This window comes from Prionailurus viverrinus, chromosome D2, assembly GCF_022837055.1.
Source record: "Prionailurus viverrinus isolate Anna chromosome D2, UM_Priviv_1.0, whole genome shotgun sequence".
Lineage (NCBI taxonomy): Eukaryota > Metazoa > Chordata > Mammalia > Carnivora > Felidae > Prionailurus > Prionailurus viverrinus.
In genome coordinates this window covers 43373055-43439367 of record NC_062571.1, presented here as the reverse complement: position 1 = coordinate 43439367, position 66313 = coordinate 43373055, and the positions used below count along the sequence as shown (strand labels likewise).

The 66313-nt window shown below is 46.1% G+C and overlaps 3 protein-coding genes across 4 annotated transcripts; 2 read left to right on the top strand and 1 right to left on the bottom strand.

Moving 5' to 3' along the window:
* Positions 1–32875: 32875 nt before the first annotated feature.
* RGR (retinal G protein coupled receptor) lies at positions 32876–42985 on the bottom strand. 2 transcript variants are annotated; one of them, XM_047826217.1, is made up of 7 exons: positions 42907–42985; positions 41161–41317; positions 39911–40044; positions 37056–37209; positions 35528–35645; positions 33451–33564; positions 32876–33007 (listed from the first exon to the last, which is right to left on the bottom strand). In XM_047826217.1, exons 1-7 carry the CDS (start codon positions 42983–42985, stop codon positions 32876–32878), a joined length of 888 nt encoding a protein of 295 aa, XP_047682173.1. The 2 variants fall into 2 exon arrangements, with proteins under 2 accessions (XP_047682173.1, XP_047682172.1); XM_047826216.1 differs by having other exon boundaries at positions 39911–40032.
* Positions 42986–45509: 2524 nt separating this feature from the next.
* On the top strand, positions 45510–56366 carry LRIT1 (leucine rich repeat, Ig-like and transmembrane domains 1). The gene is made up of 4 exons (XM_047826380.1): positions 45510–45631; positions 49109–49575; positions 53889–54194; positions 55402–56366. Exons 1-4 carry the CDS (start codon positions 45510–45512, stop codon positions 56364–56366), a joined length of 1860 nt encoding a protein of 619 aa, XP_047682336.1.
* Positions 56367–62270: 5904 nt separating this feature from the next.
* Positions 62271–65930, top strand: LRIT2 (leucine rich repeat, Ig-like and transmembrane domains 2). The gene is made up of 3 exons (XM_047826503.1): positions 62271–62380; positions 62658–63439; positions 65170–65930. The coding sequence occupies exons 1-3, from the start codon at positions 62271–62273 to the stop codon at positions 65928–65930; spliced, it is 1653 nt and encodes a 550-aa protein (XP_047682459.1).
* The last annotated feature ends 383 nt before the right edge of the window (positions 65931–66313 follow it).

Here is a 66313-nt window from a genome sequence, read left to right as displayed (position 1 = left end):
GGAAATTGAGATATCTTGCAGCCTGGCCCAGCCCTGAGAAGGATGCTGTTTCTTGTGGAAAGTGACCCCTTGTTTATCTTACAGGATAAACACTCCGATAAAGCAGAAAGGATTGCTGATTTGATATTGCTGAGCCTTGCCCTCACTGTATAAATGCCATTTGTCTGCTATGGCTGGGGAGGTTTTGTGTCTCTGGGCTTCTTGCCAGGCGTCAGCATGTCATTGTTGAAGGTCCACAGACTCCCTTCCAGAAAAAGCCATTTCCCTTTTCAGCTCAGCTGATCTGGGAGAAATTAAAGTGCTGCGGCTAGAACTGCTTCATTCCTGTCCACCACTGGCAGGGAAGCGGGGAGAGCTACAGGGAGGATGCCAGCTGCTGAGTGGGGGTATGGCAGGTTTGTGGGGGTGGGGGGGTGGAGCAACTGCAGCGGGTACCTCTTACTAGAAGCTACAATGTGGAGAGCAGAGGGCAGGGTGGTGGGGGGTTCCTCAGGATGACCACAGACATTTTTCCAGAAGTCAAAGTCAAAGAAATGTAATGGCATGAACAGGAATGAGCAGCTCTCTATGTGCTAAAACAGAGCTCTCTCCAAGTCATGAACTAAGGAGGGAGAAGCCAGGCACAGAATAGTATGTATAGTATGCTACAACTTGCATAGGGAAAAAGAAATACATGTATATACACAAATATGTGTAAATTCAAAGGCCATCTCTCAGAAGATACTAAAGAAACTGTTAACAGTGGTTGCTTTCACAAAGGGGGATTCCATTACTAAGAGATGTGGAATGAAAGATTTTATTTCATCTTATACCCTTATGTAGTTTTTCAAAGTTGTATCATGTACCAAAAAAAAAAATCACACAAATTAGTAAATAAATAAAAATTATATAATAATAATAATACACAACGGAAAAAGAAATGATGAGAATCACTTGTCGAAGCAAGGAAGATTGAAGGAGGAAATGGCAGACAGGATTAGGAGTCAGAGCTATGAAATGCAGAAAAGCCAGGAGCCAGGATAGTGTGATGTGAGCAACGCAGCCAGAAGGAGAGCAGGAGCAGGAGAACATCAGAGATGGGGAGCCATTCTCAGGGGCTGGGCATTCATGGTGTAGGGGGGTAGGAGCAGACTCAGGTATATTATATCCCACAGTAAAACCACCATAAATTCACTTAGAAGGGTCCAAAATATTCGATTTGATAAAATGCACAGGGGTATGTTACTGCAAGTTTAATGAGAGGACAGGAAGAGGGACAAGTCTTTTTAGCTGGTGCTTTATCATGTCTCTACCCAGGTCCTGGCTGCATTTGGTGCTACTTGCTAACAGATGGTGTCCCAACCTATATACTCACAGGAGTGATTTTGGGTTCTGTGGCTTATTCAGACATCCAAGAAAGAAGGGGCAACCCCAGGAACTCTTAGCTGGTTGGTATCCAGTTGACCGGGGGTGAACGAGCCAGGGAAATTCCAGAAAGTTGGAGGCCATATTCTCTTAACTTTACTGCCCAATCTGATATTTTCTTTTTTTTTTTTTAATGTTTATTTATTTTTGACAGAGAGAGAGACAGAGCATGAGCAGAGGAGGGGCAGAGAGAGAGGGAGACACAGAGAGAGGGAGAGGGAGACACAGGCTCCAGGCTTCAAGCTGTCAGCACAGAGCCCTACCTGGGGCTCGAACTCACAGACCGCGAGATCATGACCTAAGCCAAAGTCAGACACTCAACCAACTGAGCCACCCAGGTGCCCCTGAACTATGTATTTCTTAATATTCTCTAAATCATGTTCCCCAGAAGACACCCTGCCATTATGGCCCAGGGGAAGGTGGCCAAATGTTCACCACAGGAAGAAGGAGGCATTAAATGGAGAAGCAACGTTCAGACAAAAGAGGATATCAAAGAAAGCCTTTCTGGTTCTGGGGGGAGAAAAGAGAGGACATAAAGAGATACATATAATATCATATGCCACTGTCCTTGTGTTTTACCAGTCTCCACATTTGGATTCCAATGTCAAAGTGGGGGAAGATGGTAGGGTAAAATTACCCCTTCACCCAGAAAGCCTAAAGCAAAGGGAGCTTGTATTTCTCTTCCCCTGGGTACTTTACAAGGATGCCTCTCACAGGGAGCTCCCATGTCCTTTTAGGGGACAGGAGGAGGCATGGAATGCTCACCAGAGGGACAGCTAGAGTAAGTGCTCCCCCGCCCTGACCCTTGTTTCTCTTGTGGAATACAAGGATTCCAGAAGTTCTCTTGAGCTCCCTGTAATGTGGGAGGTAGGCAACTGAGTTGAGAACCAGTGAGCCAGCCATAGGACCACCACAGTGACAACAAAGTGACCCCAAAGTAGAGGCAGCAGGAGAGATGTGGACTAGGGCTCCACAAAGTACAGCCTTTGGACCTGCCTCACCTGGTAGTCTGTTAGAATTGCAAAGTCTCAGCTCCACCCCAGAACCTACTAATCAGAGCCTACTAATCAGAGTCTCTGGGTGTGGTGCACAGGAATCTGTTTTGATGAGCTCTCCAGGTCATTCGTCTGCACGCAGAAATTTGAAAAGTGCTGGTGAGGACATCCTGGCCAGGAGGTTGATGGAGAAAGGTCTAGACGAGTTGGAGGTAGGAGAGAGACTCAGTTGGCAGAGAGGGGCTCGCAGAGACTTCAAGTGCCTGCTAGACCCCACGGCCAGATGTGACAAAGTACGAAGACAGGAGACCTGTCCGAGGACCCGCCCCTCCGCATCCCTAGTGCAGGCTGTGCTCTGTCAATCCGCATACCTAATCAGGGGTAGAAGGCCGACTATTGATGGATATTTTATCTCCAATAAGAAACATAAGCCAGGGGCCACCTGGTTGGCTCAGTCGGTTAAGCGTCCGACTTCAGCTCAGGTCATGATCTCACCATTCTCACGGTTCGTGAATTCGAGCCAAACGTAGGGCACTGTGCTGGCAGCTTGGAGCCTGGAGCCTGCTTCAGATTCTGTGTCTCCCTCTCTCTGTCTCTCCCCGGCTTGCGCTCTGTCTCTCTCCCTCTCTCAAAAATAAATAAACATTTAAAAATTAAAAAAAGAAAGAAAAAGAAAAAGAAAAGGAAAAAGAAAAAGAAAAAGAAAAAGAAACATAAGCCAGAAGAGATAGCTAAACCTTTAAATGGCAGGTCTAACTTGCTGCCAGGTCACCTGGGTCCTGGCTGCTGCTTGTCATCCAGGACAGCACAGAGATGGTGGGGTCTTTTGGAGGCCCCTCTCCTACACACCTAGAGTCCCCAGGACCTCCTGTCCCAACACCAGCCATACAAGCAGACACACTTCCATTTTCTAAATAACTTCCTAGATTTAACAGCTTTTATACAAGTCATCCACAAACATGGCTAAGAATGCTAACAGGATGATAATGATAGTAATAAAGCAACACGTTCTTTGGACCATGCCCCAGCTCTCCCCGGACAGCCACTTCTAATAACAACATTAGTTTTAGACATTCTCTCTTTACTTCCTATAGATTTTAGCTCTTACGTCACTTTCTCTTCCCTCCATTCTCCCAATATAGCTCTGCTACTATTTTTGGTTAAATCAATACACAGAGGTTACATTATTATATCTACGTTGACAATGTCCTTTGTAGAGCTAGGGAGTGTGTTACAACTACATATCCTTTCTTGTCTAGCTTTGTGTCTTTCTTTCCTGGAGTCCTAACATGATTTCTTTCATTAAATAATAACCACAAAAACAAGGCCTCGTGGTACCAGGTATGGAGTTATCTCCTTTTATTCCAGGAGACAGAGCCCCCTGCCAGTGCATCTGTCTGCCTACTCTGACCTAGGCGTGCTGTCCTGGTGTTGTTCAGAGGCTTTGATTAGGCAGTGGAGGAAGAAAATTTGTCTTGTAGAAGGTGGTAATTAGCACTTCTCCCCAGAATCCATTTATTACCCCTCAGGGCACAACCCATGTGCTAATCTTGCTGTGGGCCTCCTGCCTGCACCTGCCTCACGGTGCCTTTCTTGAAACCTCTACCCACCTTTTGAGCAACAAGATCTGAGGAACAAGATCTCATTTCCCACACCCATCATTTTATACTCCTGTTACATGGCTCTAGTACTTTTCCCCAAGCCTGGGTCTTTCAACCCAAACAGTCCCCTGGGCTTCAGGAAGATGATGGAGAACTCCTACCCCATAACTGAGTCCTCTAGTCCTGGGCAGAGAAGGGCTTTGGCCTTCAGACACCAGTGGTGGAGCTGCGTGCTGCCACCAGGTCAGCTTTCCTTTGCTGTGTTCCCACTGATGTGACCTTGGGCTCCTTGCTTCCTCAAATGATGCACCTATTAAATCCAGCACCAACACCCACACGTTCCATGGACAAACACCAGTGCTAATTGTCAGGGACAGTGCCCAAAACCTACAATGAGGAAAGAGCTCTTCCCTGACCGGTCTTGTAATTAGTAGCACACCTATCTTTTTCCTGGGAGTCAGTACGCTGCCTTATTATGGGATGTTCTATTTGGTTCATTTCCTGCCTCTCCTTGGGTCTAGCCTAAAAAAATAAAGAAGCCATGGTAAGCATTGGAGGAGGCCTCCTTGGTCACCCCTAGAGGGGCAGTGAAATGACCCTTCCAACTATGCCTTCATTTCATTCTCAGCCAAGAGCCTTTGGTTCCCCCAAGTCCTTCTGAAGGAAAGGGACATAATGGTCAGTTCTTCCCATTACAGGGATGTGTACTATGTTTCCAATTTTACATATCCTGGGAGAAAAGAAAGTGGAAGGAAATGTACCTGTATGTTAGCAACTGTTATCTCTGGGTATGGACATAGAAGAGACTATTTTTCTTTTCTATACTTTTCCGCATTTTCTTATTTTAAAAACAATATCTGCCATGAGATGCTATTTAACAAATGCTTATAAAATATTAAAAATTATGTATCTACCTACTTATCTACAAAGTAGCAGGGGTAAAAGAGCCTATCTTGAGTCTGAATTGGGAGTAGGTCTATTTGAACACATCTGACCATTGGGTTGATGGAAGCAGAGGTCACTTTGCAAGAATGGGCACTCCAGGTGTCCTGGGTGGCTCAGTCGGTTAAGCGTCCGACTTCGGCTCAGGTCATGATCTCACGGTTCAAGCCCCTGCATTGGGCTCTATGCTGAGAGCTCAGAGCCAGGAGTCTGATTCAGATTCTGTGTCTCCCTGTCTCTCTCCCCCTCCCCTGCTCATGCTCTCTCTCTCTCTCTCTCTCTCTCTCTCTCTCAAAAGTAAATAAACATTAAAAAAAAAAAAAAAAAAAAGAATGAGCACTCCAGGATGGCAGATAGTGTGGTTACTGTAGAACCACCAGCACCTAAAGCAGTGCCTGGTGCATAACGGGCACTCAAAATATGTTTTCAAAATGCACTGGTGAGTGAATGAGAGGGGAGGGATTCCCACAGGTGGAGGCTGATCCAATCAGGAACTTGGTCATCAGGGAGGAGGCCAAACTAGGCATCTCTCAGCTTTGTCTCTCAGCCTAGTTTTTCATGTCCAAGTGCCAGGAGAACAGGATGTTGTAAGTAAAACTAAGAGACTTCTAGAGACAAACACCTTGCCTTAAGACTCCAGCAAGAGAATGCATTACAGAAGGTAGGAAAAGGATATTCCTCCCCTGCTTCTACAAAGACCACACACAATCTCTGGCAAGAGGGAGTTCCCTGGGAAACCGAGGCAAAGCCCTTGCCAGTGGAGCTGGGTGCTTGGTGAAGCAGCCAGTGGTATGAATGATTCTGAGCTGCATAGCTTTCACTGCATGGGATACTGTTATTCAAATTCAGCAGAATAGCAGGATGCTCTCTTAAAATTTCCTATGTGGGGGCAGGATAGTGGCAGTTTTTATCTGTGTTTTCCCCACCTTGCTGAGTCTAATAGTGCATTCTTGAGGGTCAGAAGACACAAACATAATGATAAGTGGAATTTCCCACTTCAGGCATCCCTGATTATTAGGTGTGTGGCCTAATTTGTCCTTGTTCTTACCTCCAAATAGCTTCGTGATACCTCTACAGGTATTCTTATCATTTTTGCCAAACATCATTTCTCAATAGTCAGTGTGATGGCTGCAGATGTTCCTGGACCAGTGGGTCTCTGGATATAAGATGTTCATTTGAGGTCAAGAAGAAAATACTTTCTTTTTTTTCAACGTTTATTTATTTTTGGGACAGAGAGAGACAGAGCATGAATGGGCAAGGGGCAGAGAGAGAGGGAGACACAGAATCGGAAACAGGCTCCAGGCTCTGAGCCATCAGCCCAGAGCCCGACGCGGGGCTCGAACTCACGGACTGCAAGATCGTGACCTGGCTGAAGTCGGACGCTTAACTGACTGCGCCACCCAGGCGCCCCAAGAAGAAAATACTTTCTACCTCATTTTTATCTCTAGGTTATAAAGAGAGGTGTTATAGAGGGAAGGAGTCCTCTGAATTGTTTTCTCTTAAAAATGGGATCAGGAGGGGGCACCTGGGTGGCTCAGTCAGTAAAGTGTCTGACTTCAGCTCAGGTCATGATCTCCCACTTCTTGAGTTCAAGCCCCACGTCAGGCTCTGTGATGACAGCTCAGAACCTGGAGCCTGCTTTGGGTTCTGTGTCTCCCTCTCTCTCTGTCCCTCCCCCGTTCATACTCTGTCTCTCTTTCAAAAATGAACATTAAACATTTTTTTAAAATGGGATCAGGAGACTGGTGAGCACCCCTCAGAAGTCAAAGTGGACTGAACATGTCAGCTGGGCTTCCACATACTTTCTTGGGGCCCTGTGATAGTTAATTTTATGTCAACATGGCAAAGCAATGGTTCCAGTTGTCTGGTTGAATGTTAGTCTAGATGTGAAGGTATTTGGTAGGTGTGATTGCCATTTACAGACAATTGACTTCAAGTAAAGTAGATTACCCTCCAAAATGTGAATAGGCCTCATCCCATCCATTGAAGGCCTTAAGATATCAAATATCTGAGGTTTCCAGAGAAGACATTCTGCCTTGGGACTGTAACATAGAAATTCAGCCTGGGTTTCCAGCCAGCTGGTCTGCCCTATGGATTTCTGACTGGGCAGACTTCACAACTAAATGAGTTGATTCCTTAAAATAAATCTTTCTTTCATTCTTCCTTCCCACCTTTCCTTTCTCTTTCTACCCCCTCCACACCCATCCTCCTTTCTCTCTCTCCACATACATACATCCTATTGGTCTGTTTCTCTGGAGAGTTCTGACACTGGCAAAGACTCCCTCCTTAACCAACTGTAGTCAGGCTTCTTTAGGTCCTCTCCTTGACTAGCTCTCATCCGTCACCTGCTGAGCCCAGTTTTGCCAAAGAATCCACCCACCACCCCCATATCTAATTAGACTCTTCTTCCTCCACCCTTGATATCTAATCAACCTCCTCTTCCTCCACTCTTGATACCTAACCAAGTTTCTCTTAGTAAGTTTCTTAGTAAATCCTCACTTGTTCCTGTTTGTATTTGGAATTGAGTTTAGTCTCTCATATTGCAATGGTCTCTCTCCTGTTCCCATAGTCTTGAATAAACTCTGTCTTTCATTAAAATTTTATTTATTTATTTATTTATTTATTTATTTATTGAGAGAGAGAGAGAGAGAGAGAGACAGAGAGACAGAGAGAGACAGAGAGAACAAGTGGGGAAAAGGCAGAGACAGAAAAGGAGAGAGAGAATCTCAAGCAGGTTCTGTTGCCAGTGCAGAGCCCAAGGCAGGACTTAAACTCACAAACTGTGAGATCATGACCTGAGCCAAAACTAAGAGTCAGGCACTTAACCAGCTGAGCCACCCAGGCTCTCCTCTGCATGGTCATTTTTAACAAGCATCCACTGAGTAATTTCTCTGTAATAGTACAGACCCCCAAATCTAATGCTGGTTATAGAAATTTTATACTATTGGAAAATCAAACTTAGTTTCTCATATGGCTGCTATTTCCTGTGTTCCTACAGCAATCAGAAGTGCTAAAATCAAGAACAGCACATAGGCTTGCCTGAGGTGCAGCAAGCAGGGGGAGGGGGGAGACTACGTTTTACTGCCTCCACTCCGGTGTGGTACAGAATGGAAGGTGGTAGCTCTAACAGATGGGAACACTTCTGAATCCTTCTGGCTCATGTGCGTAAATCAGACAGCTGGCTGTGATCTGGTGTGAGGTAGGGCCCAGGAACTGAAGAGCAGTACTGTCTACTTACAACAAGCTTCTTTTGTGTCTAGATGTCCTTTGTGAGGACATATACAAGACCCACAGGGACTTCAGCAATATCGAATTGTGAGGAAGATTAGGATGCCAGATTAGGTTATCACAAGACTGGAGAGCCTCTCTAGAAAGCAGCTGCTGATCCACAGTGGTGGGTAGCAAGTGCTCATCTGGCTGAGAGAGGCACAGTGACAGCTGACACATTAAACAGATAATGCCATCCTTCTGACAGTCAGTACCCACATAGGAGTGAGCTCAGCTGTCATCTCAGGGTATAAGAGCCTCTTCCCCTAACCGATAGACAAAGACCACAAGATCCAGGTGGGGATCCAGCCCCAGGCAAGTGCCAGCAGAAAAAGTGAGTTGGGAACCAGGTCAGATAGACAAGGACAAGAGGAGGGGTGGCCTGGGATTCAGTGGGCACCTGACATGAGGCTCAACTGTGGCACAGCTGGTGGTTGAGGACATGATGTCCTTCTGTGCTAGCTGGAAATATTTCAGGATGTGGGTGGGGCTGCCTCTGCAGAGGAGTGTCACTGACACTTCAACGGGGAGGATGTGGGGCAGGGAAGCCCAATCCATCCTGTCTTTCCAGCTCTACTTTGGGGAATATGGAGACATGCTAGGGAGTGTCTCCTTTTTATTATCAAAACTTTGCAACTTTGCCTTCAGTGACCTGCATCACTGCACAGTAATGATAATAATAATGCTACTAATAGCCAGATTTTATTGAATACTTTCCATAGGCCAAGCATATAACACTCATGATTGTATACAATCAGCCCTATTATTCCCATTTTACAGATGGGAAAGGTGAGGCTTATAAAATTAAGTAAATGCCCCCAAATTACACAGCTAGTGGAAACAATGTGAATGCAAACAATCTAAGCTGACACTTAACCACCATACTATTATCTTATCACAAAAGGATCTTCTCTAAGTCTTTGTATTGCTGAACGACCGTATCTCAGGCTTCAAGGTGAGCTCCTATTCTTAGTTTGTGAAGCCCATTCTATTCACTAGGGACCTAACCACATGCCAGAAGATGGATAGGTTGCTGTTAAGCACTGGCACTCTTAAGTCACTGTCCTTGGGGTGCCTACGTCGGTTATGCGTTCAACTTGGCTCAGATCATGATCTCATGGGTCGTGGGTTCGAGCCCCGCATTGGGCTCTGTGCTGACAGCTCAGAGCCTGGAGCCTGCTTCCAATTCTGTGTCTCCCTCTCTCTCTACTCCTCCCCCCCTCTCTCCCTCTCTCTATCTCTCTCTCAAAAAATAATAAACATTTAAAAAAAAAAAGATGTTTAGGTCACTGTCCTAGGACATTGTCAATCCACATCTTCAGGGATGACGTTTCTCCCACTGAATAGGCATGTAGCTACTTGCTGGCTCCCTCTAGCATGAAGAGGAGCTCCCCTGAAGGCTGAGGAAGTGCGTATGGGGGGACCAGCATCCCCTGGCTTCAATCAGAGCACTATAATAATAAATAATCAAAACTATGACCTAATCAAATACTCTTTAGTTCTTCACAGGTAGACCAAGGGTCTGCAGTACTATTGAATTTTTGGAATAGCAGCATCCAGACCATAAGGAGCTGGAGCTTTGGACTGAAAGAGACCTGGAAATAAATTCTTTCTCTACTGCTAGAGCTGACTCACAGGGGCTTGAGAGAGCCAACTGTGTACAACCGTTCCCAACTGTGGTGGTAGCATGAGCTTAACCATGATGGGAATATTTACCCCATAGAACTAGGTAAATACTAAAAATCAGGGCTTTCAAAATTGTTCTAGAAATAAGGCTTATGAGCACACCACCTGCCCAGGCTGTCAGAACAAGACATAGGCAATGTCAAAGGCTCTCATTTCCGTGTCTGGTTTTTAGTCTGTGGTTCTCTGGCTACCTCTATACCATCCAGGGGAAATGGGAATTAACATGATTGGTATGTCAGTTATCTATGACTGCATAACCAATTGCCCTGAAATTTATTGGCTTAATGCAATAGTATCTCTCATAGTTTCTTTGGTCCAGCAATTTGGGAGAGACTTGGCTGCATGGTTCTGGCTTGGGGTCTCTAATAAAAGTGCAGGCAAGACGTCAGCTGGACTTCCAGTTGTCTGCAGCCAGAGCTGGAGGATCTGGGCAAAGTTTATTCACTCACATGGCCAGTAATTTCATTCTGGCTATTGGCGGGAGGACTCAGTTCCTGGTCCCATGGACTTTATCATAGGATTGCTTGAATGTTTTCACTGTATGAGAGTTGGATTCCTTCTGAATGAATCCAAGAAGGCAAGATAAAAGCTACGATGTGTTTTAATAACTTAGCTTTGAAAGATTCAAATTCTGCACTTCCACAATATCCCGTTGGTCACACAGCAGCCCTATTCAGTGCAAAAGAGGACTACACTCTTTTGGGTGTAAATATCAGTAGGAAAGAATCATTTAATGATCTTGAAGACTGCCTCCCAAAATTTGTATAGAGAATTGCAATTTTCTCATGCAGGAGGACTGATAGCACATAATGTTCTCCTAAATCTCACGGCCACCTGCCTGATACCTGCAGCAAATAGGGTTTTATTCTGCACAATAAAAAAGGGCGAGGGCCGTTGGATGGGCAAACAAATGACAGTGTCTGCCACACTATACACTCTCCAGACAAGAAACCCTTCTTGTGCCCACCATACAATTGGCCTCTGCATGTTTTCTCTCAGCTTATTAACCAGAATAAATTGCTCTTCTGTCTTTTACACTTGGTTTGCACAAGCCAACTTTGTGTCTCTCTGATCAAATAGACAGCCTTTTCATGGGGTGGGGCTGGATCTCTGAACAGAGAGCAAAGGAAAAAAAAAGGCTGATGTGCAAAACAGAGTTTCTTTGCCTCTGAGGAGACAAGGGTAAATGCTTCTGCCACATTTGGCCTGATCACAGGTGTATAATTCCAAAGCTGCTGCTTGCTCGGTTAATATCCAGGTTGAAGGAAAATGTTCTGTGACTGATCCCTAGACAGTTGTCTTTGGAAGTATTGGAAACATTTTCAGGGCAGTGTACAAGGAAGGCAGGAGAGGTATTTTCTATAGCAAAGTATCTGTGATTATTAACATTTGATTCCTTTATAGTATAAATGGCATAAATGAGTTCCAAGGTAAGAAGGTATTGTACCCTTCACATCACATCTGTGCTTTTCACTCAAAACTTTAATATGAAGAGCTCAAAACAATATGTGTTTAATAAATCTTCACCTTGTAGAAAGATTTGGATAAAGCAGGTGCCACGATTCATCTCCTTATTCCCTCCAACGCCCAAATTGAAGACTTAGATCCCAAGATTCTCAAATAGAAAATGTGATGTGTTTTCCTCCTAACAGAGATATGGCTGGGTCTGGGACAGAATGCGTTGAAAGTAGCTGTCTTTGTTAATTAGATCATTTGTCCTATCCACCTATAATGAGTGTACTGTGTAGAAAATCACACCATCCACAAGATGTGCCAGACTCCATTGAGCCATTTGTGATGGGATCACTAGATAGGCAGATTAAAGGACTGCTTTGTCTGGACTTCAGCAAGGCATGAGGTGAGTACCTCCTAATTACCACGAAGACAGAAGTGAGGGATGGGGGTCGGATGGCAATGTCATAGAGATAGTCATAATTGGTTGTTTTGAAAGGGTCCCAAATGACAATCTCTATTGACTTGAAAGTGAAGCTCCCTTTCTCTTCATAGAAACTGTTAAATATGTTCTTGTCAAAATCCCTTTTAACAGGGGCTTTTGCAGAGCAAATGCTTTTATTTTGATGTAGTCAAACTTATAAGATTTTCCTTTTATAAATTGCCCTTTTTATGTCGAGTCTAAGAACATTTTGCCTGGCTCTACATCCTATAGACTTTTTCCTAAGTTTTTTTTTTTTCCCTAAGATATTTACAGTTTTACATTTTATCTTCATGTCCATGATCCATTTTAGGCTAATTTTTGTATGAAAGTGACACTTAGGTTAAGCGTTATTTTTATTTATTGTTTGTTTGTGCCTAGGGCGTCTGATTGCACCATTAATTTATGCTTCTGCATCCTCATCAAAAATCAGCTGGGCAGGGGCGCCTGGGTGGCTCAGTGGGTTAGCATCCGACTTTGGCTCAGGTCATGCTCTCACGGTTCTTGAGTTCAAGCTTTCTGCTGTCAGCGCCTAGCCTGCTCCAGATCCTCCGTCCCCCTCTTGGTCTGCCTCTCCTCCGCTTTCTTTCTCACTCTCTCTCAAAAATAAATAAACATTTAAAATAAAAGTCAGTTGGGCATATCAGCGTGGGTATTTTCTTGGGTTTTCTGTTCCGTTCCACTGATCTATGTGACTATACTTCGGCCAATACTACACAGACTTGATTTCCGTAGCTCTATAATAAGCCTTGAAATTGGGTAAATGGATTTCTTCCAGTTTATTCTTTCCTTTCAAAAATGTTAAGGCCGGGGCGCCTGGGTGGCGCAGTCGGTTAAGCGTCCGACTTCAGCCAGGTCACGATCTCGCGGTCCGTGAGTTCGAGCCCCGCATCAGGCTCTGGGCTGATGGCTCAGAGCCTGGAGCCTGTTTCCGATTCTGTGTCTCCCTCTCTCTCTGCCCCTCCCCCGTTCATGCTCTGTCTCTCTCTGTCCCAAAAATAAATAAACGTTGAAAAAAAAAAAAAAAAAAAATGTTAAGGCCTTTCCACATAAAATTTTTAAAAATCTATATCTAGAAGCAATTTTGCTAGGATTTTAATAAGAATTGCATTATACCTATGTATCAGTTTGGGGAGAATGAACATCTTTACTGTGTTGAGTCTTCCAATTCATGAACAAGATGTGTTTCTCCTTTTAGATCTTTTTTTTTTTCCATTTCTTTCATCATCAATGCACAATTTTCAGCATGTAAGTCCTATATATGTTTTGTTAGATTTACACCTAGGTATTTCATTATCTTTGAGCAATTGTAAATGGTATTGTATTTTAATTTCACATGCTAGTTGTTGATGTATAGAAATAAAATTTATTTTTGTATGTTTTCCTTTTATCCTCTAGTCTTGCTTGAACTTACTTGTTAGTTCTAAGAGTATATTCGTACATTTGCTGGAATTTTCTATGTAGAAAATTTATCATCTGCAAATAGAGGCCGTTTACTTCTTCCTTTCCAACCTGTATGCTGTTTATTTCCTTCTCTTGCCCTTATTATACTGGCTAGAACTTATTTTTTTTTCTGGCTAGAACTTCTAGCATTATATTGAATAAGGGTTATGAAAGCAGACATCCTTGCTTTGCTCATGATCTTGAGGAGAAAGCATTTGTGTTTTTGCCTTTAAGTACGTTAGCTATAAGTTTTTTAGATGCTCTTTATCAAGTTAAGGAAGATCTCCTTTATTCTTATTTTTCTGAGAGTTTTTATTATGAATGGGGGCTGAACTTTATCAAATGTTTTTTGTCTACATCTGCTGATAAGATTGCATGATATTTATCCTTTAATAGTCTAATCTGGTGGATTACAATGACAGATTTCCCCATATTGAACAAGCCTTGTATCTCTGGATCCCTCTTGGATCATGATGTAAAATTGTTTTCATGTATAGTTGGTTTCTATTTGCTGATATTCTAAGGGCTTTCACATCTGTATTAATGAGATACATTGGTCTACAGTTTTCTTGTTTTTTCTTTGTCTGGTTTTGGTATCACGGTAATGATAGTTTCATAAAATGAACAGAGAAGTCTTCCCTTCTCTTCTATTGTCTAAAAGAGATTGCATAGAATTGGTGTTAATTCTTCTTTAAACATTTGGTAGAATTCTCTGGGTCTGAAGATGTTGTTTCTGGGAGATTTTAAATTCTAAATTCAATTCCCTTAATAGTTGTAGGGCTATTATCTGTCTCATATTTGATGACTTGTGGTAGTTGGCGTGCTTTTTAAGGAATTGGTCCATTCCATCTATGTTGTGAAATTTATGTTTATATAGAGTTGTGTGTAGTGTTCACATATTGCTGCTGCTATCTGCAGTCTGTAGTGATATCCTTGTTTCATCCCTGATATTGATAATTTGTGCCTTATTTTTTTATTCTTGTCACTCTTTTTTTTTTTTCAACGTTTATTTATTTTTGGGACAGAGAGACAGAGCATGAATGGGGGAGGGGCAGAGAGAGAGGGAGACACAGAATCGGAAACAGGCTCCAGGCTCTGAGCCATCAGCCCAGAGCCCGACGCGGGGCTCGAACTCGCCGACCGCGAGATCGTGACCTGGCTGAAGTCGGACGCTTAACCGACTGCGCCACCCAGGCGCCCCTATTCTTGTCACTCTTATTAGAGTTTTGTTAATTTTATTGATATAAAAAATCTGTTTTAGGGGCACCTGGGTGGCACAGTCGGTTAAGCGACTGACTTCGGCTCAGGTCATGATCTCACTGTTCATGAGTTTGAGCCCTGTGTTGGGCTCTGTGCTGACTGCTCAGAGTCTGGAGCCTGCTTCAGATTCTGTGTCTCCCTCTCTCTCTGACCCTCCCACACGCATGCTCTGTCTGTCTCTCTCTCAAAATTAAACATTAAAATTTTTTAAAACTGTTCTATTGATTTTTTATATTATTTTTCTGTTTCAGTTCATTGATTTGGTTCTTATCTTTATTATTTCCTTCCTTCTGCTTATTTGGGGATTATTTTGCTCTTCTATTTGTAGATTCTTGAAGTGAGAGCTTAGATAAGTGAGCTAACACCTTTCCTCTCTCTTTAAATTGAGATATAATTGACATGTAATATTACACTCATTTCAGATATACAATGTAATGACTTGATATATGTATATACAATGAAATGATCACCACAATAAATCTAGTTAACATCCATCACCACACACAATTACAGACCTTTTTCTTCTGCCTAGAACTTTTAAAATCTATTCTCTTAGCAACTTTCAAATATACAATACAATACTTTTAACTATAGTCACCATGCTGTACATTAATTTCCTGTAACTTACTCATTTTATAACTGGAAGTTTGTACCTTTTGACCACCTTCACTCATTTTGCCCACCCCTCTCCCCTGCCTCTGGTACACCCCAGTCTGTTTTCAGTATCTGCAAGCTTGGTTTGTTTTCTTTTAGAATTTGTTTTTTAAGATTCCACATATAAGGGGAGGCATCTGAGTGGCTCAGTTAGTTGAGCATTTGTCTTTTGATTTTGGCTCAGGTCATGATCCCAGGGTTGTGGGATAGAGCCCTGCATGGGACTCTACACTGAGCTTGGAGCCTCTTTAAGATTCTCTATCTCTCCCTCTGCTCCCCTCCTCCAATGGTATGCTCTCTCGCTCACACGCTCTCTCTCTCTCTCTCTAAAAAAAAAAAAAAAGTTAAGATTCCACATATAAATGAGATTGAGATTGGTACTTGTCTTTATGTCTGACTTGTTTTGCTTAGCATAATACCCTCAAGATTTCTCCATGGAGTTGCAAATGGCGAGATTTCCTTCTTTTTGTGGTTAGGTAATATTCCATTGTACATATACCACATTTTCTTCATGCATCCATGATGGACACTTAGATTGTTTCCATGCTTTGGCTATTGTAAATAATGCTACAATGAACATAGGGGTGCAGATATGTTTTTGAGTTAGTGTTTTAGTGTCCTTTAAATAAATACCCAGAAGTAGAATTTCTGGATGATATGCTAGTTCTATTTTTAATTTTTTGAGGAATCTCCATACTTCTTCTTTTCTAATAAATGCATTTAATATTCTCAATTCCACTCTCAGCACTGCTTTAGCTGTGTCTCACACATTTTCATATGTTGTATTGGGTTACATGCCTTTTTAAAATTTCCCGTAAGACTGGGTGTTGTATGGAAACCAATTTGACAATAAATTTCATATTAAAAAAATAAATAATTAATTAATTAAAAATTAAAAAATTAAAAAAGACTTCCTTTTTGGTTCATGGATCATTTAGAAGTGTTCTGTTTAGTTTCAAAGTGTTTGGAGATTTTCCTGTTATCTTTCTGTTACTGATTTTTAATTTGATTCCATTGTAGTCAGAGGACATACTGTATATGATTTTAATTACTTTAAATTTGTTAAGGCTTCCTTTATGGCCCAAGATATGGTCTACTTTGGTATATGTTCTGTGGACACTTGAATAGAATATGTATTCTGCCATTGGTGGATGGGATATTCTATACGTGTTGACCAGATACGTTGTTTGACGGTGGTGTTGAGTTCTTCTATATCCCGGCTAATACTCTATTTCATTGTTTTCTCAATTATTGACAGGGAGGCATTGACATTTCCAGCTGTAATTGTGTATTTTTTTAGCTTTCTTGTCAGTTTAATCAGTTTTTGCTTGCCATATTTTATAGCTCTGTTGTTTGGTGCACAAGTGTAGGAATGCTGTGTCTTCTTGGGGAATTTATACTTTTCTTATGAAATAAAATTCTTTTAACTCTGGTAATTTTCTTTGCTCTGAAATCTATATTATCTGACATTAATGTAGCCACTCCTGAACTCCTTTGATTAATTTTTCCTCTGTTCCCTCCACTCTGCTGTTGAGCCGATCCACTGAACTTTTCATTTTAGTTATTGTATTTTTCAGTTCTAAAATTTCCATTTGGTTTTTCTTTATATCTTCTGTTTCTTTGATGAAGTTTCCTAATTTTTTATTGTTTCAAGCATGTTCGTCATTGCTTCTTGAAACATTTTTATCATTGGTGCTTTAAAATCTTTGTCTAATAATCCCAACTTCCTTCTCGTCTTGGTATCAGCATCTATTGATTATCTTTTTAAATTCAATTTGAGATCTTCCCAGTTCTTTGTATGATGAGCAATTTTCAACTGAAACTTGGACGTGTTTATATTATGTTAGGAGTCTCTGGATCTTACTTAAATCTGTTTTATCTGGCTTTCTTTAGCAGAGGATGGTGACACCTCCTCATTATTTATAGGTGGGAGTACAGGTTTTCGTTCTGGCCTCTGTTGATGTCCAAAGTGAGGAGAAGGCTCTACATTGCTGCTGTGTAGAGACTGGCGTTTAGTCTCCTAACATGTTCTCCACTGATACTCTGGGGTTGATTTATTTGAGAAAGAAAGTCCTCGTTCCCTACCCGATCTTCCCTGACACCATCTTGGCGGGGGGTAATAAAGTACATTGTTACAGCCTCACAAGAGTGAAAGTATAGCCTCACTTCTCAGTTTTTCCTGGTGTGGGTGGGGAAGGGGCCCATATTTTTTTCCATGGTGTTTGACTGAAGGGGTGCAGTTTGTCTAAAGGTTTTCTGTTTTGCTAGGCTATGCCTTTCCTATAAATTTGGCTAGAAAGTACTGCAATAATTTTGGCAACTAGACTTATAATGGTGATCATTCATAACGTATGTAAATGTCAAATCACTGTGTTGTACACCTGAAACCAACATAATATTGTATGTCAACTATACTTCAACTAAAAAAAAAGACACTGAAAGGTCAAAAAATAAAAATGACTGTGAAAAAAATGTGTTCACTTGTAGAACAAACTTGCACTGAAAAATGGATGGACGAATGGGGCTTGGATTGTGTGAACATGATGTGAAGCCTTTGTAGAGGAAAGGAAGACACTAGGAAGGAGTATAAGAGTATAAAGTGGCACGTTCCTGCTCTGGAGAGGCATTGCTTTGGGACATGATTGTGAACCAGTTATGTTCAGGGACTGGAGAGCTAGGAAAAGGACAACTTGTGTCCCTTCCCCAGGGAAGCCTTCCTGGATCCCCCCCTTTAACTTGTAACTCTCCTCTAAGCTCCCAACCACTTTGAATTCACATACCATAAAACTAGGATGTATGGTAAGACATATATTGAGATATAATTCACACACCATAAAATTCACCCTTTTAAAGTGTAGGAGTCAGTGGGTTTTAGCATATTCACACAGCTGTGCAATCAATAACACTATCTAATTCCAGAGCAGTTACAATATCCCCAGAAGAGCCCTGTATCCATTAGCAGTCACCCACCATTCCATGCTTCCCCCCAGGTCAGGCAACCACTAATCTACTTTCTGTGCCTCTGTGTTCGTCTATTCGGGACATTTCCTATATGTGAAGTAATACATAACATGGTCTTTTGTGTCTGGCTTTTTCTACTTAGCATAATGTTCTCAAGATTCATCCATGTTGTAGCATATATCAGTACTTCATTCCTTTTTATGGCTGAAGCATATTTCATTGTATGAATACACTACATTATTCATTCATCAATTGATTGACATTTGGGTTGTTTTCACATTTTGGCTATTATGAATAATGTTGCTGTGAACATTAACGTACAAGATTTTATGTAGAAATATGTTTAAATTCTCTTGGGTATACACTTAGGAGTAGAATTGCTGGGTCACATGATAACTATATGTTTAATATTTTAAGGAACTTCTAAACTATTTGTCAACATGCTGCACCATTTAGCATTCTCACCAGGAATGTATGAAAGTTCCAATTTCTGCACATCTCTGTCAACACTTGCTATAGTCAATCTTTTTTATTATAGTCATCCTAGTAGGTGGGGAATGATATTTCATTATGGTTTTGGTTTTAACTTATCTAATAACTAAAGAGGTTGAGCATTTTTTCATGGAATAATTTGCCACTTGTATATCTTCTTTGGAGAAATGTCTATAAAAATTCTTTGCTGTTTTAAAAAATTGGGTTTTTCTGTCCTTCTATTGTTGAATTCTGAGAGTTCTTTATATATTCTGGATACCAATCTCTTATAAGATATATGGTTTACAGATGTTTATCCTAGTCTGCAAGACGACTTTACTTTCTTGAGAGTATACTTTGAAGCACAAAAGTTCTTAATTATGAAGTCCAATTTGTCAATTTTTTGTTGTTTTTGCTTATGCTTTTGGTATCCTATCTAAAAAAACAGTACTTAATCCAAGGTCACAAAGATTTATGTCCATGTTTTCTTCTAGGATTTTAATAGTTTTAGCTATTACATTAGGTCAATGGCCTCTTTTGAGTTGATTTTTGTAGATGGAGTATGGTAGAAGTCCATCTTCATTCTTTTGCACATCCTGTTGTCCCAGAACCATTTATTGACTATTCTTTCCTTTTTGAATTACCCTGACATCATTATTGAAAATTAGTTGATCAAAAATGTAGATTCAAATGGCCACTTGACACTGACAGCGGAATTCATGACCTTTGCAGAAGTCATTAGGTGCACCAACCTTTGCCCCCTTTGCCCCCATGACCATGCTCACTTGGCTTCAGACTCGGTGCCCAGGACTACCTGTGGTGGCCGCATGACCAAATGAACACCTTAATCTGCTCAGGTTTTTCAACCTAGAGGTTTTCTAAGCTGAGGTCGACCTATCACTAAACAGGACAGCATACTTCAATCACATGACCTAAGTTCGACACTTCCCAGATGTAAAAATATAAATAAATAAAAGCTAGTTGATCATACATAAATGTAAAAATCTCTTTCTGGACTTGATCGTATTTATTGATCTATATGTCTGCCCTTATGATAGTAGCACACTGTTTTGATTGCTGTCACTTTAGAGTAAGTTTTTTTTTTCAATGTTTTATTTATTTTTGAGAGAGAGAGAGAAAGAGAGAGCTTGAGTGGGAGAGGGGCAGAGGGGGGAAGGGGGACAGGGGATCCAAATGGGGACTTAGTGCTGACAGAAGCAAGCCTGATGAGGGGCTCAAATTCATGAGCCATGAGATCATGACCTGAGTCACCTAGGCACCCTAGAGTAAGTTTTGAAGTCAGGTAATATGAGTCCTCCAACATTGTTTTTTTTTTTTTTTAAGTTTATTTATTTACTTTGAAAGACAGAGAGAGTGGCAGAGGGGCAGAAAGAGGGAAAGAGAGAATCCCAAGCAGGCTCTGTGCTGTCAGAGCAGAGCTTGATGCAGGGCTCAGCCTCACAAACCCTGAGATCATGACCTGGGACCAAACCAAGAGTCAGTCACTTAACCGAATGAGCCACCCCGGTGCTCCGAACATTTTTCTTTTTAAAGATCATTTTGGTTGTTCTGGGTCTTTTGCATTTACATATGAATTTTAGGATCAGATTATAAGTTTCTGCAAAAAAAGTCAGCCATGGGGCGCCTGGGTGGCGCAGTCGGTAAAGCGTCCGACTTCAGCCAGGTCACGATCTCGCAGTCCATGAGTTCGACCCCCGCGTCAGGCTCTGGGCTGATGGCTCGGAGCCTGGAGCCTGTTTCCGATTCTGTGTCTCCCTCTCTCTCTGCCCCTCCCCCGTTCATGCTCTGTCTCTGTCCCAAAAATAAATTAAAAACGTTGAAAAAAAAAATTAAAAAAAAAAAAAAGTCAGCCAGAATTTTGATAAGGATTGCAGCAAATCTGTAGACTAATTTGGAAAGTATTGACACTTCAACAATGTTAAGTTTTCTAATCCATGATTATTGCCTGTCTTTCCATCTACTTGCGTCCTCTTTAATTTCTTTCTAAAGTTATTTATTTATTTGTTTGTTTGTTTATTTATTTATTTATTTGAGAGAGAATGAGTGGGGAGAGGCAGAGAGAAGGGAACCTCTTTAATTTATTTCAACAATATTTTATAGTTTTCAGTGTATACATTTCATACTTCCTTTAACGAATTTATTCTTAAGCATTTTTTTTTTAATTTCTGATACTACTATAACTGGAGTTATTTTCCCAAGTTAATTTTCATATTATTTTGTTAGTATATAGAAAATCAACTGCTAATTTTATTTTGATCTTGCATTCTGCAAACTTTCTGTATTTGTTTATTACCTCTGATAGTTTTTATTTGTGTGTATGTGTGTATGTGTATGTGTGTGACACCCTTAGAACTTTTATATATGAGATCCGGTCATTTGCAAATAGGATAGTTTTACTTTTGCCTTTCTAATCTGGATGCATTTTACTTCTTTTAAACTGCCTAATTGCCTTCTAGTACAGTGTTGAAGAGAAGTTGGGAGAGTGAACATCCTTGCTTTGTTCCTGATCCTAGGTGGAAAGATTTCATCCTTTCACCACTAAGATATTAACTGTGGGTTTTCATAGATATACTTTATCAGTTTGAGGAAGTTCCCTTCTATTACTAGTTCATTGAGTATTTTTATCATAAGAAGATCTTGGCTTTTTGTTAAATGTTTATTCTATGTCTATTAAGATGATGATATGGGGGCTCCTGGGTGGCTCAGATGGCTGAGTGTCTGACTTTGGTTCAGGTCATGATCTCACTGTTAGTGAGATCAAGCCCCATGTTGGGCTTTGCACTGATAGCATGGAGCCTGGTTTGGATTCTCTGTCTCTCTCTCTGCCTCTCTCCCACTCCCACTCTTCCCCTCTCTCTCTCTCTAAAAATAAACATGAAAAAAATTTTAAAAGATTATCATATGTAGATTAATGTTTTTCATCAAAGTTGTGAAAATTTTGGCCATCATTTCTTCAAATATTCTTCCTGCCCCCCCCCCCCCACTCTCGCTCTCTCTCTCTTTCTGGAACTCCCATTATGAACATGTTGATATTCTTGATGGTGTCCCACAGGTCTCTAAAGCTCTGTTCATTTTCTTAATTCTTTTGTCTTTCTATTATTTACAGTACAAAATGTCCAGTGGTCTATCTTCAAGTTCACTGATTTTTTTTTTGCCTGCTCAAATTTGTTGTTGAGCCCCTCTAGTGATATGTCAGTTACTGTATTTTCCAACATTAGAATTTTTTATTTAACTTTTTAAATAATTTTTTTTCTTTTTTTTTTTAACGTTTATTTATTTTTGAGACAGAGAGACACAGAGCATGAACAGGGGAGGGGCAGAGAGAGAGAGGGAGACACAGAATCTGAAACAGGCTCCAGGCTCTGAGCAGTCAGCACAGAGCCCCAAGCGGGGCTCAAACTCACGGACTGTGAGATCATGACCTGAGCCAAAGTCGGATGCTTAACCGACGGAGCCACCCAGGTGCCCCAATAAATTTTTCTTTATTGATATTCTATACATGGCAAGACATTAATCTCATAGTTTCCTTTAGTTCTTTGAACATGTTTGAAATATATGATTTAAAGTCTTTGTCTAGTGGGGTGCCTGGGTGACTCAGTCGGTTGAGCATCTGACTTTGGCTGGGGTCATGATCTCGCAGTTCATGAGTTCAAGCCCTGCGTCAGGCTCTATGCTGATAGCTCAGAGTCTGGAGCCTGCTTCGGATTCTGTGTCTCCCTCTCTGTCTGCCCCTCCCCTGCTCCCCTGCTCTGCTGCTCCCCTGCTCATGCTCTGTTTCTCTCTCTCAAAAAAAAATAAAACTAAAAAAAAAAAAGTCTGTCTAGTAAGTCCAACATGTGAGCTTTCTCAGTTTCTATTGATCACTTGCTTGCCTAGGTATGGGACATACTTTCTTGTTTCTTTTCATGCCTTATAATTTCCCATTGAAAATGAGATTCAGGGAAGTTTCCTCAATAAACACTTCGTGGATTGTTGGACGATTTTAGTTAATCCAGGGTTATGAAAACACTGATTTTCTAATTCTTTGCCAGTGTTCTCATTGCTTTTGTGGAGGAGAAGATTTTCAGTGGCCCTTAATTCCATCATTCCTGCTGACACACCATGGCATTTTGAATTAACCTCTATTGTAGCACTTGTAACAAGTGGTGTGTATGAACTACTTTGTTTCTCTGCTAGGCTGTGAGCATCTAGAGGGAAAGGACTGTGTCTTATTCACCTCCTTATCTTTCCCTTCCAGAGTAAATCTGGATGCTTGATAAATAGCAGGCTATTGTTGAAGGACGAGTGATTGAACCCCCAAAGAAGGTAACCACTGAGAAAAACTTTATGTTGACTTGCGATGCTATGGCTTTATTTCTTAATCCTAGAGTATCCTGGAAAAACCATTTTGCGTTTATATTTAGACAGTTCTGGGAATTTCTATCCAAATTGTGTCACATTTTAATAGTGCCCTGAAGCAGTTTTCATAATCATTTAGAGCCTTAGTTTTCATATATGCAATGAGGATAATAATACTTAAGATCATAATATTGTGATCCTAGTATGGTTCAGGGGATTAGATGGGATGACACATGTAAAGCCCATAGTATAGTATAGTATCGTATAGTATCAGGCAATGCTGCTCATGATTATGAGTGTTTATGATTCTTGTCTGTCCCAACTCCAGGAAACTTTAATCATTTCCTGTTTAACTTGAGCAAGGGTTTGGCAAATCCACCTGCTATCAACAACTGATGAACAATGCTTTCTTCAGCTCCCTCATGCTGGAGCTTCCACAAAAGCCTCTTTTGAAACACAGGCAGGCAGAACAACCAGGGCACTTCTTCCATGGAGCTCACGCACTAACAGAGCTATGAACAGGAAACATCTGCTGCTTATAGCGCTGGCCAGTTGTGGAGACGGACTGTGACGCAGCTTTCTTGGAGGACTGGAGGCTTTAAAGCTGGGGAAGGTAGGAAAACCCAGGACTTACCTAGAAAGGGAGGCAACCCACAGATTCCTGAAAACCAAAACAGAGCGGTTGCTAGAACTTTCAGGATGATGGTCCTGGGGGAAGCGGTCAGGGGACGAGTTATGCTAGGATCTCTCTAATTTACTTACACTTCCTAGTATGGCTTTTCTTTAAAAAGAATAAAAAAGACACTATTTTTAAAGTTTGAAAACAACTAACCTAACTCAAACCAGTTATTAGACAGATAAAAATGCAGACCAGTAAAATTCAATGACTCACCCAAGGTCAGACAAGAGGGAGCAGCAGAGCTCCAAGGTGAATGTTGGTCTGACTGGGAGCCCAGGGTTCTTTCCATCTTATCTGCTGTGACCCTGTTAAGTCACCTTACAGAGAACTCATTGAAAAAGACACCTAAGCATGTGCTGTCTGAAGTCAGGTACATCTCTTATCTCCAAGAATAATTTATCTGATCATAGATACTTGGATCTATAGAGTTTAGAGGCTAAATTTAGAATCAAGAGGGTGGGATTCAAACATAAGATCTGCTGTCATCAGTTAACCTGTGTGAATGTCATTGTTTTCATCTAAAAATTGGGGCTCCAATCCCCTTCCTATCTCCCTCCTCTGGTTGTTCGAAGTATTACAGAAATAAAAGATGTGAAAAAGATTTTTCATTCTAAATTTTTTCATTCACCTGTTCACTGAGGTCCTCCATCTATCCCCTTAGTAGCAGAATACTGGTGTTCCATGGCTTTATTTGGTTTGGAGAATCACTAGCCCTAAACCTCTCATCAGAATCGTAGGCCACCCATCTCTTCATGCTAATCTTTGGGCTAGGAGTTAGGGAGAGACTATAACACTGACTTGAAGTTTGTCACTCTGTCCCACACCTAGGGGATGTCATGTGATGTGAGTGACTCCACCCAGGACAACTCCCTTTAGTTCCTGCTCATGTTTACAAATGTTCACCGGACTCAGATACTTGAATATCTAAGAGGCATCTGGTTTTTTTTTCCCCTCCAAGTCTGTTGGTTTTCCCCATCTTAGCATGACACCTCCAAAAACTTAGGTGTCATTCGCATGTTCTTCCATGCCTTCAAACCCAATATGGTTTACAATAACAGAAGTTATAAATTGCTCCTCAAAATCCATGTGGTTCTTCCTTACTATGTAGCACCTATGCCATTTGGGTAGGATTGATCACACCCATACCTTCATTGGTCCAAGACAACTAAGATAATTTCATCCCTTATCCATGCTGATTGTTTCCAGTAACTCCCATCTAAGCTAATCAGTCCACTGGCAGTGGAGGTACAGTGGGGGTATTAAGCCGACGCTCTGATCTCCCAGTCAATCCCAAGATCAAGATTTTTGTTTTACAGTTGTTGGAAATGATGCCTGCCCCTGCTCCATGCAAATAAAACCATCTTACAACCATGTATGTGTCTTGCTCTTGCAAACATGTATGGAGTCAGCATAAGGATAAATGGACACACAAAGGGTGGGGGACAGATGAAACAGGACTGAGAATCAGAAAAATAAGGCTAGAGGCCTGATCAAAGCTTGCCTTAAGCCCACCTGCATCATAGTTTTCATTTTTATAAGTCTGTAAGTTGGTCCTATTTTCTGAATAAAATTAAGATTGGGTTTGATTGTTACCTAAAATCAAAAGAATTCAAACTAATAGACTTATTCAAGCCACTAGCAAATTGTTATATTTGCTTCCAAAACCATACATCGTATCTGTTCACTTCTTAACATTACCACCATCACTTTCCTACTTTCAAGGATTAAAACCTTTCAAAGACTTTAAGTTGTTCTTAAACAAAACCCTAAGCCATCCTTTCTATCAACCACCTTCCACCCATCCTACATTGGGCCCCTCCCTGCATTCCTATGCATGGTCCCTGCATTCCTATTGCTTCTCCTTGATTCCATCTGCTTTAGCTTCACAAATCTTTCTGTTTCTTGAACAGCCAAGCCCTATCCCACTTGCTGTTCCCTTTGCCTGGAATGCTCCCCGCCCCCCCCCCAACCTGAGTGCCTTATTCTCATCCTTTAAGTTTTTGTTCAAATATCCCTCCTCAGAGGGGTCTTTCCTGACCACTCACTCACCAGTACCTTCCTATCTTATCCCTTGTTTATTTTCTACAGAGTGCCTATCACAATTTGTAATGATCTATCTTACACACTTACTTGTTTATTGTTGCTAGAATGTAAGCTGCTCATGAGGACCCTGTCTTGTTTAAACTGTGTCCCGGCTTATAATTAGGCTCAATAAACATTTGTCAATCAACATCCAAGAGCTGCTCAGCAACCTGAAACCCTTAGGAAGGTATTGCCAGAGCACCACCCAGTGGTGGGCTGAGGTCTGGCATGGAGGTCAGTGGATCTCCACAGTCACTGGCATGCCTTTCAACATGGGTCTCAATCATCCACCCCAGTCAGCTGCTGGGAAGGGAAGGCCAGGTAGTTGGGATCACGTTATCGTGCTCTGCTCTGGCCGAACACAGCACAGCTTCAGTAGCAAGAGCTTCACTTGAGAGCTTGTTAGAAATGCAGAATCTTGGCCCCACCCCAGACCTCCTCAAAAAGTCTGCACTTAACAAGATCCCAGGTAGTGGTTTGCACCTTATGGTTTCAGAAACCAGGCTCTCTACCACCTTGACATGCACTGCCAGCACTGAAATCTGAAAGTCTCTGATCCAGGAAGCTTCCTCATGCACTGTACGAACTTAAGCAGTTTGTTTAACCTTTTTATGCTTTAGTTTCTCAATTACTTATAAGACCTGACCCTATTATCTTATAAACCATATCATGGTAATAAAACAAAAAGCCTTGGGCTGAGGATCTCCTGCTGAGGTCTATGATCGTTGGCATTTGGGGAATTAGTAACAGAAAGATGAGAGCAAGCTATAGGACAAGATGGAGGTGAAGGAAAAAAAATGTGTGTGAATGTGTGTATATATTAATATACATATGTGCACATATATCAATATGCATGTGTATATATTACATATGCACAAGCGTGGTAATGTGCATATGTCATGTACATGCGTGTATATATTATATGCATATTTGTATATATTACGTGTGTTTATATACTAATATGCCTATGTGTGTAGTATGTTATATGTGCACATAAAACAGGAGAGAATGGCCTCAGAGATGACTCAGAGTAAATCTCAGCTAAATCACTCTTTGTAAAATGGGATATCCATAACACCCTCCCCCCATCAGTGGTTCTTAATCCTGGTTGCGCATTAGGATCACCTGGGAGCTTTTAAAAGTCTCAAGACCAGCCAGTTCTTCAGACCGATTACATCATTGTCTCTGTGGGAGAGACCCAGACATCCGCAGTCTGTAAAGCTCCACCATGCTTCCCAAGCTCTAATTGCACACAAATTACACTTGGTGGGGGGGGGGGGGGGTTGTTGAAAAGCTTATTTGGATTCAGGAGGTCTGGGGTGGGGCCTGAGAGTCTACATTTCTAACAAGCACTTGGGTAAAACTGATGTCTCTGTTCCAGGGACCACACTTTGATGAATCACCAAGCCCCAGACGATTCAAATGTGCAGACAAGTGTGAGACCTATGTTTCTGAGGATGTGTGGGAAATTAAATGAGGTAGTAGGTTTGATTCATGTTGCATATAATCGTCACACAGTCATCATAATTTTCCTGAGTGTACCCCTTTGTTGAGTGACTAATAAGAAAAATCAGGGGATAGCAGGGAATAGCTGAAAGGTCCCTGACAGAGGGAATCTAATATTTGTTGACCATCCACTGCGTGCCATGTGTTTTAAATTATGCCACCCTGGTGAGTCCATTTTGGTGGAAGTGGAACAATTTAGCCATAAGAACCTTGCTCCAACTTGGTCACACACTGAATAAAAGGCAAATCCTGGATTCATGCCTAGGTCTCTCCAATACTCAAACTTTACTGCTTTTCAAGCTGCCTTGCTGCCTCGCACCTAGAAGAGCAAAGGACTTGCATGCGTTTCAACAGCTGCGAGGGAAGGGCAGCTGGGCTGAGGAGCCCTTGCAGGGAGACAATGGAGGCCATTGTAGGAGCAGCTGGATGGAAGAACAGGTGGACAGTGTGGGGGCCAGGGAACAGCTTAAGGGGGAAACAGCAAATTACCTCAACCCAGAGGAGAGAGAACATTTAGGGATTGTGCTTTTGGCCTTCACGCAAGGCTTTTCCAGGACTCGTTACCTTAGAAACATTACCATCACCAATGGCCATTTACAGCACATTTGCTGAGGCTTGAGCTGCTTCTCTGGGCATAGAAATTGTGAGTTATTGTGAGAAATTATGATAAGACAGAGGCAAAACCTCGAGCCAGACCTCTTAACCAAATCCTATGTGCAGGAAGACTTTGGAGGTCTACATTTGCTAGACTCCCCAGTCACTGCTCTGTAAGCAAAGAAAAGGGGAATTCTGCTAGGGCCATCTGGGCGCGCGCGCTCTGGCCAACGGGCATGAAATTTCTTTTCCTTCAAGAAGAGATGTGGAATCATATCATCATTAGAGGTAGAAAACAGCTACACATTAGGCTTCTGTACCAAGAGCAGAAAAGGAAGCTTGCCTGAGATCCTGCAGGAATCAAGAATTCACCCACGTGGCCTCACCAGGAAACTCCCAGGCTCTTCAGAAAGGCACCTCCAGGGCTGCCGCGCAGGATCAATTTATCATTGAGTTAGCACTGCCACCTTGTGGTAGAAGCTAAGCACTGCGCTGTCCTAACCTGCCCAGGATTTATGCATATCAGATCTTTGCTTTTTTCCCCGCCCTCCTTTTCCTTTCATTTAGCTTATATGACAGGACAGATAGTAATGATATTTACAGAGATAGGGAAAATAATACTGGAGGCAGTTTGGTGGGAGGGAGAGTAAGCTTGTATTTGAGCAAATTGAACCAGGAGTGTCTCTAACAGGGAAAACAACAGAAATCCTATCGATTCCATGGCCAGGAGAAAGATACACATAAATTAGGCCTGTTACCTTGCTATTGAATTTATTTCTCTTTGTAGAAAATTTGCAAAAATCCCCTTACTTTTGAGCAAAAATATAGACCATAGTTTAGGCTATAGTCATATTTCCTTTTTTGCTAATCAAATCGGGCACACAGTCCCTCTCCTCCCCAGAAAAAAAAATGGTCCCAGTGGGGACTATGAGGGAGGAGACCAGAGACTGTACATTCCTATACCACAGAGATAACTGGCTATTTTGTTTGTGACTTTAATGTAAGTCCATTTGTCAGGAGGCAGAGCCATCTTTCCCAGATGGGGCGGGTTGGGGGATATTATTCTACTGTACTTATATTCCTTTGCAAAAGTCAACTCTGAAATAAATGGATCTGAGAATGGTAGATAATCTTAGAAAACAAATTTTGTGCCTTATAAATTGAGTTTCATACAATTCCAGGTTCTGCAGAAGTGAGACTGGGTGAGTACTCTGGGTGTTAGGGAGCAGTGGCACCAGCCAGGCACTCCATCCCCTCTGCTGTCATCTGTTTCCAACAATGAGCTTTGGTGCAACATTGTATTAGTCTGCTATGGCTGCTGTAACAAAATACCACTGGCCGAGAGGCTTAAACAACAGCAATTTATTGTCTCATAGTTCTGGAGGTAGAGGTCCAAGGTCAAAGTGTCATCAGGGCTGGTGTCTGGTGAGAGCTCCCCACTAGCCATGCGGACATCCATCTTCTCACTGTGTCCTCACACGGCCCCTCCTTGATGCATATGCTCAGGGGAGAGAGGAGAGAGAAAAATCTCTGGTATCTCTTCTTACAAAGACACTAGTCCTGTTAGATCAGGGCCCCACCCTTATGACCTCAGTTAATCATGTCTGTGAAGACTATCTCCAGATATAGTCACGTTGGGAGCTGGGGGGGCTTCAACATATGAATTTTAGGGAGGACCAAAAACATAGGATCCATAACACGATCTTGTTTGAAAAAGAGACTTTGGATAGTGTCTGAAAATCTTCTGCCCTTGTCAGAGCCTGCTCAAATTGAGAAGATTGGAACAGATAGGCCAGAGGGGGCTCGTGATTGACCCAGGGCCACCCAGGGAGGGGATGGCAGGGCTGGAGCCTCGTCACCACACACGAGGGCACGCATGTGGCTCTCCTCCCCTGTAGGTTACATTTTAAAAATAATGGTGGCACGTGGGTTACCAAGTCAAGCCACAGAAACTTGGAAAATACGGAATGGGGCTGAAATGCTCCCCGTTTCAATTCTGTTGAAACACATGATTAAACCACGTGTACAGTGACACTCAGAGGACATGTTTGATTTGTCTAGAATGAGGGAAAAGAGTTTAGTTTTGACATAGAGAGTTGCAGAGATTCTGAGAAAAACTTCTGGGTGATGTTGGGAATGCTTATTACTGTGTCTGATTCCACTTACTTGGACACAGAGGGGCCCTAATCTCTGCTTTTGACATCTTAGCCACATTAGCACAGGTTTTACTCACAAAGGCCAGGAAGAGATATGAGGGCTGAGGTGACTGGAAAGGATCTCAGGCCCAAATCACTCCATCAGCACAGTGACTCAGACACAATGTCTCCTTGCCCTTGGTTCCCTGCCACCATGGGGTCCGGTTCCCCTGGCATGCAGGAACTTGGGGACAGCATGATGGCACCAGTGGTGGATGGTGTGGGTTGGGGGACCAGGCTGGCATGTCCCGCAAAGCCCATAGTGTCTGTGTGGGGGGAGCAGGGCACTGTCCCTACTAGTGGCAACAGGGGCCATGTACGTGAACAGAGGAAAGAGACCTGGGGCAGACACTGCTCAACGGGAGCCTGAGGGGGCAGGAGAGCGAAGGGGTGGGGAAGGACTCTCACCAAAATCAATGACCGGAAGGGACCAGGAAACAAACACTTCAAGGAGACAAAAGTAACTGCTTTCTTCGTATGTTTTCCTGATAGTAAAAGTGACACATGGTCACCCTAGAAGATCAGCAGTCTGGGGGCTGTGAATGGGCCTGGGTGGGGGCCAGGCAGAGTGAAAGGAGCCTCAGGAGGTTCCAGGGCGTTAGGGGCTGTGCTCTAACATTTTTAAGGCAATGACCGCCTTCTGGGCCTGGCTCTGATTCCTCTCCCAGTGACGGTGCCACGGGCTTGCAGGGAAATGGGTGTGAGGCAGGACTCACCTCCCTTGTCCTTCTGGTCCCTGAGGGCAGGATGCTGGAGGGTGGTGGCAAGGAGGGCAGAGGACAGGCTCTGCACACAGGGTCCACCAGGACTCGAGACCCTGAAAGTGCTCTGGGACATGGGCAAAAAAACTCCAAGGTGACAAAGCTCCCTAAACCCATTCCGTGAGTGAGAGGCTGGGGTGTGGGTGGACTTGGGGCTTTGGTCATTCCCCATGGGGTGCTGCTTCAGCCCTGCCATCTCCCGCCAGCCCAGTGCAGGGTGGAGAGGCCCTGAGCCCACCTTCCCCCCTCTACACAGGCTTGGGATGCAGGGTTTGAGCTACAGGTGTCCTTGACTGTGCCCATCCAACCTGCATTCCTCCCCTGCTCTTTGAGCACAGGTGGGACAGGATCTGTTTGGGGACACTGGCCAGTCTTGCTGGGCACCCTCAGCCTCTTTGTCTTCCTTCTCTCTCTGAGTCTGGGAGTCACCTCCCTTCTCTTCTGTGCTCCCTTGTCCCACCTTACAAGGTTAGAGTCTATAATTGTGGAGTGAAGAGGGGGTCCCCAATAAAGATAATTTAAGGATCCATGGGCTGTGGGGGCAGGGTCAGAATCTCTGGGCTCTGGACATGATCACTTTTGCGGCCACCCGCTCAGCCTGTGTGTGAGCACAGCTCAGGCCCCAGGATTTCCCCTGTCAGTCCCCACTCCGGGGCCGATGACAGGGCCGAATGGTCGCTGGAATGAGACTGAGTGGCATCTTGTCTCTACAGCACTGGGCACAGGGCATGGTCTAGGAAACAGTGCTGTGGGCAGGCTGCTTCCCTCCCCACTCCACCTGGTTTCACAACAGACCGAACTGGCCTCTGTTTGGAGCAGACTTCTTGTGAGTTATGTTTATGTGGTCTGATCTCCTGCATCTGCAGAGCTGAGAGGCACATCCTGGTGCACAGGGACCCCAGATGTTGTTCTCATGACCACTCTATCCCCCACCCCTCCACCCCCACCCCGGGAACCTGTCCCTTCCCTGCTCAGCATCCGGAGGTGGAGCTTTCGTCCTTCCTGCATCCGAGGCGCCTGGGGCAGCTGGCTCTCCATCATCAGACCTTCTGTAGAGCCCACTGTCTCCCTGCCAACCTTCTCCACTTCCCTCTAAGACAACGGGTTCCACCCGGGTCTGCGCACCTGCCACACCTTGTCCCTGAAATGCTGACTCTGCTGGAGGTGGAGATGTACATCCACGGAGGGGACCCTGGCATCACTGTCACAGGCCCAGATGCCTGCAGGCTCTGCAGGGAATATAAAGCTACAGTTGGTGGAAGGGAACGAACCCTGGGCACCGGGACAGAGCTGCCCTGAGCTCTACAAACTGTCACCATGGAGCCTCCTCCAGGTTGGTGGGGCCTCATCTTCGGACATCTGGACTTTTAAATGAACTGTCTTGAATTGTAATGTTGGCAACTAAGTAACCTGCAGCTAGCTGTCTCTGACTGGCAGGTGCTGGTGGCTAACTCTCAGTGAGCCCTGAATGTGCCAGGTAACGTTCCGGTGCTTTCTGCATGGTGAAGTCACCATTTCTGTCGTCACATCTTACAAGTTGGGAAGCAGATGCACAGACAGACTCAGTCACTGGCACCAGATCTCAATTTAATAAGCGGCATTTGAACGCGGACAGCCTGGGTTGCCCTCCCACAAGCGACTTGGCGCTCTCACCCCTTTCTATGTAAGACTCTGAGCCCCGACAGCTGTTTCGATGAGCTTCTGTGTGCATGGTGCGTATACATTATCTTGCTTAAGCCTCACAGCAGGCCCATGGAGGCCTTATGTTCTAGGTCAGGAAGCTCGGTTCAGAGGGAGTGACTTTCCCAAGGTCTCTCGGCCTCTGTCTCAAGGGCTGTGACGGAAACTCGGGTCTGGCTGGCTCCGAAGTCCCAGCTCCTCCCACGAGGCCTGGTTGCTCTCTGAATCCCTCGTGTCCGACCTAGGGCCAGGCCCAACAGAGCCGTCGGGGCAGTCAGCGGGCAAGTGTGTGGAGCTTAGCTTCTGAGGCTGCCGGGCAGGATCCCAGGGCAGCCTCGTCACACCGGGCTCGGTCCAGGGTGTCAGGGGTGGGCCTGGGTCTGAGCGGCTCCACGGAGAACCTCACCGGGCTCGGTCCAGCCCGCTTCCCTGAGGTGAGAGGCACTGCCAAATCCCCCTGTGGACCATCTCGCCGCCCAGGGCATAGTTGATAGCATTGATCGTGGGCACCGTTTTGGCAACAAGGGCCGGCACCTGCGTGACAGAAAAATTCAGGGAAGAAGCTTCACAGCCTCGGCTCCTCTCCCTGGTCCCACGTGGCGACCCTGGCCCTGCCCCGCCCTTCCCCCCACTCCACTGCAGCCACCGGTCCTCTGTCCATGGCTTAATTCTGCAACTCCTAAGGCTATCTTGACCAGAGGGCGGGTGGTGCATGCAAACGCCCTCCTTCCCGAGCACCGGTCTCAGCCTTGGTCCCAGAGTCTGGCTGCCCCCATCATCTCACATGAGGCCTAAGCAATGTCAAGCAGCAGCCCCGTGTGACCCAGGAGACAAGCAAATTCCCGATGCATTATGAGTGTTCAAAGGAAGAGAGAAAGAGACTAGCGGAAGGCCATAAAGCAGGAGGGAGAGATCAGGCATGACAGAGACACAGACATGGAGAGAGTTCTAACTTGGGGTGTGGGAGGTGTCTGTACCATTTGCAGCTTGGGGGAGACGGAGCTCACATCCGCGATGGTGGCATATAGGTACAGGAGGGCATAGGGGCCCCAACCGAACAGCAGTGTCCTGGCTGGCAGAGTGGTGTTCACCTGGGGAGAGAGTGTCATGGGAGGGAGGCATTGACTTGCTTCAGGCGACTGCAGCCCCACACGCCTAGGGACCAGGCGGGCACTCAGCAGGGCGGGGCTGTGTGATCAGGCTGTGGGGCCACACGGACCTCTCTGGCGTGCAAGCTGTGGGACCCTAAGCCTGTCATCTAAGCTTACTTGACCTCATTTCCTTGTCTGTAAAATGGCTTGATCATGCTTGACTTACCTGGAGGCAGGGGACTAGGGGACAGATAATGAGTTTCCTTTCTGGTCTGCACTCCTTCTGAGGAACCCCGGGCTCTGGGAGTGTGGATGTGTGAAGGAGGCTCCCCATATGAGCTGCCCCCATACCTCAGTCCCAGAACCAGCTCCCATCAGCCATCAGCAGCTGCAGCCACCTGGTGTGCCAACCTGTCCTGGGTTCAAAGCGGCTTTCCAAGGTGTGAGACACAACCAGGGAGCAGGGCCTGTGTTGCCACCTCTGGCCACAGGGAGGCGCACGACTTGCGATCGAACTTCAGGAGGAAAGTTGCCTGCTTCCCACACACACTCAGATGTTAAAAAGCTGAAGCTCAATATCAGTGCCTATTTTCTTTTTGACCGCGTCTCCCTTTAAGAAAGGAGGTGACTTAAGTTGAAAGAGGACACTTTTTTTCATGGAATAAAAATATGTTAGTTGGGAGAGATTTTTTCTCTTGAATTGCCCCCCATTAAAAAAGGGGGGGGCAAGGGAAGGAAAGGAAACAAAAGGAAACAAAAGGAACGAAAGGAAAGGAAAGGAACGAAAGGAAAGGAAAAAAGAAAAGAGAAACAGTCCTCCTGGGGCGGGGCTGAGGCGGAGACAGTGTCACTTGGAAACCGCTCTGCTCTTGGCTGAAGTCCCTGGGCCCATGCATAGAGACCTCTGCTGATGCTTCCTGAACTGATGGTTTCAAGTCAAGCCAGAAAAAAGAAAATCGGTGTGGCAGCCCTGTCTCTTGGCCCATTGAACCTCGGATAAACGTGGCAACTTTGAGCACCCAGGCAGGGCTTGGGCGGGCAGTGTGAAGGACAGCCTGGAGGAGGTGAGGGCAGGGGAGCAACAGCCCAGAGCCAGAATCCTGGTCCCCCCTCAGTCCTCCTCCTCCTCCTGCTGACTGGGGGCAACTTAGATCTCTGGCTAAAATCGATTTGTACAGTCCTTTTCCAATTCACAGGGGAAAAAAAAAAAAATCAGGGCAGATTGAGTGTCTCAACAAAGATTGAGTGTTTCTTGTGCACTCTATGACCACTTGGGTCATGGAGTCCCAGACCCGGGTTTGATCCAACTCTGTTATTACTAGTTACGGAGCTTGTGGCTACTTACTTAACAGACTCTCATAGCCTCAATTTTCCACCCTGTGACATAGTGATAACAAAACCTTCCTTTGAGAGGAATCAGATTTTTTTTTCTGAAATTTCAGTGCTTGTTAAGGCTCATCTCTAGAGGTTGTCCAGGTGACAAAAGAAAATTGTGGAAAGGGAATATTAATGTAGAGATTCAGAAATGGCCAGGAGAGCTTATTTTGAAGAATTATTTTTCTTGGAAAAATGTGCTTGCGGGTGTGATTTTATGTTGTGGGTAAATTAGACATCTTGGGAGCAATTTAAAAGAAGCTTTTGAAAAACATGTAACTTTGTGCCAACCCTCAAATCCTTGGAAAGAACGAAAGGTGACAGCATGGATGGTGTCCAACAGGGTGACCCAGTTCAAGGTTATGGGGTCTGGTGAGTCCAAGCAGTCCTGACCCTTCCTCCCAGGTTTTAACGATGCCCAGCAATGGGGAGGGTGCATTCCTGCTCTAACCCCCGCAAAGCTCTGAGAAAGCTGAATTTTATCCTGATCACTGAAAACACAGAAAACCCCTCACTACTGTTTCTCACATCACTCATGTTCCCTGAGAGAGACAAAGAGATTTCTTTTGCTCTGGGAATTGGTCCTTACCTGGAGGTGGCCAGTCTTTCTGAGTTTCTGTTCCATGAGCCGATAGGATATGAATGTGATGAAGAGAGGCACGAAGAAGTTGAAAAAGGCCATGGTAAAGAGGAAGCTGGTGAAGTTTCTGCAGGCAGAGTAGGTAGAGGAGTCAGGACCATCTCTCAGGGAAGGCTCATCAGTGGTTGTGCTAGACAGTCACAGGTAGGGAACTGCTCTCATCAGACAAGTGCTCAGAGTATGGTTGTTCTTGGGTCCCAGGTTGACTCCCCTTAGAGACAGGGAGCCACTGGGCCCTCCTTGAACTTGCCTCTAGGAGCCAGAGAGCTGAAATGAGGGAGAGTCCTCCTTCAACTTGCTCTTGGGCAGTTCAAGTGCTCAGTCTTGTTCACATTATGTGCCCCAAGCATGGAAAATAGAAAATATGTTTACCAAATAGAAGATATGTCAATGGACCAAGAGGAAGGATCATTCAAAGAGTGTTCCTGGCAGAGGATTTGAAAGGGGTCTACAAATAAGAAAGAGACTGGATGCTGTGTCATTGAAGAAAACATTGAAGGATTGCCAGGAGAGCCTGGTGTCCTAGGTAGGGTCATGGGGAGGTGGGAGGGCTGACCAGGAACAGGTGGGAGTCACAAGGAGGTAGATTCCCATTCTGTGAAGGGGAGAAATGTTACCCATTCTGGGTGCTGCCCACTAAGGAGGGGTAGGAGGAAAGGCTGCCAGAGGACTGGACACTGGCTGGGGAGATATCTGTAGGGAGCACCCTGGAGAGACACTTGGGCCAGACCTAGGGTCCTCAAGTACATTTCACCTGGAAAGACTGTCATCAGGGGCAGATGCTTCATGAGTAAACATAGTAAACATGGAAAGCAGATGAATGCAACATGACCCTAGTAGAAGCAAGAGGGGGGCTGGAGCCCATTGGACCCTCCCCCAAGGTGTCCCCTAAAGGGTGTAAGCCCTGGTGTCCCCAGAGCCTTGTGGATGGGGCAGTACTAGACATATGCTCCATGATGGTGGAGGCCATCGTGCATCAATTTTGTCGCCTAGGACTAGGTCCAAGGGTTTGTTCACAGTAGATGCTCAGGAAATTCCGAGAACTGAACTCTATGCCAAGGAGGTCCCTCCCAATGCAAAGACATTTTTGAATCTATTGAACAAAGGACACGGCTCACCCTAGAAACTGATCAGGTCAGAGCTGGGACAACTAACCATGAAGAAGATGGCAAAGGGGTCACGGGCTCAGTTGCTGTTGTAACTGACACAGGTCAACAGCTCACTGGGTAATGCCCCTTCTTGGGACAACTCTACACCCCAGCTTGTATAACATGCCCATCACTTGGTCAGTCTTCAGAATGCACTTTCCCCAGTCCCATTGTCCACTTGCAAGTGGATGTCATAACTAAGGAGTTGAGATTGACTGGCAAATGTTGACATTTCCCCACTTGGATTTTCAGCTGTGACACTGTTGTTGAAAGGACTCACAGAAAGTTTCCCAAGGAAGGGAGATTTGTAGCTGCTCCTCCCACCTCACCTGTCCCCCCTGGAGTAGTCCAGGGTGCAGCACGTCCCCAGCGGCTCATAGTCATAGTGGCCCCAGCCCAGGAGGGGCAGTGCTGCCCAGAAGGCAGAAGACAGCCACACACAGATCACCAAGGAGATGGCCGTATTCCAGGCCAGTTGGCTGCCTGAATGGGAGAGAGGAGGAGGGTTGAGAGGAGGTAATAGCTAGGCAAAATGAAAAACAATGGACTTCATGATCACACAGAATATTCCTAAATCCTGGCTCTGAAGGTCGATAGCTTAGTGCCTCAGGCAAGTTAAAAGTTTCTCTGAGCCTCCATTTGCTCCTCCACAAAATGGGAATGATAATCCCTATCTCAGAGGATTGTTGTGGAGAATAAAAGAGATAATGGGTGGTGAAGATCTATCTCCTTGCAGACTCTCTTTTCCATCTTTTTTGGGGACAGAAAAGGAGGGAGTAGCAAAGAAGTAGGTGTGTTTTCCAAAACCAACTTAGTAAAGAAGCATAGGTAGTGGTTCAGATGAGGGTTATGAGGGAGGGAGGCAGAAGGCTGGATGTATCACCGTGCTTAGCTGTTACTCAGAAGCAGGCCACTGTCTCTGCTTCCAAGATACCCTAAGAGGGCACTTGACCTGGGGCTTAGGGTACTATCTCAGTGCCAATAACTGCACTTGGTCCTGGCAGCATATTTTGCCATGACCAGTCCCACTGACCTGACCTCCTCCATGTCCCTTCTCTGTGGCAGCCTGATCTAGCCCTTCCCGTCCAGTGCTTCCTCCTGGACCTAGCTTCAGAATGCCTTCCCCAGGTGCCTCCTTATACGGCTTATTTGTCATGTTCTTTTGTAGACAAGACCCCAGGGCAGAAGGCAAGACTCCAGGTGGGGTTTGATCAGCAGAGAACAGATCTACAACCACCCTCATCTTGACACTTTACTTCCATTGATACAGCCCCAGATGCAATTTGCTTGAGTGTCATCCCCTGCTGTGGACTGAATGTTCCCACCAAATTCATATGGGGAAGCCCTCATCCCCGGGAGATGGTATTTGGAGGTGGAGCCTTGGGAAGGTAATTAGGTCATGAGGGTGGAGCCCCCATGATGGGATTGTTTCCCTTAAGAGAGAAGACAAAGAGAGATGATCTCTCTTCTCCATGTGATGACTCAGCAAGAAGGCAACTGTCTGCAATCCAGGAAGATGGCTCTCACTGGAACCCAACTGTGCTGGTGCCCTGATCTCTGACTCCCAGCATCCAGAAATGGTGAGAAATATACTTCTGTTGTTTAAGCATCCAGTATATCGTATTTTGTCATGGCAGCCTGAGCTAAGACGCCCCTCCCCCTAACTGTGGACATAATAATTAATATCTACCATGTCCCATGTGTCGCTTTTTTGGCTTTGGAAACAGATGACCAAGGTGACATGCCCAGGGTCACCCAGTATGGAGTAGGTAAGTTCCAACACCCTCCTTTCGCCTTCCCTGTTTCCATAGTGCTCCAGGGTGCCTTCCAGCACAGGAAAGGCTTTGCTCTAGGGACCTCTGGATAGGGACTAACTGCTCTATGTTGAGGTGGAGAAGCCTGTTGCTGTCTGAGAAGGTACGCATTGTGTATGTGCACATGTGTGAGTGCATGTATGTGTATGCATGTGCACACACGATGGCCCGAGGGAGCTTTGGGGGCTGGGCTGGGATAGGAGTGGCCCGGGAGGAGCTCCATGGTCAGCTGGGGCAGGTGGGGCTAATCTGCCACTAGAAATGATAAGAACAAAGGCAATTTTTTGGCCTGGAGAGAGGTGTGTGACTTTGCCAAGGGCAGGGGGGTATGTGTGTGTGGCGAGAGCAGATCTGCAGATTCCAAAGGGGCCATGCCCCATGCTTCGGGCCATGCTGGCCATGGACACCACAGTAGCCCCCATGCCAGGCAGAGCTACAGCTCAGAACTTGGGGCCCAGGAGACAAAGGGAGTGACCCCCCCCCCCCCCCCCCGGGAGGCATCCAGGCCATACCCAATCCCAGCTCGGCCTCTACTAGCTGTGTGACTTTGGGAAAGCTACTTAACTTCCCTGAGCCTCCGCTTCCCAGTCTGCAAGTTGGGGGTTTACAATGAGGGTTAGCTGAGTCACAGCTCCCCAAAGTATGTTCACATATCCCTGGAGGTGAGTGGGATTCTAGATGGACTGTGGGTGAACATGTTTTTTGTGTGCTAAAATTATAAGAACATCAAAGTTGTCATTTCACAGATATTGTTGAGGATGAAACTAAAGCAGGTGTTTAAATTTTTCAAAGTGAATCACTTTTAAGAAAAAAAAATTGAGTAAATAACAGAGCAGGTGGTACATGGATGTGGCCAATTACGAAGGTGATATTTGACAATACAGTTTGGGAAATCCAGAGCCAGACTAGGCTTCATGATGCCCTGGCATGGCAGAGGCCCTAGGGAAGTGTGAGGTGCAGGGACACATGCCCAGCTACACACACACACACACACACACACACACACACTGCCTCTCTGCCCCCCAACAGGGCCTGTCTGCAAGAGCATTTTCTGTATCTATGATCTCATCTGATGTCCAAAAACTGGGAGGTTGGTTACAAAAATCTGCTCTTAGTGGAGACTAAGGTTCAGAGAGGACTCCTGACTTGCCTGAGGCTGCATTGAGGGCACAGGCAGCTTTTCCAGCAGGTGCCTCAGCTCCTTTCAAGTCCACTCTCCCAGCCTCCCTCCTTTCCTGAATGCCCACACCACACACTCACAGACAGACACCCACCCACACTCCCCTAGACTGGGTAACACAGTGTAGACCTTTGTCCTGACCACCCTCACTGTGTAGATGTCCCTTCAGTCCAGGAACCCAAAGACTTACGCGAGCAGTAGTGGTGATAGCGCCCCCAGGCGATGGCTGCGCTGCTGCAGATGCTGGCCAACGCCGTCACGAAGCCCTGGAAGCCATGAGCCTGGCAGCCGTTGGAGCCATAGGGCCAGCGCCTGTGGGAGACACTGGGACCAGTGACCCCTTCCCTCTGTCCTTGCCCTTCTCCCACACCTGCCCCTCAGAAGCTTGGAGGGCACCTTCCTGAATGTTGGCTCAGCTCCCCAGAAGAGGGCTTCATGATCTGTTTTTCCTAGAGGAAACAGCAGCCTCAGAGGTCAAGCCCCCAAGGTGAATGGGTGGAGCCCAGTGCAAATACCCTGGGCTCAGTGTCTTTTGCTGCACCTCAGTAGGACCCAAGGGTCTCTCTGTGTGGCCAGAAGCCTCCAGCATGGGAAATGGAACATCGTAGTCAGGAGGAAAGCCCATGCCTTTATTCTATAGATAGGAAAACTGAGGCTCAGAGAGGAAAAGGTACTGAACCAAGGTCAGACAGCAGATGAAGACTAAGCCAGAGGGTAGAGCTGAGGGCTCCAGCTCTTAGCTCCATGGGCCAACCAACCAAAACAGCTTCTGTTGCTCTCCTCCCTAAGCCTGGGAAGGAGCAGGCGAAGATCAGGATAAGGAATTGTCACTGATTCAGACCCCACAGACTGGTCAGCCCTGAGCGTCACACTCAGGTGTGCTCCAGCCTCTATTTGAACGCCTGAAACCAGAGCAGGAATGTTCAGTTCGCTTAAGAAAACAATCTTGGAAACACCTGACACCATACTGAAAGATCATGGTTTGCACATAAGGTTTTAGACACTTGTCAAAATCCTGTTTGCTTTTACGAACACTTAGGTAGGGCTTCCTAGGTGCCATGCATCATTTAAGTTACTTCCACATAATAACAAGTTAATACTTCCAGCTGCTGTACGAGTTAGGCAATAATATTCAACTTCTAGAAGAAGCCAAGAGATAGAAATACTGAAGCCAGGACTCAAATCTGGGCAGCCTGGTTATAGGGTCCATGCTCTTAATCCCTACAGTCATCCAGCTCTGTTGGTGGGGTTTGAGCAACTCTAGAAATCAGCCCTGGTTCTTCAGGGATAGTCTGGAACTCAGATTTAGCCTTATGCTGCCTGCCCACCCTTTCCCCTGCAGTGTTCTATAGGTGGGAAGAATGCCTCTGTCCTGGCTATCCGACACCCAGCTCAGGCTGGGCCCCTGAGCTCAGGGACTGGGGCAGGGGGGGCTGGTACCGGAGGAGGCTGGATGTGGCTGCCACGAGAGCATTCAGGCTGATCCCACTGTCCGCCAGAGCCAGGCTCAGCACCAGCAGGTGGGTGGGGGTCCGCAGCTCCGGGGTCTTGCAGAAAGAGAGGATGGTGAGGCTATTGAGGCAGAGGCCGGTGAGAGCTGAAAAGAAGGGATGGCTGACGTCAGGGCTGGAGAGGCTGCCTGGGGTCAGAACAGGGGGCCTGGGGTGGATGGAGCCTCAGCAACCTTACTGATGCAGCTCATCAGACATCGCTGGCTCTCGGACCCTAAAGGCCATAAGATGTACATCCTGTCCCACCCCAACTCAAAGATAAGGAAGAAACCAATAAGGTACAGCATGATTCATGCTGGAACAGTCACAGTTACCAACAGCTGCTGACACTTGTAGGCTGGGCATGAGGCCGAGCACTTTCTGTGGATCCTCCCATTCAGTCTTCACCTGGATGCTGTTCTCCCCGTGTACAGCTGGGAAGCAGGCTTAGGGACACTAACTAACCTGCCCTAAGCACACAGCTGGTGAGTGGCAGAGCCGGACTCAGACTCAGGTCTGTTTAATTCCAAAATGCCACTCTGAGGCTGTTCAAAGAGCAATGTCAGGGACAGCCTGGGAGAGGTAGGTTGAGGGGAGATCTGGGAGCTTCCTGGAGGAGCAGGCAATGAGGTGAGTCTGAGAGGGTGACCTCAGACAGACCAGATCTCTAGTTTTAGCCTGTTCACCCACTTGCTGCTCTCTGAACCCTGCCTCCCCACTGAAAGGGAGGAGTTGGGAGAATCCTATCTTCAAAATTGCGAGTGTTTACTAGGAGAGCAGGGTGTGGAAGAACATTCTAGAAAAAGGGAACAGCATGTGCAAAGATTTAATGTGGTAAAATTTCCAGGTCCATTTAAGGACTGAGAGGGATGCTAGATTGTAGGGTTCCCAGAAGAGAGGAAAAGGGGCAGGGTCCCCAGCCAATGGTGTCCCAAACTTCCAGGACCAGCCTGGTGGCTGCCCCTCCCTCTCCATCATCAGCTCTCAGAGGAAATGGGCTGATTATTTCTCTGGATCTGCTGTGAAAAGGGCCGCATTCCCTAATAACTTAGTCATGGACTGACCCAGCACCATGATCTCCAGTCCTAACTCTGGCCTCAGGGAGCATCTCAGGGATTCTGGGCTGAGGCAGGCACCTTGTGGCCCCTGGAATGGAAATGCGTAGGGCTGGGAACAGAGATGGCGGGAGAAATGTGGAGCTGGAGAGGATGGGGGCAAATGAACTTAAATCCTGAGTGTCTATCTAGGCCAGCGCTTCACACCCATGACCCCATCTAACCTTCACCATCACCCACTTGGGGTCAGAGAACCCAGCTGAACTGGGTTATAGTCACACAAACAGGAGGTGACAGAGCTGTCTGTCTCCAGAGCCTACCAGAGGCCTGAGCTTATATGAGATTCTTAGCAGGATTTCTGGGGAGTGGATTAAATTTTTTCCCGGCCGGTGGGACATGAAAAGGCCTGAATTCTGGTTCTTGGTCATGTTCTGGGCAGATGTCCCTCACTCCCTGGGCCTTGCTCTCGCTCGTCTCCCAGACCGCGGCCTGCATCCTACAGGTGCACCCATCAGAAGCCCCATGGGTGGAGGCACAGAGGAGCAGGGTTTGGGGACCTCTCCTTGTCAGCTCCATGGCTGTGACCTGAGTTCTCGGAGCCCACTGGGTGCCCGCTCCACCCCAGGTCCTTCCTGGCTCACCTTCTACCAGCAGCACCATCCCCACAGCCAGCACCTCCAGCTCCCCGAAGCCGGTGGGCAAGGACCCAGATTCTGCCATGCTCGGCCCTTCTCCCTGCCAGCCTGGCTCTTCTCTGGCGCACCAAAACCAAGCTCCACCTTTTAAAGGGCCATTTCACGTGCTGGCACAAGCAGGTGATTATGCTAGACCTCGGGCTCCTTCTTGCTGCCCCCTGCCCTAAACTGTGCTTTTGGCCCCAAAAGAAGGAACCCATTCACCAGTTGGACAGTGCAGCCTTTGTGAAGCGGGAATGGAAGCCTGTCTCATTCATTTCAGCCCAATCAGGCAGGATTAAAGTCCCGGAATCCAAATGGTGTGTGGCTGAGAGCCAAATTAGAAAAGAGTTGCATAACCAAGGGAAGGGTGGGGAGCAGAAAAAGGGATTTGAGTGGCAGCTGTGCTTGAGACTGGGTCAGGAGCCAGGTCCTTCCATGCGTGTGCTCACAAGCAACTGGGAAAAGGATGATGCTTGGCAGGTCAGCCGTTGTCACAGAAAGAATCCCAACTGGGACTAGAGACTGAGGTCGTGTTTCAGAACCTGACATTAGCCAGCTATCAGGACTGGGGTGGGACCATTGGGGTCTTCTCAGTTTCCTTCTTTGCAATGGAAATATCCTTTCTAAGTCTCAGAAAAATACATCATGGATATGGCCTCCAGGCTGCACTGCCCAACTCCCACAGGGCATTTAAGCTATAGGAGCATAAAAATCTCCCAAAGGCATTAGCTTGGGACAGAGGGACTGCTGTCTTAGTGGCCCAGGACCCCGCTAAGAGCTTTGGCTTCTACAATGAGGTCCTGTTATCAAGTTACACTGGCCAATGGTGTAACATTTGGAAACACTAGTCTAGAGTGATTTAACTCCTTTTCTGATAAAGAAACCAAGGTCCAGAGCTCTATCAGCAATATAGTTAATGTTGAGACCCCACTAAGAGCCAGGCACTATGCTAACTGACCTTATGATGACTCCTACAGCAATTCCATGAACTAGATACCATCATCCTTTGCATTTCATGTGAGGGAACAGGCTCAAAGCAGTTTAGAATTGACCTGAGGTCATGTGGTAATTTGTGAGTTCAGCTGAAACAGAAGCCTGGTCTCCTGTCCCCTGGGATCCGGGTCTAGCGGCTCATTCTATTCCCATGCCTTTCCTCCGTTGGACCCCACCCCCATCTAATCAAGCCTAACCACCTCACAGTGCTTGCCCACATCCTCTTGGAAAACTTTCTTGATAAACAGTTACCCTTTTCCTAATTTCTACCTTGCATTACTGGTTCATACATGTGTCAAGTTTTTTTTCATGCCTGCAAGACTGCAGAAGACTTAAGGGGAGACGGGAAAGCAGGATACGGCCAGGAATCAAGACCAGAGCTCGGTTAGGCCAAACAGAGATGAGAAGGCATCTCCAACAGAAGGAGGAAAAGGCAGAGATGTGGGAATGGTCACCCTTTTTGGCTTGGGAAGGAGGAGGGACAGGTGGCAAGCATTGAGAAAACCAATGGATTGGAAGAGAGGAAGAGATGGGAACCAACATTTCCTAGAAGCCAAGATTGTCAAAACTGGCCTGGCACAGAGCTAGGCATTTCATGTGTGCACTGGGGCCCTAGGTATCTGCCTTGGTCACACCTCACTGGTCTAGGTCTGCCTACGTCTATAGGCACCAGGCACTAGGGAACCTTCTGGAAAAGCTGAAGGAGCTAGGTAGGGCATGCTGGACCAGAGAGCAGAGCCTGGGGGTCAAACATATCAAGTATCCGAATCTTTCCAATTCCTTTAAGAGCATGTGACTTTAAGTGCCAGTGAAACTGTGGGCTTACTACTTAGGAGGGAGCTTCTATTACCACAGGCCATCAAAATCTGGGAAACTTGGGTGGTTTAATTTTCATAAACACCCTGATTAGAGTAACATTACTTCCCTTTTTCAAATGAGGAGGATACACAGTTCAAGAAAGACCGTGTAACTTATCCAGGGTCACAGCCTATAAATGGAAGAGCTGGGATTTGAACCCAGGCTGGCCTGGTCCTTGAGCTTGGTCTCTTTCTAGTGTCTTTATCACCTTCATCTCATTGCTTTTCCCCTATAAAACAGTGTCACAGGAGACAATTTCCAATGGCCTTCATCAGAGGCCAGGTCTGTCTTCATCCTCTCTGAGCCCAGGCACCCCTGCAGGGTCCATGTAGCCCACAGCCTAGCTGGCATGAGGCGACTTCGAAGGTGGACAGCCAAGCTGGCCAGTGCAGGAGCCACTTGCCCCTGGGTGGCTGCCCACTTGCCCCACCTTGCCACACCCTGGCCTCTCTGGGTCTGGGGCTGTTGCCACGGAAGAGGATCCTCCACCCTCTCCCTTAGGACTGGTGATTCCAGGAGTAATAAGCGGCTGAGTGCTGTGGCCAGGGCTCCCCTCCCTAATCCCCAGTCTGTCTGTGTTTATCCCACGGCCTCAGGCGGGGGCGGGGGGGGGGGGTAGCTGATGAGCCAGTGGGCAGCTGCTGGGCTTCCTGGGCTGGGACGAGAGAGCAGTCCAGGGACAGGCCCCTGCCTGGGCTACAGAGGAGCCAGGAGCCATGAGGGTGGCAGTGGGCATGCTCTGGCTCCTGGCCCTCTGGGGGCACCCCCCAGCCCACGGCTCCTGCCCCTCTCAATGCAGCTGCAGCCTCCACGTCCTGGGTGATGGCAGCAAGGCCAGGTATGTCACCAGGTGTGTGGGATGGGTAGCCCGCCGCTTCCCTCTAGCAGCTTGGCTGGGTTGGGAGGGCTGTATGCAGGGCCCTCAGAACATGGCTGGGTGAGACCTCTATCTTCCAGGCCCTTGAGGCCCAAGTGTCCTAGGGGGCTGGTCTGCTTTCCATTGTCTTCCAGCCAGCAGGGCATGGGAAGTACCAAGTCCCTTTCTTTACACGTGGGGGCAGGGGTGGGACACAGTGTGCCCACTCCAGGAGATCCATCCTGAGTCCTCCTCCAGGATCCTGGTGGAGGGAAACCCTCCAAAGGGCATGAGAAGTCTCTCTGTTACCTCTTTCTTTTCCTCTCCTTTCCCCCTTCCTTCCTTCCTTCCTTGCTTGCTTCCTTTCTTCCTTCCATTGTATTCCACCATTCTCTCTATATCTCCCTAGCCCCTTTTCTCCCAGGCCTCTTCCATTCTCTTGCCTTAGCTTCTGGGGTTACCCAGTACAGCCCAGGTATTTCTTACCACCCCACCCAGAATGTGACCACCTGCCTCCTCATGTTTTTCCCACTTTGGGGCACCTCTGGCCCATCCCCCAGGAGCCTCGGCCTCAACATATTTCTACGGGCTTTCCAAAAGCCCAGGAGTGCTCATTCCATTGCAAGCAAGCACCCCTATATCCTCACCCGTTTCTTTGACTTTCCCCAAGCCCTACCTGAGCTCTGAGAGCACCTCCATCCTCTCCTCCTCCCTTCCATGGGATGTTCCAAAGCCACTGTGATTTGTGGACCCTTGCTCTCCCACCATGGCCTCCTCTCCTTTTCTCTTTGGCAGTCTTTAGACTATCTTTTCTCTGACATCTTCAACTTATCCACTAGTGACCATCGCATTTCCCAACTTGTTTACGAATTTCAGTCCTTGGCTCAGGGCCTTTCCTACCATCTTTTTAACATTTTAGAATTCCATTCTCCCTTTCTCCCTTGTCTTAGATGGGTGCTGGGAGCCACTGATGATTTCTGATCAGGGCAGCAGTGTTATCAGTGTGACACTTACAATGATCCTGGCAATGGGTGTTGGGTTGATCGGGTGTGAGGGGATGGAAAGAATGGAGAGTCACCCCCCCCCCCCCATGAAAGGATACCCTGTGTGGTCTGAAAAACAAGAACTCCGTTTTTGACCCAAGTCTCTGATGGTCCAATTCATATGGATCATCAGAGGTAAGGATTCTATCCTCAAAAAAAGCCAGGGCTAAGCCCTGAGCCAGCCAGGAAATAGCCTCTGGCCAAGGACAGTGTGACTAGGGTGATGAAGAGCCTCTCCTGCTACTTACAGAAAGCACAGGGCTGAGAATCACACAGCATCAGTGACAGACCTGGTCCTAGAACCCACGGCTTTGGTTCCATTTCCAGATCTCTTCTCAACTGGTAATTCTGTCATGGGCAGGGACCAGGGGAGGGCTTGTGATACCAGGTTAGCCTTAAGATAGAAAATAAAATTCCAAGGTCAGTTTCCAGGGCTCTAATGTCAGCCAGTAGCCATCTTTCCTCTGAAGCCAGAGCTCTTACCATCAGTTCCACCTGCCTGACAGTCCCATGACTGATAGGCACCAGCCCATCTGCATGGAGTGTCCTATGAGGGCAACGATGCCAGGAAAGGCTATAGGAGGCCCTGAGGTCCCCAATGGCCACAAGCACAGATAGCAAAGTCAGACGGAGGCTTCCTCCTCGTCCCAGATGCCTTCCTCAGCCCACCTCCAACCAGGGACTGTCAGAGGGTTCCATCCTTACATCAGGATAGCCTGGGTGACCTGCCTATGCTCCATGCTCCCACGATCATGAACTTGTGGGTACTTGTGGATACTGGGGTTTCCTTGGGGGGCCCAGTCTGGGCACCAGGACAGAAGTGTTCCCATGTTCTTTATGCCCAGTTTGCCCCACCAGATGTGCTGTTGGCTCCTGCTGGCTTCTTAGTGGTTTCTTTGATCCCTCCCTTGATAAATTTCAGGGCATGTTTCCGGTCAACTGCCTTCCTCCCTCCTACATCCAGACCTTCCTCTTTGCAACAGTCAAACTTCCATTATCATTGAAAATATCACTGCCACCAGTGATATCTTCCTTAGCTGGATTGTAAGCTATTGTATAGGGACAGGGGCTATGAGTCTGATATTCTTCTGAATCTCCACAGCACCCATCCCTCAGTAGGGGCGTCCATGTATACCTGAAGAATGTGAGTGGGTGGGAGCCCCTGTGCCACTGACAAGGAAAAGCAAGTCAAGTTCAGCCAGTCAACTCCGAATAGAGTATTCAGGCTGAACTGATGGATGCTGGCAGAGTGTGTGTTACATCAGGAAGGCCTGATGTGAGCAGTACAAAAAGAACAAGGTCCCCTAGCAAAGCAAAACGTGACCACTGCCCCCACCTGCTCCAGTGTGAGCGGAGAAGCCCTCTAGATGAAATAGGCTGCACAAGGGCTGGGTCCCTCTGGTCTAGCCTCCAAGTTTTATCTCCTTGAGAATCTTTTCCTTTTTACTTTATGTGGGTGTGCTGCTCTCTCCGAGACGGCACGTAACACAGCCTTGAACTGTAGGTTCTTGGACGGCAAGGCCTGCTTCTTTTTATCTCTCTATCCTCTGTTTTAGTGCCAAACTTAATAGAACAAAGTTTAGGAGGTCACTGTCTGGGCAGAGGGATCACTGCAAGGAGCTTTGCAGCGCTGGGATGCAGGAATTTTTGATAGTGGTCAATAAATAGCATTGCACTCCTCCAGATGACAGGTCTGCAGAACTGGTACACAGCAGGACCTCACTTAAACCCTGAAACCACCTCGGGGAGGTGGTGGGAGGTTGTGGGAAACTGAGGAAAATAGAAGTTATATAATATACTCAAGGACACACAGCCAGCAAGCAGAGAGCCCAGATATGAATCCAACTGCAGGGGCCAAGTCCTAGCTCTTAAACATCTTAATCACCTCGTGGTCCCTCCGGGTCAGGGGAGGCTTGAGGCACCCAGTGAGTGTATGGCTTCATTTCTGATGCCCAAGTTATATATATAATTGTATGATATGATATTACATATATGTCATATAAATAATATCACAAAAACTGAGGTATAATTTAACAAAGGAACACTTTTAACACATATATGCAGTGATGCAATGCTCAAAATGATCTCAAGATTTATGAATACCATTCATTCTTAATGCACTGTAGGTGGTGTGAGTTGTAAGGGGACACAGAGGTCCTTCAGCCAGGGACAGGACCAAATGGCCCTCTGGGACCCCTGCGAAAGGCTCTCAAAGCAAGAACCCCTCAAAGGGAAATCCGGAGTCTGCTCGTCCGCGGCGCCACTCCAGGGCCCACCTCAGCCTGGAGCCTGGGTTTGGTGGTCCCGGTTCCCGTGCAGACCGGGAGGCCTCCTGAAGGAAGGTCCGGGAGGGAGCGGGGTAGGATCGCGGACCCGACAGGACCCTCGCTCAAATGTCCCCCATTTCTGTGACCAGGACGGTGGTGTGCAGCGACCCCGACATGACCCTGCCCCCCGCGTCCGTCCCTCCGGACACCTCTAGACTGCGCCTGGAGCGGACGGCCATTCGCAAGGTGCCCGGAGAGGCCTTCAGGCCGCTGGGCCGCCTGGAGCAGCTGTGGCTGCCCTACAACGCCCTCAGCGAGCTCAGCGGCCTCATGCTGAGGGGCCTGCGCCGCCTGCGTGAGCTGCGCCTGCCCGGGAACCGCTTGGCCGCCTTCCCCTGGGCGGCGCTCAGGGACGCCCCCCAGCTGCGGCTGCTGGACCTGCAGGCCAACCGCCTTTCAGCCGTGCCGCCCGAGGCCGCGCGCTTCCTGGGGAATCTCACCTTCCTCGACCTCTCCAGCAACCAGCTGCTGAGGCTCCCGCAGGAGCTGCTGGCCACCTGGGCTCACCTGCAGACCGGGCCCTTCCTTCCCGGCCACCACACCAGGCTGGTGCTAGGTAAGGGGCGGTATCCTTCACTTGGAGCTAGCTTGGGGAGCCTGCGGGTCTTAGGCAAGTTATTAAGCCTCTCTGAGTCTTGATTCTTTACCCGAAAAATAGAAATCACGCCTGCCTTCTGGATCTGAGTGAAGACTGAGTGAGAGGCACACACTGGCAGGTTTGGAGCTCAAGCTGCTGCCAGTTCAAATCCCAGCGCTGCTTTTTACTAGCTGTGTGTCCCCGGGGTAAATTGCTTAGCTTCTCTGTGCCTTGGTTCCCCTTCTGTAAAGAGAGAATGGCAATAACATCTATCTCAAAAGGTTGGAGTTGCAAGTAAAAGACAGTTCTTAGCACACAGTAGGTACATGTGGCAGGCACAGTGGTGTGCCACCTGGGTCCCTGTCAAGGTAGAGCTGGCTGCCCAGGTTTTGAGGGCACTGTCAGCAGTGGCCTTCAGCTGCCAGCCCTGTCAGGGACAGCCGTAGCTGCAGAGCAGCCTTGCCCAAAGCCACCCATCCTTTCCGGACACAGCCCCTATCCAAAGACCTGTCAGGTGGGAGTCTAAGGACCCAGCTGCTTGGCATGACTCTGATGGGTTATTTCAGCTCCCGAGTCCCCCAGGGATTCACCAGGCCCACTTCTCAACTCTGTGTCTCCCTCTTCCTTCTTTCCTTCCTTCCTTCCTTCCTTCCTTCCTTCCTTCCTTTCCTCCTTAATGAACATGCTGCACATGTTCATCTCAGAGTCTGCTTCCAGGAAACCCAACTTCCAACAATCTTCAAAACATGTGAACACCCCACCCCCTTGACAGTCTCCTCTAAGCACTAGGTACACATACATGGATGGAAGGTGGTCCTAACTCTTTGCTAACTGGTCAGTCCTTACTGGCCATCTGCATTAGTGTGGCACTGAAGCTTCCCTAAATTTCTTGCTCCCTCACAGAACTTGACCCTCACCATATCCCAGGGGGTAGATAGTGCAAGTATAATGTCCTTTGTTTTACAGATGAACAAACACAACCTGAGGTTTAGTAAGTAGCGGTTTGGGCCCAAGGCTCATGTCAGATAGACTGATTCTCTTTCCTCTGTCCTGTGAGGGGATGGGGAGTTGTGGCAGAGGGTGGGTGGTGGGGAGTGGGTGGATAGTATCAGAAGAGAGCCCTCCTAGCAGCATGTGCCTGGAACATACCTTGGCTCATATAGGGTCCAGCACCAGGGGCTGGAGCAGTCTCAGAATGGTTTGGGGCAGCTCCTGCCCCAAGGCCCAGGAGAGTCTCTCAACGAGGGAATATTTAGAAGCCTCACTGCCTGCAAACAGGGCAGGGAACAGCAAGCCCCATTCCAGCTCTCTGCAGACTTTCTCATCTGATAAAGGATAATATATAAGATAGTACTCACAGGGAAAAAAATTATTTATTTGAAAATAACATTTAACTGAATTCCCTTTTCAATATATGTATGCTATATAAATTTCATACATATATATGAAATATCTGATAACTTTACTGCAATGACCATGTCAGGCAGCCAGGGCAAGAGGTATTCACCCAGTATTACAAATAAGGAAAATGAAGTACAAGCGATCTTCCAGGTCATGCAGCCAGGAAAAGGCCCCCTGCGACTCAGTTGCCCAAAGCAGAGTTGAATGGTTATACTAGCTGACCCCCTCTCTTTGATTCCTTCTTGTTTGTAATGAACCAATGTCTTAACAGGTGAACCATCTCTTTTCCTGCCTAAAGCTCATACCTAGCCATGAGGGTGACAGGTGGCATAATTCATTACAGAAAATTAATATTAATTTTAATTACATAACTCACACATGATTATATGTAAACATTTAAAATATTACAGAAAAAGCTGGGGTGCCTGGGTGGCTCAGTCGGTTAAGCATCAAACTTCAGCTCAGGTCATGATCTCACAGTCCTGGAGCCTCAGAGCTTGGAGCCTGCTTCGGATTCTGGGTCTCCCTCTCTCTCTGCCCCTCCTCTGCTCATGCTCTGTCTCTTTCTGTCTCAAAAATAAATAAAAAAATTACAAAAAATTAAAATATTATAGAAAAAGCTAAAGACCCTTTTGTTCCCTCTTCTGATCCCGAATCCTTCTCCCCCTTCTAACAGGTAGCACTGTTACGTTCATTTGCATGTTCTCTTTTTGAATGCATTTGCAGGGGTGCCTGTGTGGCTCAGTCAGTTATGCGTCCAACTCTTGATCTCAACTCAGGTCTTGATCTCAGGGTTGTGAGTTCAAGCCCTGCGCCAGGCTCTGCACTGGGTGTGAAGCCTCCTTAAAAATAATACATTTATGGGGCGCCTGGGTGTCTCAGTTGGTTGAGCATCCGACTTCGGCTCAGGTCATGATCTCGTGGTTCGTGAGTTCAAGCCCCATGTCGGGCCCTAGTGCTGACAAGTCAGAGCCTGGAGCCTGCTTTGGATTCTGTGTCCCTCTTTCTCACCACCCCACCCCTGCTTGTGCTCTGTCTCTCTCTGTCTTTCAAAAATGAATAAACATTAAAAAAAATTTTTTAATAAAAAAATTAAAAATAAAATAAAAAAATAATGCATTTACATACACATACATATATAAACATACATACACATAGAAATTTTATCTGTGTTTTACATAAAGTTTCAGATTGTATATGTCATATTGTTTATATCAACCAGCACTAACTTCTTCACTCAACAATAGGTCTTGGAAATCTTTGTAAGTTGCTACAAATGGATCAGCTTCATTATTTATAAACTACTGCATAATTTTTAATAGTATAGTTATACTACAGTTAATTTAGCCATTCTCCCTTTATTGGCCCCTTAGATCGTTTCCATTATTTTATTAACAGCTATGATGATACAGAGAACATTCTTGACAATGCATCCTTGTGCACGTAGACAAATGTTTCTCTAGGATAGGAACTGAAAAATGGAATAGGTCATGGAGTGTGCACATTAGACAGTTTAATATCAGTCTAATAGTCTCCAAGTGGCTGGGCCAATTCTCACCCCACACCTGTGCTGTGCGAGACCACAAATGCAGGTGTTCACTCTGCCAGTTTACTTGAGTGCCTATCAGTGTGGGAGCTTGGTTCTAGGTGCTGGGGACATAGCAGGGAAGAAGATAGATGAAAATTTATTCCCTCATAAGGCTAATAATTTAAATGGTTGGAAGATTTAACTTCTGCCAGTCTTAGGGGTAAAAGTTTCCCTGTCATTTAACTTTGCTATTTGCATTCATTCTTTGGGGGCTCAATTGTAAGAGGTGAAAGCCAGGTAGCTCACCACCAGAGCTGGGTGCTCATGATTCTTGGGGTGCAGATGTATCATTAAATGCATTTAACCAGTGATACAGGGTAGCGGTTACGAGAGGGATGGAGTGAGGATGGATAGAAGAAGGAACTGGTATCCTCCCAACTGGTGTTCAGAAGGACCTGAGAGTCACGCGTGTACAAGCAGATGTATATGCGACCTCCTCAAACCTTACATTTCCCCTTCCAAATATATCAAATATATGCATGCAAGTAAATAATCAAATATATGCATGCAAATAAATAATATGCCATTGATTATTAGACATACTATCAAATTTAATAACAATCTTTGGGGGTAAAAAGACACCACATGAAATGAATTCATTCCGTATTTCAGAAATGCAAACATGTAAAAAGGAATCGTGCTTTAGGTATGAGGACACATGATACGCCTGTATCTGTAGAAGGCTCTTGGATGTAGAAGGGTGGGTGCAGTGACCTACTGTCATCTTTATAAATAAGTCCAATTTTAAAGTAAAGAGGGCTGGGGATATGACATAGGATTTGACTTCCTGGCCTCCTCACTCCTCCCCTTTTGAGCTTGTATCAAAGGGACCAATGTCAGAGCCACCCTCCTTACTGGGGTGATGCTGAGAGTTCCACACTGAACTGAGAGGACAGGGATCAAGGGTCAGGGGTCACAAAGAATTTTGAGAAATTTATTTTGGCATATTGCAGGTATTGCTGAAATCCTCGCTGCCTGACCAGTAGCCTGAAAGGGTCAGTCCAGGAATGGCAGCAGTAATTGCCAATTTTCTCAGTATGCTGTATGGCTTACCCAAATGCTTAACAGGATTTGTTTTTATTTATGCCTATAGCAACCCTGAAAGGGAAGTACTGCTATCATTCAAGTTGAAGAACCAGCCTTAAGGTTGCACAGCTAGAGAGGCAAGGAGCTGGACCTGGAGGCCAGGTCTGCTGACTCTGAGCTCAGGATATGCCTTGTCCTCCCTGACGGGGCAGGGGGGCTGGGCATGGGGATATGAATATCGAGGGCTCACCTCTTACTTACCCTCTCATCCCTGCAGGGCTGCAGGACAACCCCTGGGTATGTGACTGCCGCCTCTATGACCTAGCCCGTTTCCTGGAAGGCTGGGCCCCAAACCTGGCTTTCATAGAGGCCAGGCTGAAGTGTGCCAGCCCGCGCAGCCTGGCCGGAGTGGCCCTCAGCCAGCTGGAACTGAGGAAGTGCCAGAGTCCGGAGATCCGTCCAGGGGTAGCCAGCCTCAGGTCCCCTCTGGGCAGTTCAGTATTGCTACGTTGTGGGGCCACCGGGGTCCCTGGGCCGGAGATGAGCTGGAGGAGAGCCAACGGGTATCCGCTCAACGGCACAGGTTTGTGAGCTACAGGGACTGTGGTGCTGAGATTGCAGACTGAGTGCGGGGGTGGGGGGGGAGGGTGGGGATGTCAGCATCTTTGGTGGGAGGTCAGGTCTGCTGAGGAGAGGGAGGTCAGCTGAGTGAGGCTGTTTACTCCTGTTGTGGCTGAGTGGAGGTAGACAGGCTCTGCCCAGACAGAACATGGGACAGTGGCTTCCATGATGACAATAGCTGTCAACCTGCCCTACATATTCCAGAAGACACTCTGATCAGGGCCCACCCTGGGAGGAACAAAATGCTGCCATTTTGGTGGAAGATACTCTTAGTGTATTTGATATTTATAGTAAGTTTCCAAGTTGTGAATGTTAAGCCAGTTTCACTAGGAGTGATTAATAATATGAGTTACCATCTATTGAGCTCCTTAGGTGTTGAGTACATTATGTGCATAATGTCACTGAACTTTAAAGAACAACCTGGTTATCCTTTTTGTTTTGTAAGTCAACAGAATCTGAGATGCTAAAAGCTTGGCCTACAGCACACAGCCTCCCATGTTATTTTTGCTGTGTAGACAGAGATGGTTCATCTCTGGTACAGGATGGTGGGGTTTACCAGAGTCACAGCCTACCTGCGTGCAGGCAAGGGGTTGAGGAGGGATCGTTTCTTAGTGCATGACCAGAAAACCGCATGTCCTCGCAGCTCCCTTCGGGGTCTCCTTCAACTAGGCTGGCGAGTGTTGCTCTGGGATTGTGGGTTTGAAATCAATTGACAAACAAACATTGTATAAGGAGCTTCATTATGTAAAACACAAAGTCTAAGACACTCTGATGGAGGTGGCAGTGTGTCTGGGCAGGGTGGCAATGTGCTTCCGCCTAGGGCTCTGTCTCGTGTTCACCCTGACCCACCTTCCCCCACAGAGCACAGCCTGCCCCCCTAAGGAGTCCGTTCTATAGGATTCCAGGGCCCTGAAGAATACAGATTTAGAAGGCAGATCATCCTGAGACTCAGCCTGAGCCTAGGTCTCCCCAAATTTGAGCCCAGGTGATCTTGATCCCCTTGGCTAGTCTAAGAAAAGTTGAGTAACTCCCAGTGGTTTCTCAGGATGACAAGGTCTCCTATGTATACAAGAGTATGCACAGTCCAGGGGCCATGAACTTGACCCTAGGAGGAAGCTTGGGGCAGATGGGCCCACTCATTTTCCTGCTTTATGCCTCTTTCCCCTCAGTGCATCAGGAAGTTGCCAGCGATGGCACGAGTTGGACGCTGCTGGGCCTGCCTGCTGTGTCCCACCTTGACTCAGGAGACTACATCTGCCAGGCCAAGAACTTCCTGGGAGTCTCTGAGACTGTCATCTCCCTGGCCGTCACTGAGCCCCAAGCTTTCACAGAACACGGTGGGAGCCCAGGGGCACTGTGGGCAAGGACAGGTGAGGGGGCGGAAGCTGCCGCGTACAACAAGATGGTGGCCAGGCATGTCCCTGACATTCCTGGACCTGCTGTCCTGGCCACTGGGCCCCCTGTGTCCAACATGAAGGAGGAGCTGACCCTCCAGCACTTCCAGATGGGGATCCCAGGAGAACGCTTGAACGGGCAGGCGGGACGCCAGGAGACCCAGATGGTGAGGTCTCTCAAGGTGGTGGGAGACACTTACCAGAGTGTGACCTTGGTGTGGAAGGCCCCCCAGGCTGGGAGCATAACTACCTTCAGTGTCCTCTATGCTGTCTTTGGGCAGCGCAGCATGCGGAGGGTGGTTGTGCCGCCTGGAAAGACCAGCATCACCATCCGTGGGCTGGTGCCCAAGACCAAGTACGTGGCGTGTGTCTGTGTGCGGGACCTGGTGCCCCAGAAGGAGCAGTGTGTCATCTTCTCCACGGACGAGGTGGTAGACGCCGAGGCCACCCAGCGGCTCATCAATGTGGTGGTGATCAGCGTGGCTGTTGTCATCGCCCTGCCCCTCACCCTGCTTGTCTGCTGCGGTGCTCTGCGAAGGCGCTGCCGGAAGTGCCGTTCTGGGGGCTCCGCCGAGGCCTACGTCAACCTGGAGAGGCTGGGCCACAGCGAGGATGGCTCTGAGGAGCTGTCCCAGCACAGCCTCAGTGAGGCCGACAGGCTCCTCTCGGCCCGTTCCAGCCTGGACTCTCAGGTCTTGGTGGGCAGGGGGGGCAGACGGATCAATGAGTACTTCTGCTGAGGGGGGTGCTCCCCTCCAGGTGCCCACACACCTGCCACGTCTACTTTCTGTCTTCCACTCTCACCTGCTCACTCTGACACCTGAGCCCACACTCACCCACTCTTGCCCACTTGGGTTCCTGCTTACTCATACGTGTTCACACAGTGACAGCAGCTAACACTTATTAAGCACTTACTATGTGCCAGGAAGTGTTCTAAGTGCTTTACATACACTGACTTGTTTAATTCTTATAACAACCCTTTGCAGAAGGCCCTCCCATTTTCCTGGAGAAGAAACAGGGATTAACCGACCTGCTTCTATCAGTCAGTTTTTCCCATGTAACAAATAAAAGCAAAATCTCAGGAGTATGCAGCAACAGGCACTATTTTCACCCAACCTACAGGTCTGTGGGTTGACCAGGGTGTCTCTGCTTCATGAGTTCTATTTGGGGCCCAGGATGAAGGGTCAATGGCTACTTGGGGCAGTCTTTCTCGGAGAGGTCAGATGATATCAGAGGAATGAACAAAAATAGGCAATGTCTCTTAAGTGCTTGGCTGTAGAGCTGGCACATTGCCATTTCTGCCCATATTCTCTCTGCCAAAGCCAAGTCCCATGGCCAAACCCAACTTTCATGTGGCATCAAAGGACAGCTCTGCCAGGGAGGTGATGGGGGGCAGGAAATAGTTTGCCGAGCAGTGATCTAATCCACTATATTGCCCACAATGTACACACAACTAGAAGGTGGCAGTTCTGGAGTCAGAATCAGGCAGTTGGTTCCAGGGTTGACAGTCCTTACCATGCCCCTCTTCTGCATCTTGATTACATTTATGCTAACTCATAGGCACTCACACACGCAGTCCCTTGATGCATTAGCCAAATTTGTATAGTCACACACACACACACACACACACACACACACAGACCCACGCTGTGCCCTCACTGTGTACACTTAGGGATTCTAACATTTTTTTTCTGGGTGCCATTCTGCCTAGAGATAATCATTCGATTTCAATAAATTCAGTGAATTGCAATAAATTTGATTTGGATGATGCCCAAGAGACCACTGCTCATTTACTCTCAGATGTCAGGCTGGAGGAATCTGAGAGACCCTCCGTGGTGGGCGACACAGTACACCCAATGCTGTCTGGCACACAGCTCACCTCTGTTCCCATGTAGCAGTCTTTGTTAGGATTACTGACATTACCTGCATTCCTGAGGGTGTCTCAGGGCTTTCCCAGTTACTCAGTAGGCCACTTCAAGGTGGGATTCCTGTTCAGTTTGCTTCAAGTTGGGAAGCCTCTGAGACACCTCTGTGAACAGGTGAAGATGAATGTTTCCAGCAGAAGGGTCAATGTTGTGTCTTGTCTACAAGTCCAGGCTTTCATAAGGGGAGCATTCAGGGTGTTTGGTGCCAAGGCCTCTAGACAACAACGGAGAAAATTTGGGTATGGCAAGCAATCCCAGGGAACTATCCTGCTGGTATTGCCTAAAGTTACTGTACTCCCTCTCACATTTACAAAAGACCTTACAACATCTGACCTTACAACATATTTCCTTGCCTTCTCTTATTTGATTTTTACAACAACCCATTATGGAGTATGCGCTGCTTGATTTTACAGATGAAAAAACTGAAGCCCAAAGAGTTGACTGATTTGTAGGGGGTAGTGATCAATTTTCTTGGAGGATCTAAGTCTTTGATAACTTTCTGGCCAAGCTGAAGGTCACTATTCAGTGTTGATCTCTACAACATGATCTACAGCAAGTTCATTATGGGAATGGATTTTTTCAAGTCATTGAAAACTGTAGGAACCATAAGACCACCAGTACACATGAGTATGGAATTTCCATATGTGGATATTTTCTGCCCATCACTCGGAGGGTACATCTGACTATAACTTATGGGCCATAGCCATTGGTAAGAGAAATTATTTGGTTGGAAGATGACAAAACCATTGTCTACAGCATGGGTCAACAAACATATTCTGTAAAGAAAGCCAGATAGTAAATATTTTAGGCTCTGTCACTACTACTCAGCTCTTCTGATGGAGTGTGAAAGCAGCCACAGACAATATGTAAGTTATGGGCATGGATGTGTTCCAATAAAATGTTATTTACAAAAACAAGTGGCAGGCTGGATTTGGCTCTCAGGCGGTAGCTTTCCAAACCCCAACGTAGATTCATTAAGACATTTCTGCTATTGAGACCCAAGACTCAATTCTGATTGTTTGCTATATGAGATTGATAGGCACTCCCCAAATCAGAACAAATTAAGTGGATGAAAGCAGCCATCTATTGAAATGATTAAGATGTTTTCTCTAAATGATTGGCTGAGCCAATTAAGATTGAAAAATTAATGGCCCAAAGACAATAAACATCCAGTCAGTTTTATTAAACCTTGTTTGAAGAAAATTCAGGAACTTGAAAGCAAGAATTTGTTAGTATTTATTCAACATCATGTGAATGTGTGTGTGTGTGTGTGTGTGTGTGTGTGTGTGTGAGAGAGAGAGAGAGAGAGAGAGAGAGAGAGAGAAAGAAAGAGAATTCAAAATTTTCAATAATTCATTAAGACCTGCTTTAGTGGGTCTGGATGGAATGACTCCAAAGATAGTCAGCCTCCCAATTTCCATCTTGTCAGTCTTCCTTTGTGTGTTCTGTCTTCCCTGGTTTGTTCTTGTAGAGGGGAACCATCCTGGATTATGCTCATAAATATTCACGTAACTGGAAAAAAATTAATTCCCGCTCTAAAAAATAAAATGATGTCTGGTTTATATATTGATCTTTTGGTATATGAGTCTGATTAGTATAAGTTGGTCCCTGAAAACCTTTTAGAGGGCAGGGAAAATAATTTCTTGTCTCCCAGTGATGAAGACCAACCTACACCAGGGTAGTCCCACAGCATGGTGTCCTTGGAAGCCTTGTTTGGAGGTTTAATGAGATTGTGGCATCTCCATCATGTCTTTTTCTAACTACAACATAATTATATTTCTTTTAACCTAAGCAGGGCGTATGTCCAATGCCACTTATCTCAAGTAGCATGTGTAAGTTGCAAGGTATAAAAGGCAAGTAACAGAAATTGTATCCTAGAAAGTTGATGTAGGGTATTGAAATTACTCAGTGACCAGTGCCTTTAAAGATCCTAGAGCTGGAAATGTTTGCTTTAACTATCATATAGTCCAGTGGAGACAAAAACAAACTTAAGAGTACTTGAACATGTTATTTGATTGCAAAGGTATTGTAGTCAGGATAGGTTAGGCTTATGCTATGCTAACAATTCCCAAATTTCAGTGGTTTAATATAGAAAGGTTTATCCCTGCCTTTACAGAGTCTCTTCAGTCTGTGGTAAATGTGGATGGAGGGTAGGCTCTGCTCCATTTATTCACTCAGGGGCCCAGGCTAATGAAGACTCCACCACCTGGAATGTTAACACTTGCTGTAACAAGGGAGAAGAGAACCTGGAGAATCATGTAGGGGCTTTTAAAACATTATTTCCTCTAAAATGCCATTAACCAGAATTTTAGTTGGAAAGCCCACCTATTCAAGGAGGCTTGGGAATGTAGTCATTTGTATGTCCATCACAGACATGCCATTAGCATGGGTAGCCAGGAAGACATCTCAGATGGGGTTGGCAGCAGATGGAAGACTGAGAGAGAGCACTAGCTTGAAAAGAGGGAAAACAGCATGTCTGCTTCTGGATATGTCACCTAGTTCTCTGTCTGAGTCATCCCAAAGTTCTACTAACATCAGGGTGCCATTTTCCAAATGAATAGATAGAAAACTCTCTTATTAAGGTTCTATTAAGACTAGCCAGGGAGCCACCACACAGAGGCTATTCATATCTAATTATTTCATAAACAGAATGTCTCTTCTCTCATGACTATCTCTACTAATAATTCTAACAGCCAAGTTCCTGAACACATCCTACTGGAAGGGAGATGAGGGTGTCATATTCTCAAACTCCTTCCCCTTGTGGTTAATTCTCTTGAGTTTTAGGAACACGACTTAACCACTAGTTATTTAAGGTAAATGACATAACCCAGCTTTAATTGCCCCAGTCTCTTACCTTAACTGAAAACATAGAGTTGCCCATATGCCAAATAAGGAAACCAGGAGATGAAGGGGTCGGGAGAGGAGAAGGAGCAGTGCAGAAGTGGCCTGCATGAGTCCAGAAATGACATGCCAGGGGATACTCTTCTCAAGCTTTCATCAAACCACTGGAAAGTTAGGTTCAGCTGGATTCATTTGAAGAGGATAGCATGGGATGAACAGGGAAGAAATTGTGGGGGATGAAGATTTCTTTAGGCCCCACATTTTGAGGTGAGAAAAGAATTCACTAGTGGGTTGTGATGCAGTGAATTGAATCACATTTTTTTTTTCAAAAAGCAAGCTTGAAAAAATCTTGGCCAACCTGGTACAAGTTCTCTGGAGTGAGAATCAGAATTGTCTGCCATCAGGGCAAACTGGCGGGGCCCTTGGGCACCCCACCCTCAGTTGCTATATGTGGTTTGCTTTGGGAAGGGCATGACCTCATGCAAGCAATCCTTGCAGCTGAGCATCGACTTATTCCTTGAAGGGGCTCTAGGCAGCACATCTCCATGTCTAGCACAAGTTTTGCACCCATTTCACTCTCTTTGTTTTGATTTCTACCTTGAGAGGAACTTCAGAGATCTATCCAGATTGTAGAGCTACACAAAAAACTCAAGCAAATATATCTGGCTTGGATAGAAAGCCTGGAGTGTAATCAGCTTAGTTGGTGACCCATTTCCCCCCTCACTGGTTAACTGCTAAGCGGATTTTCTTCCTTGAGGCCTTTTGTAGGGTATGATGTATATCATGAGTCTTAAGGGAACTCATGGAATTTCAATATTCACCAGGAAATACCCCAAGTAATAGGGAAGTAGACTTTTCTGCTTTTCAAGAGTCTGTTGGTGTGGGAAGGGAATCAATATATCTACTGTATTTTAGGTACTTTATTCTATATAACCTCAAATTTTCCTAGAAATGTTATGACGTGTTTATTAATTTCCCTATTTTTCAGAGGAGAAACTGAGATTCATGGAGCTTAGTGACTTTCCAAAGATCTCAAGACAAGGAAGCATAAGCTAGAGAGAAGACCCCACAGGGTCTATGAAGTTTTGTCCACCAGTGAATTCCTGACACCTAGAAATTGTGTGGTTTAGAGCACATGGCCAATATTTGTTGAATGATTACAGAGTGACAAAGTACCCCAAACCACATATATCTCACCTTAAAATGTAAGCCTTTATCATGTGGCATACACAGCATTCAGGATCCAGGATAAGAAACACATTTTGGTTTAATCAGAAAACACAATCTTGTGGTTTAACCTCTGTATCATGATGCTTCTCTGTCTCTGGTCATCCAAGTGGCAAGAAAAGCTGCCTTAATACAGTAGAGGAATGAATCCATCACGCCAGGTATGGAGAGAAAGCCAGAGATGGGAGTGGTCACATCTTTGTTACCCACCATGCATTCACTTCTAGAGAGCTGTTGAAAATTCTAGCTTTCAGGAGCCAATTGTGAAGAAATATTGGATGGATTCTGGCCAAATAACTTGAACCATAGTGCTCAGGATAGTATTACTTGCTGGTTTCTTGGATCTTTTTGTAAGAAACTGAGGGAAGACAGTATCATTGCTGAATAGGACAACTGGCTTAGAGTTTGCTTTCTAGACTTGAGAACTAGAAAAAGGATAAATTTTGTGACCTTAGTTAAGACACATAGCTCTCTCTTCATGAGTTCTTATTGAGCTTGTGATCTGGGCCATAACAGACCTCAGAGCATCCAGGGACTTTGCCACTGCTGTGCTGACCTACATCACCATGGATTACCAATAATAGGATTTGCCACTCGGAAGCTTGGACTATACTTACTCAAAACTTGCAAGGTAGTTTCTTACAGGGGAATATGGCTTCATTTTCTCACTATTGCCTGCTAGTTCTGGTCTTTCTGGATTCATATGCAGCTCAGCCATCCTGTCTACCAGGATGTACCTGCTCAGAGGACAGTTTCGGCAGGTGCGCTGTGCTAACAAGATGCCAGAAGGTTGTAGGGGATGGGTTTTATTTGGGGAAGTTATGGAGTGGGAACAGGCCTAGATTTGGCAGGAAATCAGCAAATCTCTAGTTGGTGCTGAACTTTGGAGAATTGTGCACTTTTACCAAAATGGGTCTCTTTTATTTCAAGTGAATAGCATATATATTTTTTTCTTCTAATTCATACATCTAATGCCAGAATAAACCTGATCTCACTTCCCTGATGTTCATCTTAAAGATTTTGTGGTTTCTTGTACAGGGCTCTGCAGTGCATGTCTACCTCTTTGGGAATGATCCCAAGGAAACTTCCTGAAGAGTTAAAGCGGTTGAGAATTGAAAATTCACCCTTATTCGAACTACCCCAAGGGTCCTTCATCAACATGAGCACGTTGGAATACCTTTGGCTTAATTTTAACAACATCACTGTGATACACCTAGGAGCCCTGGAGCACCTGTCAGAACTGAAAGAGCTGAGACTGGAGGGGAACAAACTTCGTTCAGTGCCATGGACAGCATTCCAAGCCACCCCTCTTCTGAGGGTCTTGGATCTCAAACACAACAGGATTGACGTGCTCCCTGAGCTGGCTCTTCAGTTCTTGGTCAATCTGACCTACCTTGACCTATCCTCCAATAGGCTTACAGTTGTATCCAAGGGTGTCTTCTCGAACTGGCTGGCCTACCAGAAACCCCATCAGCCTGGCTGCGGAGCCAGGATTCACTCCAGTTTGGTGCTGGCACTGCACGACAACCCCTGGCTATGTGACTGTCGCCTGAGGGGACTTGTCCAATTTGTAAAGTCCAACAGCATTCCAGTCATCCTGGTGAATTCCTACCTGGTGTGCCAACACCCTCTCTCCAAAGCAGGGCAGCTTTTTCATGAAACTGAGCTCAGTGTTTGCATGAAGCCACAGATCTCAACCTCCAATGCCAGTGTCACCATCCAGATGGGACAGAATGTGACCCTGAGATGCCTGGCACAGGCCAGTCCCTCACCAACCATTGTATGGACTTATCCTCTGAGCATGTGGAGAGAATTTGATGGTAAGCCACATGGACCCTCTCAATGTGTCTTGGGAAAGACTGAGGTCTACAGCAACCCTATCCTCAGTAGAGAGGTTCTAAACTGGGTCAATCATGAAATAAAGGTGTGGGGAAGATTGGGATAGCCTTAAATTATACTCACCACAACAGGAAAGTTTCCAAGATATAGTTCCACTATTGGCATGATTTTAAGTGATTGCATACAGATCCCTATAGGATATACATGTATATATGTAAATATATGTATTGGAGCTGGCTTAACATATTCTATAAATATTATAAAATTATACATGAACAAATATATTCTCTGAGAGTCTTCTAGATGCAAAATACGATACTATGTATTTTTAAATCATAGAATTTCTGACTAGGACTCATTCTAGAGACTATTACTTATTTCTTAAATTTGCTGGAGCAGACTTACCTGGGGTATTTGTTTGAAATAAGATTTCCAGGCTCCTGCCCTGGAAATTCAGATTTACTGTGTCCAGGGGAGGACGTAAGAATAATGTAAATTAACAAGAGTTCCCTCTTCTCCCCTCTTTCTTTCCCCAACTAATTCTTACCATTGGGCAAGGTTGGAAATTCCTACATATAGACTGAATTTTACACTTGCCACCACTGTGTTGTTCAGACCTTATCGGCTTAAAGTTGTACTACTGGGACCCTGGATGAGGAAGTGACCTCCATGGGCCTCACAACTGGGATTCAAACCTGCTTCTCATTTTCTGAAATTCTATGGTCTGCTTTCATACATTCGATGGAATCACCTTTAATGCTACCCTGCAGCACTGGGACATATCACAGGCCAGAGGTGGCTTCCCTAGGGATATCCTGAAGTCTAGAAGACAACTAGAAATATCTGAGTAAAACTTGAGAAATATAGTCAGTTATCCAGATATTTGTTGTGCATAGTGAAAAACCACTGGAAGATTAAAAAATACCTAACTAACTGAACTGTTGATTTTTTCCCATCATTTTGATCACATCTTATTGGCTTGAGGTTAAATACCAATGAAGGAGAAATGTGGAATTTATTGTTGTAGCCTTTTTAAGAGCCGTGAGATGCATGCATGTCTTTTTTAATGCTTTGAAGTCAGTTTCTTTGGTACCGTATTATATGTATCCTCTCAGTAATAACAACAGCTAGCACTAAGCACTTAGTATCAAACCTACATAAAGGATACTATTATCATCCCATTTTACTGATGAGAAAATTGAAGCCAAGAGAATCTTAGCAACTTGTCCAGGACCATATACTTTTTAAGGGATAGAACCCAGGCATTTGGCTCCAGACTCTGAGCCTCTCTATACCTGGCAGGCAAAAAAGACCCTTCTTGAAGCTCACAGTATCACACGGTGGCGAGAGATCTCCCAGAAACCGTGATGTTGGCTCAGTGAGGCTTCTGGTAGTTTGGTGGGAGCAGCTAGTGAAGTTGACAATGTGGTCTCCGTAGGCAGAAGAGCAAGGTTCCAGATCAGTCACTGCCTCTGATCATTTCTCACAAGGGGCAAGTTGCTTAATCACTCCAATCCTCAACTTGTTATGTGTAAAAATGGGGTACTTACCTTACAGGGGTGCTGAGAGGCAAACACCTGGCACCAAACATATGCTTAATAAATCGTCACCTTCAGCTCAGAAAAATAATAATAATTAGCATTGCTGAATGCTGTCCAGCTTTCTGTCAGAGAAATATCTATTGGAACTGTTTTGCTCTCTCCCCACCCAGTGTTGACCTCATCTACTGCAGAAGATACTGCTCTGTCGGAGCTGGTCATACCTGCTGCCCACTTGGTGGACAGGGGTAATTACACCTGTGTGGCCTCCAACTCCATCGGCAGGAGCACCCTTGTCATCTCCCTCCAAGTCCAGCCTGCCCAGACCCTGTCTGTGCCCCATTCTGCCTTTTTCCCCTCGGATGGCAATGCCTATGTTGACCTGAGGGTCGTCAAGCAGACAGTGCATGGGATTCTGCTGGAGTGGTTTGCGGTGGTTGACACCCCTGAGGAGAAATGGTTCACCCTCTACATTGCATCAGATGAAACACTCAAGAAGGAGGTGGTCCACATCGGCCCCGGGATCAACACGTACGCCGTGGATGACCTCCTTCCCAGCACAAAGTATGAGGCATGCCTCAGCCTGGGGGGCCAGCCCCCACGCAGGGGCCGGTGTGTGGTCTTTGTGACGGGCAGAGACCATGGCGAGCTGGAGGGACGGGAGCGCCTCCTGCACATCACAGTGGTCCTGTGCGCTGTGTTGCTGGCGGTGCCTGTGGGCGCCTACGTCTGGGCAGCCCAGGCCCCCTGCAGCTGCAGGGAGTGGGGGCTGCACTGCTGTCCTCACCGCAGGAAGGCTCCCAGGTGCCCCCGTGCTGTGCCACAGCACAGGGACTGCTCCTATAGAGAGCACATAGCTGTCTGTGAGGACCGCCTGGGGCACAGAGACGATGACGGGGATGAAGAGAAAGATGGAGAGGAAGACAGGGGCTGAACAGCTCAGGCTGGGGGCAGGGGGTGGGGGGAATCATGGTCCTTTAATCCCTAAACCCACCCTCTGTGGCAACTCTACTTGGCTTGACCCATTCATTCAATAGTATTTATTGAGCACCTACTCTGTTCCAGGCACCGAACTTGACACAATGATCAGGTAGACACAATTCTTCACAGAAGGGATGGCAATGGAGCTTTGTCCTGTCCAGATAGTTATCTTATTATACATGGTGACTGGAAATCAATAAATGTTACTCTTTCCATATATATAGCTCTGTAACATTTACACATAACATTTCACATGTGTTATCCTACTGGAGAAAGGTAGAATTCTGCCCCCCCCCCTTTTTTTTTACAGGTGAAGAAGCTGAAGCCCAGAAAGTT

Coding starts and splice junctions, on each gene's coding strand:
- RGR (XM_047826217.1), bottom strand. CDS start 42,985: ATGGCAGAATCTGGGTCCTTGCCCACCGGCTTCGGGGAGCTGGAGGTG. Junction 41,318..42,906: donor GATGGTGCTGCTGGTAGAAG/GTGAGCCAGGAA, acceptor CCTTCTTTTCAG/CTCTCACCGGCCTCTGCCTC. Junction 37,210..39,910: donor CTATCACCACTACTGCTCGC/GTAAGTCTTTGG, acceptor TCTCCCATTCAG/GCAGCCAACTGGCCTGGAAT.
- LRIT1 (XM_047826380.1), top strand. CDS start 45,510: ATGAGGGTGGCAGTGGGCATGCTCTGGCTCCTGGCCCTCTGGGGGCAC. Junction 45,632..49,108: donor GGTGATGGCAGCAAGGCCAG/GTATGTCACCAG, acceptor TTCTGTGACCAG/GACGGTGGTGTGCAGCGACC. Junction 54,195..55,401: donor GTATCCGCTCAACGGCACAG/GTTTGTGAGCTA, acceptor CTTTCCCCTCAG/TGCATCAGGAAGTTGCCAGC.
- LRIT2 (XM_047826503.1), top strand. CDS start 62,271: ATGGCTTCATTTTCTCACTATTGCCTGCTAGTTCTGGTCTTTCTGGAT. Junction 62,381..62,657: donor TCAGAGGACAGTTTCGGCAG/GTGCGCTGTGCT, acceptor TTTCTTGTACAG/GGCTCTGCAGTGCATGTCTA. Junction 63,440..65,169: donor CATGTGGAGAGAATTTGATG/GTAAGCCACATG, acceptor CTCCCCACCCAG/TGTTGACCTCATCTACTGCA.